The sequence below is a fragment of the Saccopteryx bilineata genome, chromosome 7 (genome assembly GCF_036850765.1).
Source record: "Saccopteryx bilineata isolate mSacBil1 chromosome 7, mSacBil1_pri_phased_curated, whole genome shotgun sequence".
In the NCBI taxonomy this organism is placed as follows: Eukaryota; Metazoa; Chordata; class Mammalia; order Chiroptera; family Emballonuridae; genus Saccopteryx; species Saccopteryx bilineata.
The window spans coordinates 82,388,583-82,460,671 of NC_089496.1; the positions used below are offsets into that span (position 1 = coordinate 82,388,583).

General features: G+C 39.7%; 1 protein-coding gene and 1 pseudogene across 1 annotated transcript; one reads left to right on the forward strand and one right to left on the reverse strand.

The window, feature by feature from the left end:
- Positions 1–2,291: 2,291 nt before the first annotated feature.
- On the reverse strand, positions 2,292–41,203 carry LOC136311016 (cytochrome P450 2C21-like). The gene is made up of 9 exons (XM_066240166.1): positions 40,997–41,203; positions 37,245–37,407; positions 35,298–35,447; positions 28,074–28,234; positions 12,096–12,272; positions 11,012–11,153; positions 8,182–8,369; positions 6,884–7,025; positions 2,292–3,767 (listed from the first exon to the last, which is right to left on the reverse strand). The coding sequence occupies exons 1-9, from the start codon at positions 41,177–41,179 to the stop codon at positions 3,586–3,588; spliced, it is 1,488 nt and encodes a 495-aa protein (XP_066096263.1). The 5' UTR covers positions 41,180–41,203; the 3' UTR covers positions 2,292–3,585.
- Positions 41,204–49,026: 7,823 nt separating this feature from the next.
- LOC136310449 (small ribosomal subunit protein bS6m pseudogene) lies at positions 49,027–49,860 on the forward strand (annotated as a pseudogene).
- The last annotated feature ends 22,229 nt before the right edge of the window (positions 49,861–72,089 follow it).

Consider the following 72,089-nt stretch of genomic DNA (forward strand, 5'->3'; position numbering starts at 1 on the left):
GTGACTCTTTCAGGGGACCATCGGCTCTGACCCCCCAGGCTGCCTTGAGCAATGAAGTCAAGCCCCCTGGAGCCCGGCTGGAGCGGGTCTCACATCAGAAGTCCCCGGCGTCCTCCCAGGAGCACCAGCACTCCCTCCACGGGCGGGCACGCTGGAGAGAGGAGAGGGGAGCAGTAGAAAGCAGGACTCCTGTGAGGAACCTGTACCTCAGGGAGAGGGACAAAGGCAGGGTGTGCTGGGCTGGGCCACAGACACTAGGAAAGGGTGTTAATCCCAGCTCAGCAGAAATGCTGGTCCCACTGGGCTGATCACAACATCAAAGGGCATTTAGGATTGAGCACCAGGGAGGCGGTGATCCTGAGGGCTGCCGCTCAAGGTCACCTTCCTGAAAATGGAAAAAAGCATCCCTCCTTCAACACACCCACCTGCCAAAAATGTCTCACAATATACAGTTGTTGTTTAAGTAAGATAGTTTTAGTACTGAGGCCCTGGCTGGTTGGCTTGGTGGTAGAGTATTGGCTCAGCATGTGGAAGTCCCAGGTTTGAGTCCCGGTCAGGGCACACAGGAGAAGCGACTATCTGCTTCTCCACCCTCCCCCTCTCCTTTCTCTCTATCTCTCTCTCTTCCCTCCTGCGGCCAAGGCTCCACTGTAGCAAATTGGCCTAGGCTCTGAGGATGGCTCCATGTCATCCAACACAAGTGCTAGAACGGCTTCGGTTGCAGCAGAGCATCAGCCCCTAGTGGGCATCCTGGGTGGAGCCCAGTCGGACACATGAGAGAGTCTGTCTCTCTGCTTCCCTGCTTCTCACTTCAGAAAGAAAAAAAACTAAATAAATAGAAATATTATGTACTATTAATGTTAAAATTGCACATATGAAACCAAACTTGGTATCATTAGAAAAAAATATAAAGTTGGAGTTTTCCGGGGCCCTTCAGCAGTTGAGACCCAGGGTGCGTTCACGGTGCACCCACGATTAAATCCACCTCTGGTCACCCTGGCCAGGTGGCTCAGTGGTAGAGCATTGGCCCAGCATGTGGAAGGTCGGGTTCAATTCCTGGTCAGGGCACACAGGAGAAGCAACCATCTGCTTCTTCATCCTTCTTTCTCTCTCCCTGTCTTTCTCTCTCTCTCTTTCTCTCCTGCAGTCATGGCTCAATTGGAGTTAGTTGGCCTGGGACACTGAAGATGGTTCCATGCCCTCCACCTCAGGCGCTAATGGCTTTGTATCTGACAAACGGAGCAATAGCACATATGGGCAGAGCATCGCCCCCTATTTGCCTTGCTGAGTGGATCCCGATTGGGGTACATGCAGGAGACTGACTTGACCTCCCTGCCTCTCATATAATAATAATAATAATAACAATAATAATAATAATAATAGAGGAGTCTGCTCTCTATGGATTATGTGACACACGAGACTCAGAGATGCACTGACATCCTCCATACAGCCGGCCCTCTCCATGAACCATGACATTCATTTCAGAAATTACCTCTTCTGCAGGATGAGACTCATTTTTCTTACTCTTTGTCCCATGCTCTTGGGAGTGCCACTTACACAGTAGAATTAGAGAGCTTTTTTTCAATTTGTGAATTTTTAAAAAATGATTTTAGTTATTCATTTTTAGAGATAAGAGGGAGAGAGAGAGAGAGAGAGAGAGAGAGAGAGAGAGAGAGAAAAGGAAGGAGGGGCAGGAAGCATCAACTCCCATATGTGTCTTGACCAGAAAAGCCTAGGGTTTTAAGCTGGTGACCTCAGTGTTCCAGGTTGACACTTTACCCATGTGCCACCGCAGGTCAAGCCAAGAATTGGAGAGGTTTTCTTAACCTTGTAAAACATAAGAGAAGAGCAGTGGTGGAAATGCTGACGGATGGTTGTCTTCAGATGCGAGGATATGGAAGAAGTTAGAGTTCTGAGGCTGCTCTTGACTTTACCTGTTAGGAATTGGCTTTGATTCTTCCAGTGGAGCTTTCTTTTTTTTTCTAAGCGAGAGAGTGAGGGAGCAGGGGCAACAGACAGGGACAGACATACAGCAAAGGGAGAGAGAGGTGAAGCATCAATATTTTGTTGTATCACCTTAGTTATTCATTGACTGCTTTTCATATGGGGCTAGACCAGGTGGGGGGAGGGGCTCCAGCTAAGCCAGTGACCCCTTGCTCAATCCACTGACCTTGGGCTAAAGCCAGCAACCATGGGGTCATTCATTGATTCATTCATTCATCATTCATCATTCAATCAAGTAGTCATTCATTTGTCAGTTATTTATTGAGCCAATACGTGCCAGGCGCCACTCCAGGTAACTGCTATTTATTAGTGAACAAAACAAAGGTCCTTGCTCATGTGGAACATGTATTTTAGTGGATGGTGGGTACATACTAGTAATTCATTTTGGTTTTACTTTTTTTTTTCTTTTACAGAGACAGAGAGAGTCAGAGAAAGAGGAATAGATAGGGACAGACAGACAGGAGGGAGAGAGATGAGAAGCATCAATCATTAGATTTTCCGTTGTGACACCTTAGTTGTTCATTGGTTGCTTTCTCATATGTGCCTTGACTGTGGGCCTTCAGCAGACCAAGTAATCTCTTTCTTGCTCAAGCCAGCGACCTTGGGTCCAAGCTGGTGAGCTTTGCTCAAACCAGATGAACCCGCACTCAAGGTGTCAACCTCCGGGTCTCGAACCTGGGTTCTTCGCAGCTTAGTCCAATGCTCTATCCACTGCGCCACCGCCTGGTCAGGCTGGTTTTAATTTTTACTTCCCACGTAACTTATAAAGTTGAGTCTCTTTTCTCATGTATATTGACCTGATAAAAATCCTCTTCTGTGAAGTGACTATTCAAACATTTTGCCCATTCAAAATAATATTGGCAGTGTCTTTGTGCTTTTTTGGTTCTTTATATAATGTGGATATACATCCTTTCGGGATATATTCATTGTGATTATTTCTCCCAGTCTTTACCTTACTTTTTGATTATCTTTTTTTTTTTAAGTGAATGGAGGGGAGATAGACAGATTCCCGCATGCACTCCATCTGGTATCCACCTGGCTACTCCCGTCTGGGGCCTCAAATCAATCGAGCTCTTCTCAGCTCAAACCAACAGAGCCACTGGCTTCAGGAGCGAAGAGAGAGAGAGAACAGGGAGAGGGAGGAAGGGGAGACAACCAGATGGTTGCTTCCCCTGTGAGTCATGACTGGGAATCAAACCCGGAACGTCCATATGCCGGGCCAATGTTCTATCCACTGAGCCCACTGGCCAGGGCCACCTTTTGATGATTTGAAACGGTATCATTTGATAAATAGATAGGAGCTTAAATTAATTTAACTAAAGACTTATTTGACAATCTCTTATAATTAGTGCTGTCTGCAGAGTTTAAGGTCATAAAGACATTCTCCTATGTCTCACACGAGAGGCTTTATAGTTTTATTTTGTACAGGACGGGGGAAATTGGAAGAGACAGAGCTTAGGAATGTCGATCCTCCTGTTCAGAAAGAGGTGGGTAATGGCTCACACACTGAACAGAAAGCATCTGGCTCATTCAGATGAGGCCGGAGGGTCTTGTTCTACAACCTGGCAGCGTGTCCCTGCTTCAGACTGGAATGAAACAGAGCTTATAGTCGGGCGGTACAGAGCCTAACCCAGAGACAGCTGGAGTGGTGTCAATGTCCTTCAGATCAACCACAGGCTTCAGGGTAAAATGCTGTAAAATGTGGGTCAGTATTAAAAACAGCTCCATGCGGGCCAGGCCTTCTCCAACGCAAACTCTTTTTCCTAAAAATGACACAGAAATTACATATTAATTTAATTCAATTCTATTTCTGAGTTAACACACAAAGAGGCTCAAAAATATGAAAATAAGAAATAAATATATAAGCATCTTAATAAAAGACTAATTAACTTATGTCTTCTCTTATCTACAGCGGAACCTGGTTTCCTTCATTCTCTCAGCTCCTACTTCTGTGTGCGTGCTGCAAGAAAGATTCTATTCTGTGCTCCCACGTTGGATTTGCTTTCCTGAGGCTTGTCAGTGACATCATTCCATGCACACACACACATGCTGACCTACCCCAGCTGGCATGAGGCACACACTGTACTTTTCCATGGACAGTTCCAAGGCTCAGTAAAGGGTTTCTTTCTCCTCATCTGTATTTTAAAGCAGTGGTCCCCAACCTTTTTTGGGCCACGGACTGGTTTAATGTCAGAAAATATTTTTACGGAGCAGCCTTTAGGATGGGACGGATAAATGTATCACGTGACCGAGACAAGTGTCAAGAGTGAGTCTTAGACGAATGTAACAGAGGGAATCTGTCATTTTTTAAAAATAAAACATTGTTCAGACTTAAATATAAATAAAACGGAAATAATGTAAGTTATTTATTCTTTCTCTGTGGACCGGTACCAAATGCCCCATGGACCGGTACCAGTCCGTGGCCTGGGGGTTGGGGGACCACTGTTCTAAAGGATAATCTTAATCTTGTCATGTCCCTGCTTTAAAAATTTTTAGGAGCTTACCGTTGCCAAGTATATAAAGAAACATCACGAACTAGCCACAGCATTACTATCCACTAATCCCCAAACAGACTGGCAATTTCAGATGTTGTCTCAAATTCCAGTGGTCCCTCCACATTGAATAGTCTTCCCCTCTGCTCTGCCTGCTGACACTCTCTACATCAGGGGTCCCCAAACTATGGCCCGCGGGCCGCATGCGGCCCCCTGAGGCCATTTATCCGGCCCCCACCGCACTTCCGGAAGAGGCACCTCTTTCATTGGTGGTCAGTGAGAGGAGCATAGTTCCCATTGAAATACTGGTCAGTTTGTTGATTTAAATTTACTCGTTCTTTATTTTAAATATTGTATTTGTTCCCATTTTGTTTTTTTACTTTAAAATAAGATATGTGCAATGTGCACAGGGATTTGTTCATAGTTTTTTTATAGTCCGGTCCTCCAACGGTCTGAGGGACAGTGAACTGGCCCCCTGTGTAAAAAGTTTGGGGACCCCTGATCTACATTTTACTAGATCCTGTTCAGATGTCATTTACTCTATGCAAACTTCTGTGACGTGCTCAGGGTATGTAACTCAGTCCCCTGTTTCCACAGCCCTCATTAATGTTCTAATACAGCACATGTCACATGAAGTTCTAATAATTCGTCTTTCTCACTGACTGGAATATAAGCTCTGAAGGTAAGGCCTTTCATCTTGAAATGATTCCTACAGTGTCAGACAAAAGCGACTCTACAAACCCAGTGATATGAATAGAAACCTTGAGCAGGCTCGTTTCACAGGAAGAAAGATCAGGCCTTTTACTCTCTCTTCTTCCCTCTGTTTCTCCTTTGGAGTGTGCTGAATATTCTCTGGGTCTCCTTCCTTTCAGGTCCATTCTCTGTGTGTTTGTCTTTGGTGCTTACTCTCTGCTCAAGAAGCTGATTCCTATGACTTGCATAAACCCAGAAGTTGGTTCCTTTCTGAGTTCTGAATAATAAATTCAGAGGATTAGATATTGAAATGGCCAGAGTATTTAATCCTCACTCCCACCCTGTAGACAGTGGCTCTATTCCTCTGCCTCTAAACGCATCTCCTGTTGAGGGGTCTCATCCTTCTTTGCTAAAGATCTACTTGGGTTCCAGTTATAGCCACCTTCCCTTGTCCCTTTTAAACTAGGATGGTGATGTTTTTCTGCTGCTGGTGTCAGCCCCTGAGTGCTTTAGCACACCTCATTATATCCCTTAATCTTCCCACACCTCAAAAACTGTCTTTGCATTAAACGTGTGTGTGTGTGTGTGTGTGTGTGTGTGACACAGACAGAGAAAGGGACAAATAGGGACAGACAGAAAGGAAGGGAGAGAGATGAGAAGCATCAATTCTTCATTATAGCTCCTTAGTTGTTCATTGATTGCTTTCTCATATGTGCCTTGACTGGGGGGCTACAGCAGAGAGAGTGACACCTTTCTCAAGCCAGTGACCATGGGGTCATGTCTATGATCCCAAGCTCATGCTAACAACCTTGCGCTCAAGCTGGATGAGCCTGCACTCAAGCCAGCGAAATCAGGGTTTCGAACCTGGGTCCTCTGTATCCCAGTCCGATGCCCTATCTACTGCACTACTGCCTGGTTAAAATCATTAAACCTTCTTTAGTTGACTTTTCTGAATATGCTCCCTACTTCTTTCCAGGACTCTCACAAATTAAAGAAAGGTACTCGAGTGATACTTTCTCTAAGAAAATTTTCCTTACCCTCTAACTACTCTGCCCTCTGCCCTGGCTGCACAGAGGACAAGAGTCAGGAGCTCCGACCCTGGCCGGTAGCTCATTCTGTTAGAGCGTCATCTGAAACACCAAGGTTGCAGGTTTGATCCCCAGCCAGGGCACATACAGAAAGTGACCGATGAATATAGAACTAAGTGGAACAGCACATGAATGCTTCTCTCTTTCTCCCCTTTCTCTTTCTGTCTCTCTTAAACAAAACAATACAAAGATAAAGGAGTCAGAAGCTTTTGTTTTGGCTCCCATAACAGCCCATTGAAGAAAGACCATTTGTCTCTCTGGGGTCTCACTGCCTATTAATTTGCCTTCCTCTCTTTCAGAGAGGGGATCTGTTCCTTATTCACACTTTATCCTTGGATCTTAGCATGAGTCTGCTGCATACGGGCTCCTCAGTGACGTGTACTGAATGAACTGACTCTAGGAGGAGCTTTTGGCAATGTCAGTGGTGAATTATGGGACAGAACTCATTGAGCAGTCTCCAATCCAATGAGAAATAACCTGGACTTTGGGAGTGGTGCCTCTGTCCTCATGCAAATGACAATTTGTCCAGCCCAGAGTAGCCTCCATACAAAGCCCTGCCTCATCTCTTTGGCCTCTGATGTACAAATAGAAAAGAAACTTGCTTACCTGCTGAAAAAGGCATGAAGTAGTCACTCCTCTTAAAGTTGCCTCTTTCATCTAAGAAGTGTCCGGGGTCAAACTGGTCTGGGTTAGGAAACTCTTTGTTATCGTGCAGGATAGAAGTCAGAGATGTGAATATGGATGTGCCCTGATATAAAGAGAAACAGACAAACCAGATTATAAAGAAGGGTATGGAGGCCCTGGCCGGTTGGCTCAGTGGTAAAGCATCTGACCAGCGTGTGTCCTGGGTTTGATTCCTGGTCAGGGCACACAGGAGAAGTGTCCATCTACTTCTTCACCCCTCCTTTTTTCACTTTTCTCTCTTTTCTCTTCCCCTTCTACAGCCATGGCTTAATTAAAAATGGCTCCGATTGCAACGGAGCAGTGGCCTAGATGGACAGAGCACCGTCCCCTAGTGGGCATGCCAGGTAGATCCTGGGCAGGTGCATGCAGGAGTCTGTCTCTGTCTCCCCTCCTCTCACTAAATTGAAAAAAAAAGAGAATGTTATGGAGCTTTAAATAAACGTCCCTTTATCTAATTCTTTTGTATTATACATCAGGAAATTGAGGTATTAAAAGGAGAATTTATTTATTTCATGTCACAGAACAAATTAATGACCAATCCTAACAGGTCTTAAACCATATAAGCCAGTCCTCGTCACTGTTCATGGAGCCCAAGGCTTCCTCTTCAGTGTGTAGTCTGATATCAGCACTTGTTTTTCAGAAAACAAAGGATGTTCTCTAGAGTACATTGTTCTTTAAAAATTGCACTATTTTCTCAAGTACTGAAGTCATTGAAAATCCAGCTCATTCTCTTTGAAACCAAGTATGAGGTCTTCCTCAAAACTCTACCTGAGTGGCAGTATTCTTGAAAACCCTTTACTTTCCAATCAGAATGAGAAAATAGTAAGTATCCCTCCTCCTAATGCTTTCTTTCAGTTGACTTGTTGCTCTTTTTTTTTTTTTTTTTTTTTCATGAAAAGTTTGACGAGTAAGTGACACAGACAGCTGAGGAGACAAGGGGAGGACAGGCTGCTGGCTGAGTGGGGAGCGTAGTAAACACACTGGAGAGCAGAGACGCGGACAGCAGACTGCGCTAACGGACACGCAGGGTGCACTGAAATCCTCGGGGAACGTAAGCGCTATTATGTTTATAAAGTAGTGTCAGCAGACTAGAAGGAAAGGAACACAGAGGGTGAGGTGCCTGAGTTTTGAACGTGCAATACCTGTAGAAAATGAAGCAGACTGTAATTCCACTACAGTGATAGTCGGAATCTGATTCCCATGAAAAAGGGATCTCTCACCTTCGGAATAAAGTATCCTCTGAAGTTAATGTCCCGGGTCACCTCATGGGGCAGGTTGTTGGGAACGAGGTCACTGTATCTCTGGATCTCGTGCACCACGGCGTCCGTGTAGGGCATGCGGCTCCTGTCCTGCATGCAGGGGCTCCGGTTTCTGCCAACCACACGGTCGATCTCTTCCTGGACTTTAGCTGGCACGGCAGGAATCAGAATGTATGTGAAATGGAACACTCTTGTGAAATGACCGTCTTAATTTTGGTTACATTGTGCTGGGAGATGGGGAGAAAGGAAAACGATGTTTGGCTACCTCCATAAGGGAGAAAAGGAAACAGATTTTTAGTTTCTTGGGCTAATTCGAGTCTTATTAGAGACTTAAATATATATATGTGCATGTAAAACACAATTGTACCATGAAATTCATTTCTCAACTTTGATTCTCTATTTTGTGTATTTTTGTTTAATGGACTAGGGGGCCTGGGATCTGGAAGGATCACTACAAACCATGTAGTTTAACCTCTTTGTATATACAGTTTTTGTTTTATTAAATGTGTAACTTCCAAGGGAGTAAGAGCTTCCCAGGACAGTAAGTGCTTAATAAATAGAGTAATTAAATGAGATGTTTAGTTGACTCAGCACAGAGGAACAAGAAGTTAACATTTATAGAGAGTGAAAAATTTGACAGGCATGCCACACTATTTAGTATATTTCTTTCTAATTTCTCAGAATAGTTTTATGTGTTTGGTATTAGTTTATGTATCTTAAAAATGAGAAAAGAGATCCAGAAAAGTAAATATATTTCTTAAGGACATCCAGGTATTATTGGGTCTTTCTTATTCCCAAACCCACCATCTTTGAACTTAAATAAGATTATTGTAAGTAATTTGTGTTAGTGAATTATATTTTTTCTTTACCTACAAAGTATATCATGTTAATAGCTTAAGTAGGACTATTCATTAGTTAAAAACAAATGCTTATTAACTTTCCCTTTGTGGAAAAGACTCTGTGAATGTTAGGAAGTATTATCATCTCGTTAGACAGAAGAGGGCGTCATACGGGGAAAGGTAGTCATGAGTCGGAGGTCACACAGCTATGTGCTAGTAGAGCAGAACCTGCAACCACTGTTGTTAGAGCCTACAACCCATTTTCTCTACTACCGGGTGGCTACTGTGGACATATGGGATGTATCTACCACATGAAGAATGGTCCTTTAATGGAGCATCTGAAAAATATGTGGCTTAATAGCTATAAGGAAGGAAAGGTTAGGAAATTTAGAGAAGTTTTAGAATTTGCCTTCTCAATTTGAGAGATCAGTTTTGCCTGGAAGAGAGTGGATATATGCAGTGGTTAAAACTGCTTATAAAGCCATATGCTTAGCAAAATATCACAATAAAAGATAATAATGGGAAGGAACATATAAATGGATATGATGCAAGAAAAAACCCAAATAGAAAATGAAAATGGAAGAACTGGGGAAATATGACACAAGAAGGGCTTTAAATGTGTGTAGGAAAATGTCCCAAACAATTGACAGTCATAATCGACATAGGTCTTACAAGAGTTAGTGAGTTTATTTGGCCAAAAGAATCTGTGACACATGAAAGAAATACATTGCTATGGCATACCCCAATGTGTGCAAGCAAAGTGATTTCAAGGCTGTGCTTGTAAATCGCACCTTTTGGAAACCATCCCAGTTATAATGGAGGACAGGGGACTTTAAACCAAGTAGGAAAATCTGATGCTGATGTTGGAGAGAGAAGCTCTTGAGATTTAATTATACTAACACTGTCTGCATGTACCAAACAGAAAATGACGTAACAGTGGAGGAAATAACCTCCTAATATGAACTCAATAAAAAAGAGGAGGTAAAATGGGAAAATTGCATTTGTAAGAGAAATCATGCTTCTGAGGAAAATTTTGTTTCCCCAAAAGGGTATATTTTAAAAGAAGTTTTTATTTGTGTCTAATTCTAAAGTAAGACACTCCAGTAGAGAAAGATTGTGATTTTGTTGAGTTCATCTTTAGATTGCAAATGCACTTGAGCAGAAATCTCTCTTTTTTTTTTTTTTTTTTTTTTTGACAGAGACAGAGAGAGTCAGAGTGATAGACAGGGACAGATAGGAAGGGAGAGAGATGAGAACCATCAATTTTTCATTGCAACATCTTACTTGTCCTTTGATCTCTTGCTCATTGATTGCTCTCTCCGATGTACTGGGGGGCTAGCAGAGCAAGTGATCCCTTGCTCAAGTCAGTGACCTTGGGATTTAAACCAATGACCTTTGGGCTAAAGCCAGCAACAATGGGGTCATGTCTGTGATCCCATGCTCAAGCCAGTACCCCATGCTCAAGCTGCTCAGCCCGTGCTCAGGCCACAGCCTTGGAGTTTCAAAACTGGGTCCTCCACATCCCAGTCCAACGCTATATCCACTGCACCACTGCCTGGTCAGGTTACAAAGATATATTTATTGGGATGTGGAAGGTATATCAAGTGATATTGTTTTAGAGGAAGAGTAAGGCTAATCTTTCCTAGATCTTAAGACAACCCTGCCTACTTCATCTGGTCTGATGCAAATCAAGGATACTCTACCATTACAGGAAGAACAATGACTTCTGCCCTTCAAAGCTCTGCTGTTATTTAAATTTTTTTCTCATTTTTTCTCATTTTCTCATAAATTTCTCTATAATTTAACTTTAATTTCTCTAATGTTAGAAAGATTATTAGTAATGGAATTTTTTTTTTGGAATATTGTCTAGACAGGTGAAGAATGGGAGAATTATCAGTGCTGCCCGCCATTTCTACCCCAAATTTTATCTTGACCATCGTCTGTTATCATACCTGTGACCTCTGGGTGTTTTAGCAGAAGCAGGAGTCCATATTTCAGGGTGGAGCTTGTTGTCTCTGTTCCCGCACTAAAGATGTCCCACACAGTATGGATCAAATTTTCTATAGTAAATACAGACTGTTGATTCTGCTTTTCCTAGTAATAATATCTTAGAATTACTTATAAATAGAAGAACCTTAGAGGTACTGTAATGTATCTCAATATAACATCATTATTTGCTTATTTTACAAATTAATCCAGACAGCAGAGAATGTAATAGCTGAAGGTAAAGTTAGATGAGTTATTAGGTGTCCTTCAAACAGTTAAAATAAAATCAGAGTTACAAATTTTCCGTAAGTCCTTTTTGATTCCTACTTTCTCACTCATGAGTCAATCAGTTCTTTCAAACATAATTTTTATCAAGTCATCATGACTACTCACTGACAGTTCTATGACCTATTGTGTATTTTATCATGTCTAAATTTCTCATTCAGCCTCCAGAACCACCCACCTGCTAACAGCATCACTATTCCCAATGTCGCCAGCCATGACACCGACAGCAGTTTCTCAGTTACAATCAAGATAACCTCTGAAAATTCCACACACTTGATCATCATTCCCTAGACCCAGTTTGTCATCTCTGTTCATCTAAGCCAGCATTTCCTCTAAAACTACCTCATTTGGCAAGATTTCCTAGTAGCTTTCCAAGGTAAACCTTTCTAGGTTCTTATGCATTCCTGAGTTTCCTCACATGTACCATCTTGCTTTCACGGAACTTATTTTATGAAAGATATATGTTGTTTATCATTAATCTTGAATGTGTGTGTACTTGTTTGTGGATGTCTTTAAACCTGTTCCAAATAAAGAACCAGGTTTAACAAGGTAAATATAAAGCCTTGTAAGTCATTTTTAGTGAGAATTTGGACTATTTCAAGACACTCATTATGGTTTGCAGAAGCAACAGGTTGTACAAGTAGTTAATACATCCTTAGGAAGATGCATTCATTTTATTATCCCAATTTCACTGTGAAAGATTAAAACTAATCCATGAGTCACATCACCAGCAAAGATAAAATTGCAAATCAGAATATTTTATACCTTTTCCATTTGAATCAGGAAGTAGTCAATAAAGTCTCGAGGGTTATTGAGGTCCAGGGATTCCTGGTGTTCTTTTACTTTTTCCATAATAAATTCTTTCTGTTTAACAATGTTTTCAAATAATTCATTATGACATCCAGGGAGATAATGTATTAAATGTGGGAATGCATTGTAGAGCTGAAAGAGTAAAGAATCACTCATTAATTCACTGAGCAAACTTTTATAGCCCTATATTATGTGTCAGACACTTTGCTATATGCTGAGCAGCTAAAGATGAATAAAACATGCATCCTGCAATAAGACATACTTGGAATTTGAAAGAAAAGCAACTGGCCTGACCAGTGTTGGTGTAGTGGATAGAACATCAACTTGGGACACAAATTGAGTTCGCAGACTTGAGTATGGGCTTACTAGCTTGAGAGCCGGTGACCGGCTTGAGTGTGAGATCATCAACACAAGGCCATGGTCACTGGTTTGAGCCCAAAGGTCACTGGCTTGAGCCCAGATGTCTCTAGCTTGAAGCCCAAGGTCACAGTATTAAGTGCAAGGTCAGTCGCTTGAGCAAGGGGTCACTTGCTTGGCTAGAGTCCCCACTTCCTAGTCAAGACACATAAGAGAAAGCAGTCAATGAAAAACTAAAGTGCCGCAACTATGATTTGATGCTTCTCATATCTCTCCCTTCCTGTCTCTCTTCATTCCTCTTTCTCTCCTTTTCTCTCTTGTGTGTGTGGAAAAAGAAAATGGAAGGAACGGTAAATATTCAGAGTTATAGGACAACAGACACACACGTTACAAAGCAGTTTTAAAACCTTTAAATTCTTTTCCTAACCATAGTTCTCTGAAAGTATTAAGAAGCATACTACCTCTTTCCAAATGAGGATACTGAGGTTGAGAAAGGCTACTCCACCACTCTGTGACACCAGCCTAGTGACAGAGCTAGAACCCAGTGTTCCTCCCAGTTTACCCTACACATATTTCTACAGTCACCTAAAAAGATTGCACTCATACCCTTGTTTAGTAATGAAGAGACAGTGTATCAGGAAGATTAAGGAAATGCCAAATTACTTAGCTTATTTTTATTTAGGTATTTGTGCCCTCAAGAATATGCACACTTGTGACATCAGAGAAATGGCACCATGAGGAGGACTCCTGATACCTCTCCTGGAAATTTCAACAAATTCAATAACTAGAGAAAGAAAAACAATCCCAGGAGCATCAGAAATACACACACATCAAACAATGGTATGATCAGGTGAAAAGGTGGCTGAAAAAACACTCTGAAGGAAATAGGGCGGAGAATGGAGTATTCCGCTTTCTTCACTGACCCAAGGAAAGTTTTTTTCACTTGGAACTGAGAAGAAGGGAGGGCTAGGGTGGAAACATGCAAGCCGAGGAGACAGTGTGCCCGCGGCTCAACCTACACGGAGCTAACACCAGCAGCAAACCCCGGCAGAGGTGGGCAAGTGGCTTGCCTGTGGAGTGGGCTTTGTTTACCCCCGGTCTCTGGATCAGCGAGTGCGGGCAGTGTTCGCGTGGTTCCTCCTAGCGCCTCGGTCATGGGCGCCTGTGTTCCCAGATGGAGGGGCTGGGTCAGAGACTGTCAGCAGTGGCCTTCTGTGTGGGCTACAGCCAGAGTCTCTGTATAACACCTACTCCCCAAACAACAGTGTGCGGGGAGTGCACGAAAGCCAGCTTTCCTACGCCTGGACCTCTCCTGGTGGGGCGCTAACAAAGCAAATTCCCCAGGAAGAAAACTACAGAAGTGCTGGGGGAAGGGCATGCAGGCAGCTTGTTGACAGCCTATGGAGAGCAGACCCATGGATCACTGAAAAAAGCTTAATCCACAGTCTACTCACTGCCCAGCTGGATTACACTGGCAGTGGCTCTGGCTGACAAGGTCTTCTTTCCTAGGTCTGTGATTTAAGAAAACCCAGAAGAGGGACTTGGTAGTTCTTAGGGCCCCTCGCTCAGCAGGCAATGGCTGGGGCAACTTCCTGCCAGCGAATACAGGGTAAAAAATACATTTCTACGGAACAGACCTCAGAGAACACTGAAGAAGTTGGGCAGGCTAGGCTGTAGGCTTCCCAGCAAGGGAGAAGCCTGTGAAGAGCATCCCCATGGAGCTCTAAGGCAAATTTAACTAGACATACCCGGGGAACCTTACAAAGGAGCCTGACCAGAAGTCAGCTTGCCCCCCTGCCTGCTTAAGCTGGTGGCTCTAGTCAGCAGAGCTTTTATTCCCAGGGCTGTGCTTTAAAAGGACCTGGAAGAGAGACTTGGCAGTTTTTAAGACCTCTTGTTCTGCAGGCAGTGATGGGGGCATCTTTCTGCCAGCCGATACAGGTTACAAAGTGCAAAAAACCTGGGGAGAGTAGTCCCGCAAAACGCTGAGGCATACTAGACATACCTGGAGGCTCATAGAAAGACACCCGAGGAGCAATCAGCTGCCAGCCCTGCCTGATTACGCTGGTGGCTTGGGTTGGCAAGGCCTTACCCAGAATCCTGTGTTGAGTGGGGATAGAGGGGGTTTTTGGCAGCTCTTAGAGCCTCTTGCTCACCAGACAATGGCGGTGGCAAATTCACAGCTGGGTCCCCAGGCTGCTGGTTCAGGAAGGAGAGACTGGGGGAGCGGCTCTGGGAAAATGGACTCTCCCATTGTCGAAGCCTGTAAATGCTAATAAGTCCTGCCTACCAATGGGACTGAGGCCTAGTTTATGTCATTGCCATAACGACATATCAACTGCAAATCTCTACCTAAGAGTGTCACAGGGGCAAAACCTGGGGTACAATGCCACCGGATAAAAAGAGAGAGAAAGAAGGAAAAGGAAGAAGATAACCTCTCAAAACCAGAAAAATCTAGTCTTTATAACTTTTTCCATTTTTTTTCTTTTCATTTTTGTATCTTTTTTTTCTTGCACCTTGGTCCTTTTATCCTCTATCCATTTTATTCTTTTCTTTTCATTTTGAACTTCATAACCTATAGGTGTTATATTTTCCATTCTTTTTTTCTCTCTATCTATGAGGGTTACATTCCAAAAACTTTAACTCTCTTCTTTTTTTCTTTTTTCTTTTTTTCTCCCTCTCTTTTGGTTTCTTCTTTTCTGTTTCACTTTTCCTCTCATTTGATCCTCACTCATAAACAAATTATTTTATTTTGGATTCAAATCTTTTCTTTGTGGCATTTTGTGTGCTTTTTACCTCACTGTTTAACTCATTAGCATTCCCCCCAACTCCAGCTCTCCATTCTATGTAGATTTTGTTTCACTTAATACAATAGAATTTGCATCTTTCACTGTATTTATTTTTCTTTTTATTTTTTCCCTCTTTTCTCTTTCACTATATCTCTCATTTGACCATTATTTACAAACAAATTATTTTATTCTTGATCCAAATATTTTCCATGTTGTATTTTGTGGAATACAAATTACCTCATTTTTTGCCTCTTTGTCACTTCTCCCCAACTCAGGCCCTTCATTCTATATAGTTTTTGTTCCATTTAGCACAATATAATTTTCAGTTTTCCAATGTATTTTCTCAAAAAAAATTTTTTTTAATTTTTTATCTTTATTTTTTATTCTTTATCAACTCTTATTAGTGTTATTAACAATATCACTCTCAAATTCCATTAAGGAAATAGAAATCAAATATCATGGATACAAAAGACAGAGATGTAGCTTAGATAGATGAAGAAATATCTATAGAAAAAAATAGCTTGGAGACCTTGGAGTTAAATGACAGAGAATTTAAAATTGAAATCCTAAAAATATTCAGGGATATACAAGAAAGCACAGAAAGGCAATTTAGGGAGCTCAAAAAACAATTCAATGAACAGAAAAAATACATCACCAAGGAAACTGAAACTATGAAAATGAATCAAACAGAGATGAAAAACTCAATTCATGAACTGAAAAATGAGGTAACAAGCTTAGCTAATAGAACAGGCCAGATAGAGGAAAGAATTAGTGACATAGAAGACAGGCAACTAGAGGCACTACAGAGAGAAAAGGAGAGAGACTCATGAATTAAAAAAAATGAGAAAGCCCTACAGGAATTGTCTGACTCCACAAAGAAGCAACATAAGAAAAAGGGGTATATCAGAAGGAGAAGAGAGAGAAAATGGAATGGAGGACATATCCAAACAAATAATAGATGACAGCTTCCCAAGCCTGTGGAAAGAACTAAAGCCTCGAATTCAAGAAGCAAACAGAACACCGAGTTATCTTAACTCTAACAAACCTACTCTGGGGCACATCATAATGAAATAAGCACAAACCAATGACAAATAAAAAATTCTCTTCGACTCCCGGTGTGGGAACGCCAATATACCTTGTGACGTCACGGAAATGGCGCCGTGAGAAGCGCGTCCGACAGCTCTCCCCTAAATCACAACAAATTTATCAACTAGAAACAGAAAAATTTATCCTTGGAGCATTCCGGAGTTCCACACAAACTGAAAGCAAAAGGACTGTTATCACTTGAATCTGAGAGACGAGGGTGTGGAGGAAGCTACCGCAGCGACGCTCATTCAAGCCGCCAGGGAGTGCGCCTTCGTGCTATCAATAAGACCACCCTCAGATGCCGACAAGAAAGAGAAAATCGAATATTATGGATACAAAAGAAAGAGAGGTAACACAAATAGATGTGGAAAAATCTATGGAGAAAAGACTTAACATATTGGAAGCCTTGGAGCTAAATGACAGAGAATTTAAAATAGAAATCTTAAAAATACTCAGAGATATACAAGAAAACACAGAAAGGCAATATAGGGAGATCAGAAAACAACTCAGTGAACACAAAGAATATATTACCAAGGAAATTGAAACTATAAAAACAAATCAAACAGAAATGAAAAACTCAATTCACGAGCTGAAAAACGAGGTAACAAGCTTAGCTAACAGAACAGCCCAGATTGAAGATAGGATTAGTGAAATAGAAGACAAACAACTTGAGGCACAACAGAGAGAAGAAGAAAGAGACTCAAAAATAATAAAAAATGAGAAAGCCCTACAGGAATTGTCTGACTCCATCAGAAAGAATAACATAAGAATAATAGGTATATCAGAGGGAGAAGAGAAAGAAAATGGAATGGAGAATATACTCAAACAAATAATAGATGAGAACTTCCCAAGCCTGTGGAAGGAACTAAAGCCTCAAATTCAAGAAGCAAACAGAACACCAAGTTTTCTTAACCCCAACAAACCCACTCCAAGGCACATCATAATAAAGATGACACAAACCAATGACAAAGAAAAAATTCTCAAGGCAGCCAGGGAAAAGAAGAGTACAACATATAAAGGAAGGCCTATTAGATTATCATCAGATTTCTCAGCAGAAACTCTACAAGCTAGAAGAGAGTGGACCCCAATATTTAAAGCCCTGAAAGAGAGGAACTTTCAGCCAAGAATACTATACCCATCAAAGCTATCCTTCAAGTATGAAGGAGATATAAATACATTCACAAATACAGAAAAGATGAGAGAATTTATCAACAGAAAGCCCCCACTCCAGGAAATACTAAGGGGGGTTTTCCAACCAGATTCAAAGAACAAAAGAAAACAACACCACAAGTAACAGCTCCACCAAGAACACAATAAAACCAAACTTAAACTGTGACAACAAAGGAAAAAAAGGGGGGAGAGGATGGAGATTAACAGTAGCAAAGGATGATGAAGTGCAGAAATACTTATAAGATAGGGTACTACAATGAATATGGTAGGTACCCTTTTCATTACTTAATGGTAACCACCCTTAAAAAAACCACCACAAAAACACTTGACTTAAAAAAGGTAGCAACAGAGGAAAGAAGTATGGAACACAAACAAACAAAAACAAATGATAGAAAAACAAAAGAGAAGAGTCACACTAGATACAAAACTAACAGAAAGCAATTTATAAAATGGCAGTAGGGAACCCACAAGTGTCAATAATTACACTAAATGTAAATGGATTAAACTTACCAATAAAAAGACACAGAGTAGCAGAATGGATTAAAAAAGAAAATCCAACTATATGCTGCCTACAAGAAACACATCTAAGCAACAAGGATAAAAACAAATTCAAAGTGAAAGGCTGGAAAACAATACTCCAAGCAAACAACACCCAAAAAAAAGCAGGCGTAGCAATACTCATATCAAATAATGCTGACTACAAGACAGAAAAAGTACTCAGAGACAAAAATGGTCATTTCATAATGATTAAGGGGAAGTTGAATCAAGAAGACATAACAATCCTTAATATATATGCACCAAACCAAGGAGCACCAAAATATATAAGACAGCTACTTATTGACCTTAAAACAAAAACTAACAAAAATACAATCATACTTGGAGACCTCAATACACCGCTGACAGTTCTAGATCGGTCATCCAAACAGAGAATCAATAAAGATATAGTGGCCTTAAACGAAATACTAGAACACCTGGATATGATAGACATCTACAGGACACTTCATCCCAAAGCGACAGAGTATACATTTTTCTCTAGTGTACATGGAACATTCTCAAGAATTGACCATATGTTGGGCCACAAAGACAATATCAGCAAATTTAGAAAAATTGAAATTGTACCAAGCATATTTTCTGATCATAAAGCCTTGAAACTAGAATTCAACTGCAAAAAAGAGGGGGAAAAACCCACAAAAATGTGGAAACTAAACAACATACTTCTAAAAAATGAATGGGTCAAAGAAGAAATAAGTGCAGAAATCAAAAGATATATACAGACAAATGAAAATGAAAATACGACATATCAGAATCTCTGGGATGCAGCAAAAGCAGTAATAAGAGGAAAGTTCATATCACTTCAGGCCTATATGAACAAACAAGAGAGAGCCGAAGTAAACCACTTAACTTCACACCTTAAGGAACTAGAAAAAGAAGAACAAAGACAACCCAAAACCAGCCGAAGAGAGGAGATAATAAAAATCAGAGCAGAAATAAATGAAATAGAGAACAGAAAAACTATAGAAAAAATCAATAAAACAAGGAGCTGGTTCTTTGAAAAGATCAACAAAATTGACAAACCCTTGGCAAGACTCACCAAGGAAAAAAGACACAGGACTCAAATAAATAAAATCCAAAATGAAAGAGGAGAGATCACCACAGACATCATAGAAATACAAAGAATTATTGTAGAATACTATGAAAAATTATATGCCACCAAATACAACAATCTAGAAGAAATGGATAAATTCCTAGAACAATACAACCTTCCTAGACTGAGTCATGAAGAAGCAGAAAGCCTAAACAGACCAATCAGCAGGGAGGAAATAGAAAAAACTATTAAAAATCTCCCCAAAAATAAAAGTCCAGGCCCAGACGGTTATACTAGTGAATTCTATCAAACATTCAAAGAAGACTTGGTTCCTATTCTACTCAAAGTCTTCCAAAAAATTGAAGAAGAAGCAATACTTCCAAACACATTTTATGAGGCCAACATAACCCTCATACCAAAACCTGGCAAGGATGGCACAAAAAAAGAAAACTACAGACCAATATCTCTAATGAATACAGATGCTAAAATACTAAACAAAATACTGGCAAACCGAATACAACAACATATTAAAAAAATAATACATCATGATCAAGTGGGATTCATCCCAGAATCTCAAGGATGGTTCAACATACGCAAAACGGTTAACGTAATACACCATATCAACAAAACAAAGAACAAAAACCACATGATCTTATCAATAGATGCAGAAAAGGCTTTTGATAAAATACAACACAATTTTATGTTTAAGACTCTCAACAAAATGGGTATAGAAGGAAAATATCTCAACATGATAAAGGCCATATATGATAAACCATCAGCCAACATCCTATTAAACGGCATAAAACTGAGGACTTTCTACCTTAAATCAGGAACAAGACAGGGTTGTCCACTCTCTCCACTCTTATTCAACGTGGTGCTAGAAGTTCTGGCCAGAGCAATCAGACAAGACAAAGAAATAAAAGGCATCCATATCGGAAAAGAAGAAGTAAAGCTATCACTTTTTGCTGATGATATGATCCTATACATCGAAAACCCGAAGGACTCCACAAAAAGATTATTAGAAACAATAAACCAATACAGTAAGGTCGCAGGATACAAAATTAACATACAAAAGTCCATAGCCTTTCTATATGCCAACAATGAAATATTAGAAAACGAACTCAAAAAAATAATCCCCTTCACGATTGCAACAAAAAAAATAAAATACCTAGGAATAAACATAACAAAGAACGTAAAGGACCTATATAATGAAAATTACAAAGCATTGTTAAGGGAAATCGAAAAAGATACAATGAGATGGAAAAATATTCCTTGTTCTTGGATAGGAAGAATAAATATTATCAAAATGGCCATATTACCCAAAGCAATATACAAATTTAATGCAATTCCCATCAAAATCCCTATGAGATTTTTTAAAGAACTGGAACAAAAAATCATCAGATTTATATGGAACTATAAAAAACCCCGAATAGCCAAAACAATCCTAAGGAAAAAGAATGAAGCTGGGGGCATTACAATACCTGACTTTAAACTATATTATAGGGCCACAATAATCAAAACAGCATGGTATTGGCAGAAAAATAGACACTCAGACCAATGGAACAGAATAGAAAGCCCAGAAATAAAACCACATATATATGGTCAAATAATCTTTGATAAAGGGGCCAACAACACACAATGGAGAAAAGAAAGCCTCTTCAACAAATGGTGTTGGGAAAACTGGAAAGCCACATGCAAAAGAATGAAACTCGACTACAGCCTGTCCCCGTGTACTAAAATTAATTCAAAATGGATCAAAGACCTAAATATAAGACCTGAAACAATAAAGTACATAGAAGAAGACATAGGTACTAAAATCATGGACCTGGGTTTTAAAGAACATTTTATGAACTTGACTCCAATGGCAAGAGAAGTGAAGGCAAAGATAAATGAATGGGACTACATCAGAATTAAAAGTTTTTGCTCAGCAAGAGAAACTGATATCAAAATAAACAGACAGCCAACTATATGGGAAATGATATTTTCAAACGACAGCTCAGATAAGGGCCTAATATCCAAAATTTACAAAGAACTCATAAAACTCAACAACAAACAAACAAACAATCCAATAAAAAAATGGGAAGAGGACATGAACAGACACTTCTCCCAGGAAGAGATACAAATGGCCAACAGATATATGAAAAGATGCTCAGCTTCATTAGTTATTAGAGAAATGCAAATCAAAACTACAATGAGATACCACCTCACTCCTGTTAGATTAGCTTTTATCAACAAGACGGGTAATAGCAAATGTTGGAGAGGCTGTGGAGAAAAAGGAACCCTCATTCACTGTTGGTGGGACTGTAAAGTAGTACAACCATTATGGAGGAAAGTATGGTGGTTCCTCAAAAAACTGCAAATAGAACTACCTTATGACCCAGCAATCCCTCTACTGGGTATATACCCCAAAACCTCAGAAACATTGATACGTGAAGACACATGTAGCCCCATGTTCATTGCAGCACTGTTCACAGTGGCCAAGACATGGAAACAACCAAAAAGCCCTTCAATAGAAGACTGGATAAAGAAGATGTGGCACATATACACTATGGAATACTACTCAGCCATAAGAAATGATGACATCAGATCATTTACAGCAAAATGGTGGGATCTTGATAACATTATAAGGAGTGAAATAAGCAAATCAGAAAAAAACAAGAACTACATGATTCCATACATTGGTGGAACATAAAAATGAGACTAAGAGACATGGACAAGAGTGTGGTGGTTACCAAGGGGGGGGGGGGAGGGAGGACATGGGAGGGAGGGAGGGAGAGAGTTAGGGGGAGGGGGAGGGGCACAGAGAACTAGATAGAGGGTGACAGAGGACAATCTGACTTTGGGCGAGGGGTTTGCAACATAATTTGATGACAAAATAACCTAGACATGTTTTCTTTGAATATATGTACCCTGATTTATTAATGTCATCCCATTACCATTAATAAAAATTTATTTAAAAAAAAAAAAAATTCTCAAGGCAGCCAGGGAAAAGAAGAATACAACATATACAGGAAAGACCATTAGATTATCATCAGATTTCTCAGAAGAAACTCTACAAGCTAGAAGAGAGGGGACCCCAATATTTAAAGTTCTGAAAGAGACGAACTTCCAGCCAAGAATATTATACCCATCAAAGCTATCCTTCAAATATGAAGGAAAAATAAAAACATTCACAGATACAGAAAAGATGAGGGAATTTATCACCAGAAAACCCCACTTCAGGAAATACTAAAGAGGGTTTTCTGACCAGATACAAAGAACAAAACAAAACAGAACTACAAGTAAAAGCTCCATCAAGAATACAATAAAATAAAATTTAATCTGTGACAACAAATACAGAAAAGGGGAGAGGACAGATTAACAGGAGCAAAGGAGGATGGAGTACAGAAGCACTCATGAGATAATGTACTACAATGAACATGATAGGTACCCTTTTCATTACTTAATGGTAACCACCCCTGAAAAAACCACCACAGAAGCACATGGCTTGAAAAAAGAAGAAACAGAGAAAAGAAGTATGGATTATAACCAAACAAAAACAAATGATAGAAAAACAAAGATACAAAACTATCAGAAAGCAACATATAAAATGGCAATAGGAAATCCTCAAATGTCAATAATTACACTAAAGATAAACAGATTGAACTCACCAATAAAAAGACAGAGAGTAGCAGAATGGATTAAAAAAGAAAATCCAACTGTATGCTGCCTACAAGAAACACATCTAAGATACAAGGATAAAAACAAATTCAAAGTGAAAGGCTGGAAAACAATACTCCAAGAAAATAACATCCAAAAAAAAGCAGGTGTAGCAATACTCATATCTAACAATGCTGACTACAAGACAGCAAAGGTAATCAGAGACAAAAACAGTCATTTCATAATGATAAAGGGAACATTGAATCAAGAAGACATAACACTTCTTAATATATATGCACCAAACCAAGGAGCACCAAAATATATAAGACACCTACTGACCTAAAAACAAAAACTGACAAATATACAATCATACTTGTAGACCTCAATACACCGCTGGCGGCTCTAGATCGTTCATTCAAACAGAAAATTAATAAAGAAATATTGACCTTAAACGAAACACTAGAAAAATTGGATATGATAGACATCTATAGGACTTTTCATCCCAAAACGTCAGAGTATACATTTTTCTTTAGTGTACATGAAACATTCTCAAGAATTGACCATATGTTGGGCCACAAAAATAACACCAACAAATTCAGAAAGATTGATATCATACCAAGCATATTCTCTGATCATAAAGCCTTGAAACTAGAATTCAACTGCAAAAAAGAGGTAAACAAACCCACAAAAATGTGGAAACTAAACAACATACTTTTAAATAATGAGTGGGTCAAAGAAAAAATAAGCGCAGAGATTAAAAGTTACATAAAGACAAATGAAAATAACAATATGACTTATCAGAATCTCTGAGATGCAGCAAAAGCAGTAATAAGAGGAAAGTTCATATCATTACAGGCCTATATGAACAAACAACAGAAAGCCTAAGTAAACCACTTAACTTCACATTTTAAGGAACTAGAAAAAGAAGAACAAAGGCAACCCAAAACCAGCAGAAGAAAGGAAATAATAAAAATCAGAGCAGAAATAAACAAAATAGAGAACAGAAAAACTATAGAAAAATTAATAAAACAAAGAGCTGGTTCTATGAAAAGATCAACAAAATTGACAAACCCTTGGCAAGACTCACTAAGGAAAAAAGAGAAAGGACTCAAATAAACAAAATCCAAAATGAAAGAGGAGAAATTACCACAGATATTATAGATATATAAAGAATTATTGTAGAATACTATGAAAAACTATATGCTACCAAATTTAACAATCTAGAAGAAATGGATAAATTTCTAGAGCAATACAATCTTCCTAGACTAAATCATGATGAAGCAGAAAGCCTAAACAGACCCATAAGCAGGGAGGAAATAAAAACAACTATCAAAAACCTCCCCAAAAATAAAAGTCCAGGGCCACATGGTTATACTACTGAATTCTATCAAACATTCAAAGAAGACTTGGTTCCTATTCTACTCAGTCTTCCAAAAAATTGAAGAAGTAATACTTTCAAACACATTTTATGAGGCCAACATAACTCTCATACTGAAACCTGTCAAGGACGGCACAAATAAAGAAAACTACAGACCAATATCACTAATGAATACAGATGCTAAAATACTAAGCAAAATACTCGCAAATTGAATACAACAACACATTAAAAAAATAATACATCATGATCAAGTGGGATTTATCCCAGAATCACAAGGATAGTTCAACATACATAAAACGGTTAGCTTAATACACCATATCAACAAAACAAAGGACAAAAACCATATGATACTATCAATAGATGCAGAAAAGGCATTTGATAAAATATAACACAATTTTATGTTTAAAATGCTCAACAAAATAGGTATAGAAGAAAAATATCTCAACATAATAAAGGCCATTTATGATAAACCATCAGCTAACATCATATTAAATGGCATAAAAATGAGGACTTTTCCCCTAAAATCAGAAACAAGACAAGGTTGTCCACTCTCTACACTGTTATTCAACATAGTGCTGGAAGTTCTAGCCAGAGCAATCAGACAAGAAAAAGAAATAAAAGGCATTCATATTGGAAAAGAAGAAGTAAAGATTTCACTTTTTGCAGATGATATGATCCTATACATTGAAAACCCCAAAGACTCCACAAAAAGACTACTAAAAACAATAAACCAATACAGTAAGGTCACAGGATACAAAATTAATATACAAAAGTCCATTGCCTTCCTATATGCCAACAATGAAACATCAGGAAACGAACTAAAAAAAATAATCCTCTTCATGGTTGCAACAACAAAAATAAAATACCTAGAAATAAATATAACAAAGAATGTAAGGGACCTATATAATGAAAACTACAAAGCATTGTTAAGGGAAATCAAAGAAGATACAATGAAATGGAAAAATATTCCTTGTTCCTGGATAGGAAGAATAAATATAGTCAAAATGACTATATTACCCAAAGCTATATACAAATTTAATGCAATTCCCATCAAAATTCCAATGACGTTTTTTAAAGAAATGGAACAAAAAATCATCAGATTTATATGGAACTATAAAAAACCCCGAATAGCCAAAGCAATCCTAAGGAAAAAGAATGAAGCTAGCGGCATTACAATACCTGACTTCAAATTATATATATTATAGAGCCACGACAATCAAAACAGCATGGTATTGGCAGAAAAATAGACACTCAGACCAATGGAACAGAATAGAAAGCCCAGAAATAAAACCACATATATATGGTCAAATAATTATTGATAAAGGGGCCAACAACACACAATGGAGAAAAGAAAGCCTCTTTAACAAATGGTGCTGAGAAAACTGGAAAGCCACATACAAAAGAATGAAACTCGAATACAGTTTGTCCCCTTGTATTAAAATTAATTCAAAATGGATCAAAGACCTAAATATAAGACCTGAACAATAAATTACATAGAAGAGAACATAAGTACTAAACTCATGGACCTTGGTTATAAAGAGCACTTTATGAATTTGACTCCAAAGGCAAGGGAAATGAAGGCAAAGATAAATGAATGGGACTACATCAGACTAAGAAGCTTTTGCACAGCAAGAGATACTGACAACAAAACAAAAAGACAGCCAACTAAATGGGAGATGATATTTTCAAACAACAGCTCAGATAAGGGCCTAATATCCAAAATATACAAAGAACTCATAAAACTCAACAACAAACAAACAAACAATCCAATAAAAAAATGGGAAGAGGACATGAACAGACACTTCTCCCAGGAAGAAATACAAATGGCCAACAGATGTATGAAAAGATGCTCATCTTCATTAGTTATCAGAGAAATGCAAATCAAAACTACAATGAGATACCACCTCACACCTGTTAGATGAGCTATTATCAACAAGACGGGTAATAACAAGTGCTGGAGAGGCTGTGGAGAAAAAGGAACCCTCATCCACTGTTGGTGGGAATATAAAGTAGTACAACTATTATGGAAGAAAGTATGGTGGTTCCTCAAAAAATTAAAAATAGAGCTATTATAACCCAGCAATCTCTCTACTGGGTATATACTCCAAAAACTCAAAAACATTGCTATATAAAGACACATGCAGCCCCATGTTCATAGCAGCATTGTTCACAGTGGCCAAGACATGGAAACAACCAAAAAGTCCTTCAATAGATGATTGGATAGCCTGACCTGTGGTGGTGCAGTGGATAAAGCGTCGACCTGGAAATGCTGAGGTCGCCGGTTCAAAACCCTGGGCTTACCTGGTCAAGGCACATATGGGAGTTGATGCTTCCAGCTCCTCCCCCCTTCTTTCTCTCTGTCTCTGTCTCTCTCTCTCTCTCCCTCTCTCTCTCCTCTCTAAAAATGAATAAATAAAATAAAAATTAAAGTCAATATCTATATTCTAAGCATGTGTATTTCTCCCTGATTAAAAAGAAACAAAAAAAGAAACAAAAAACACCCCCCCCCAAAAAAAAACTATAATAAAAAAAACACAGATGATTGGATAAAGAAGATGTGGTACATATATACTATGGAATACTACTCAGCCATAAGAAATGATGACATCAGATCTACAACAACATGGATGGACCTTGATAACATTATACTGAGTGAAATAAGTAAATCATAAAAAACTAAGAACTATATGATTGCATACATAGGTGAGACATAAAAAAGAGACTCAGAGACACGAATAAGAGTGTGGTGGTTACCGAGGGGGGGAGGTGAGGGGCACAAAGAAAACCAGATAGAAGGTGACAGAAGACAATTTGACTTTGGGTGATGGGTATGCAACATAATCAAATGTCAAAATAACCTGGAGATGTTTACATATGTACCCTGATTTATCAATGTCACACCCTTAAAATTAAAAACAAAGAATATTCACACTGCCTTTATTCATTAGGCCATTCCCAATCCTGGAATTTACTGACTCTTCTTTAGCTGGCTCCTACATGATTTAATACCCTTGGTAGGTAGGCACTGGAACAATTTATTTGGCTGGAAGCTTGTATCAAACTAGAAAGAGAACCAAGAAATCTAGATTCTAGGTCTTGTTCATTCTTACTCTTGGCTGCTTTGAAAAATATGCTTAATCTCTATCGATGATTCAAAAATGAGAAGTTGATTATTTGTTCACCCGGGTCCTTCCCAGGTCGAACATAACATGAGCTTATGATTCACATAGATTATTAGTTATTAGTGATTGCATATTATGGGTTACTAACATTCTCTGACAATGCACTATAGTAAGAAATACATTTTATGCCACCACCCTCTTTTTTTTTTAGAGAATTAAATTTTATTGATTTTAATTTATTGTGTTTACATAGATTCAAGTGTCCCACCAAATACATCCCCCAACCCCTATGTTCCCCTCAATGTCCCCCTTGCCCCCTTTGCCACCAGCCTCTTCATCTATAGATGTAAGAATCAGAAAAATACTTTGATATCATTTGATGCACTGTGAGATAATATTTGTCTTTTTATTACTATGTTTAATGTTTTAAATTTAGTTTTCTTTTTTTAAAAAAATTTTATTGATTGATTTTAGAGAGAGGATAGAGAGAGAGAAAACTAGAAGAAGAAGCAGGAAGCATCAACTCATAGCAGTTGCTTCCCATATGTGCCTTGACCAGACAAGCCCAGGGTTTTGAACTGGTGATGTCAGCATCCCAGGTCAACACTCTATCTACTGTGCACAATAGGCCTGGCTTAAATTAAATTTTAACACACTGAATTGATTTGATAACCCACTGATTGGTTACAAATGATAGTTTGAGAATTATCGCTTCAACCATTTTGAAATAGGCTAACAGGATCAGTCAGCATGAGCAGTAGAATAGTCAGAGCATTATTTCCCATTTAGAGAGAACCTTGACTTTACCTGTATCCAGGCGCTGCTCAAAATTCTGAAGTTTTCATTAAAATAATTTATCAATGTTAGAAATTTCTCATCATTGTACTCAAAACGGTTCTGGAAAATAATGGAGCAGATCACATTGCAGGGAGCACTGCCCAAAAGGAAAGAGGGGTCACAAGGAGCCTCTGAAAACAAAGTAAGTCAAAAGTTAGAACAGAATTCCCATTTAAATCTTAAGTTGATTGTTTAAAATACTTGAGAAGAGTTGACTCAAAAGATTTTTCAAGTGTAGGAATTATTAGGCATGCCACCATCACTATAAACTCAACATGTGTAAAATAAAATGTATTGTGTTTCCTCAAATAAAAATGTCTAATCCAGTCTAATTTATTTATTAAATTCCCCCAAGTATTCTCTTATTTACATCATTCTCCTAATAAGAGCCACAAGGTAATTGACAAGGAGGTCCTTTAAAAATATCTTTTAAATTTCTATTTGTTTATTCATTTATTTTACTATATTATTGACTACATTTTTTTTTATGAGAGTAAGAGAGAGAAAGAGGGAGAGATGGGAAGCATCAGCTTGTAGTTGCAGCACTTTAGTTGTTCATTGATTGCTTTTCATATGTGCCTTGACTAGGGGGTTTCAGCTGAGCTGATAATCCCTTGCTCAAGCCAGCGACTATGGGGTCATGTCTATAATCCCATGCCCAAGCTGGCAACCTCAGGGTTTCAAACCTAGTCCCCAGGCTGAAGCTCTATCCACTGCACCACCTCCTGGTCAGGCATTGACTATATTTTCTATGGTGTACTTTATATCCCCATGACTATTCTGTAACTCCCAGTCTGTGCTTCTTAATCCTTTTACCTTTTTCACTCAGTCCCCAGCCTCCCTCTCCTCAGGCAGCCATCAGTCTGTCCTCTGTATTTATGGGACTGTTTCTGTTTTGTTTGTTCATTATAATGCTATTTAGATGCCACATATAAATGAAATCATATGGTACTGTCTGTCTCTGACTGGCTTATTTTACTCAGCATAAAACCCTCGGTCCATCCATGCTGTCACAAAGAATAACATTTTCCTCTTGCTCTTCTTTATGGTAAAAATATCTTTAAAAGTGTTAAATTTAGCCCTCAGTGTGGGTATTTCTTCCAGAATATCAGGAGACTGTGGAGACTTGAAATCTATTTTAAAAAACAAAGTTGAAAAACATTGGGTGTGTTTTTCTTGTAGAAAAGAATTTCTTGTAAAAATGAGAAAAATTTGAGTTACATTCAGATATTTCAAAATAATGTTATAGTATATGAAACCAGCTTTCTGCATGTAATAATGAATATGACTCCCCATTTCTTTTTTGGTACTTGGCTCAGACCACTTTTAAGCCCTACCTTTTCTTCCTCTGCTCACATCTGGACAAACTGATAAAAAAAAGAAAAGCTTAAGTGTTCCCTCCTTTGGCACAAGCAGAGTGTTTAAACCACACACCTGGCTGGCACAAGGATCCCGCATCCTCACCTCACCCCCTAAGCACCATAGAAACCTCAAGCCAGTGTCCTTTCTCTGCTCTGTCATGCCATTTTGGGATCTTCTTAGGAGCCACCTTGCCCTCCACAGAAAGCATCATTATCAGTGGTGAAATTCAGCCAGTTCATACCAGTTCGGCAGAACCAGTACCGAATTTTTTGTTGAGTTTGGTGAACTGGTTGTTAAGATGACACTTGTAACCAAGGTTCTCTTTAAAGTGGGTGGCTGGGCAGTCGACCAATGTGGAAATCACAAATTTACATTCCTTACTCTTTTTAACGTTCATCTGTGTGACAGCATATTCTGAGCACTCCTATTATTGTTCATTCATTTATAATTTAAAAAAAAATTGCAAGTGAGGACACCAATCAAGTAGCAATATGGAAATACCTTAAAAAACAGTTTTATTGTTTTTGTCAAGTATTATTTAATATTTTTCATTAATATTTTAAAACTCTTATAACATAATCTAGTTTTGTATACCTCTTTTATTGTTCTTATTTTAGTATTAAATGCATTATATAGAGGCAGTGGCAAGATGGTGATGGAGTAGGCGGATGTACCAATTTCCACCTTCCAGAACCAAAGTGGATTAAAACTTAATTTTAAGAACCATCATCTCAAAAAACCAACTTTGGACTAAACTAAGAGGACTCTTTAACCAAGGAACACTGAAGAAGCCACACTGAGACTAGTAGAAAAATCAGAAACAGAGAGAGGGCTGCCCAGCTCCCTGGAGTGAATGGCAGCCTGGAGAGACTCACGTGGCAAGAAGTGACTTTAGCGAAGAGGGGAGCGTCCTGAGTCCCAGGAACAAAGCCCCAACCTGCAGCCCCAGAGCCTAGAAGAGGCATGTGGACAGACTTAGCTGCGAAACAAGTCAGGATAATGTTTGTGAGAAAGAGGCAGATTTCTCAGACCCAGGATTCTTCATAAATGGACTGTGCAGAAAACCTCTCTCACAACCACTTACTGGGGGATCCAGGGGACAAGAGAGAGGAGAGAACTGGAGCAGCAGGAAGAGAGTGTAATTTTCCAAAATTAATCTGGAAGAATCAGAAAACTTAAACAGACCAATTACAACAAATGAGATCAACAAAGTTATCAAAAAACTCCCAACAAAGAAAAGTCCTGGGCCTGATGGCTTCACAAGTGAATTCTACCAAATATTCAAAGAAGAACTAACTCCTATCCTTGCTCAAGCTATTTCAAAAAATTCAAGAGAAAGAAAGACTTCCAAGCTCCTTTTATGAGGTGAGCATAATTCTGATTCCAAAACCAGGCAAAGACAACACAAAGAAAAAAAATTATAGGCCAATATCCCTGATGAATTTAGATGCTAAAATCCTCAACAAAATATTAGCAAACCAGATCCAGCAATATATGAAAAAAATCATACACCATGATCAACTGGGATTTATTCTGGGGAGGCAAGGCTGGTACAATATTCGCAAGTCAATCAATATAATTCATTACATAAACAAAAGGAAGGTGAAAAATCACATGCTAATTTTAATAGATGCAGAAAAAGCATTTGATAAAATCCAGCACCCATTTATGATCAAAACTCTCAGCAAAGTGGGAATACAGGGAACATACCTCAACATGATAAAGGCCATCTATGACAAACCCACAGCCAACATCATACTCAATGGGCAAAAGTTAAAAGCAATCCCCTTAAGATCAGAATCAAGGCAGGGGTGCCCCCTTTCACCACTCTTATTCAACATAGTTCTGGAAGTCTTAGCCACAGCAATCAGACAACAAGAAGAAATAAAAGGCATCCAAATTGGAAAAGAAGAAATAAAAGTATCATTATTTGCAGATGATATAATAATATTGTATATAGAAAACCCTAAAGTCTCAGTCAAAAAACTACTGGATCTGATAAATAAATTCAGCAAGGTGGCAGTATATAAAACTAATACTCAGAAATCAGAGGCATTTTTATATACCAATAATGAACTGTCAGAAAGAGAAATTAAGGAAACAATCCCCTTCACTATTGCAACCAAAAAAATAAAGTACCTAGGAGTAAATTTAACCAAGGAGGTTCAAAACTTGTACTCGGAAAATTATAAAACATTGATAAAAGAAATCAAGGAAGATACAAACAAGTGGAAGCATATACTGTGCTCATGGTTAGGAAAAATAAACATCACTAAAATGCCTATATTACCCAAAGCAATTTATAAATTCAATGCAATACCAATTAAAATACCAATGACATACTTCAAAGATATAGAACACATATTCCAAAAATTTATATGGAACCAAAAAAGAACACGAATAGCCTCAGCAATCTTGAAAAGGAAAAATAAAGTGGGAGGTATCACACTTCCAGATATCAAGTTATACTACAAGGCGATTGTACTCAAAACAGCTTGGTACTGGCATAAGAACAGGCATATAGATCAATGGAACAGAACAGAGAGCCCAGAAATAAACTCACACCTTTATGGACAACTGATATTTGATAAAGGAGGTAGGAGCATACAATAAAGTGAAGACAGCCTCTTTAACAAATGGTGTTAGGAAAATTGGACATCAACGTGCAAAAAAATAAAACTAGACCACCGACTCCAACTTGCACCATTCACAAAAATAAACTCAAAATGGATAAAAGACTTAAATGTAAGGCATGAAACCATAAGCATCTTAGAAGAAAATACAGGGAGTAGGCTCTCTGACATCTCCTGCAACAATATATTTGCTGATTTATCTCCATGGGCAAGTGAAATAAAAGACAGGATAAACAAATGGGACTATATCAAACTAAAAAGCTTTTGCACAACTAAAGACAATAAGAACAGAATAAAAAGACAAACTACACAATAGGAGAACATAATCGACAATACGTCTGACAAGGGGTTAAAAACCAAAATTTATAAAGAACTTGTAAAACTCAACACCAGGAAGACAAACAATCCAATCAAAAAATGGGCAAAGAAAATGTATAGACACTTCTCCAAAGAGAATATACAGATGGCCAACAGGCATATGAAAAAAATGCTCAACATCACTAATCATTAGAGAAATGCAATGTAAAACCAAAATGAGATATCACCTCACACCAGTCAGAATGGCTCTCATCAACAAAACAACACTGAATAATTGCTGGCAAGGATGTGGAGAAAAGGGAACCCTCCTGAACTGCTGGTGGGAATGCAGACTGGTGCAACCACTGTGGAAAATCGTATGGAGATTCCTCAAAAAATTAAAAATGGAACTGCCTTTTTTTTTGTATTTTTCTGAAGCTGGAAACGGGGAGAGACAGTCAGACAGACTCCTGCATGTGTCCGACCGGGATCCACCCGGCATGCCCACCAAGGGGCGACGCTCTGCCCACCAGGGGGTGATGCTCTGCCTCTCCGGGGCGTCGCTCTGTTGCGACCAGAGCCACTCCAGCGCCTGGGGCAGAGGCCAAGGAGCCATCCCCAGTGCCCGGGCCATCTTTGCTTCAATGGAGCCTCGGCTGCGGGAGGGGAAGAGAGAGACAGAGAGGAAGGAGAGGGGGAGGGGTGGAGAAGCAGATGGGCGCTTCTCCTGTGTGCCCTGGCCAGGAATCGAACCCGGGACTTCTGCACGCCAGGCCGACGCTCTACCACTGAGCTATCCCACTCTTAGGAATATACCTCAAGAACACCATAGCACTGTTTCGAAAGGAGAAATGCACCCCCATGTTTGTGGCAGCATTGTTCACAATAGCGAAGATCTGGAAACAGCCCAAGTGTCCGTCAGAGGACGAGTGGATTGAAAAGCTTTGGTACATATAAATATACTATGGAATACTACTCAGCCATAAGAAATAATGACATCGGATCATTTACAATAACATGGATGGACCTTGATAACATTATATTGAGTGAAATAAGTAAATCAGAAAAAACAAAGAACTATATATTTCTATAAAAAGGTGGGACATAAAGATTAGACTCAGAGATATGGACAAGAGTGTGGTGGTTACAGGGGGTAGGGGGAGGAGAGGAATGAGGTTGGGGGAGGGGAGGGGCACAAAGAAAACCAGATAGAAGGGGACAGAAGACAATTTGACTTTGGGTGAAGGGTATGCAACATAATCAAATGTCAAAATAACCTGGAGATATTTTCTCTGAACATATGTACCCTGATTTAACAATGTCACCCCATTAAAATTAATAGTAATAAAAAAACTTGTAAGTACAGATATTAGAGTTCAAAAAATACATGATAAAATAAACTACTTTTCAGTATATCTTTTTTTATACTTATAACAGTCATTAGGGTAGAGAACCAGTTGTTAAATTATTTGAATCTCACCATTGATCATTATGAGTAATTGTGGGAGACTGCAAATGGCAAAAAACCTTTGTAAGTTTGAGGCTTAGCAAAACGCTAAGTTCTCCCCCACCACCACCTCCATGGCTATGAAGCTGATTATTTGCACTCATCTCATACCCCCACTTTAAGTGCTTGCTTAAGTTGCGAGAAGCAATTTATGTGTCCTTCCTCTCACCCTTTGTTTGTTCAGATGTTGGTATATCACCTATGCATGGTGGGGGGATTCCTATTTATGCCTTACATGAATATCTGTTTATGCCTTAGGAGAATTCCTGCTTTTGCCTCAGATGTGTGACTTTGTATCAGAGACTTCCTTGTTTGCATATGGCTATATAATAAAGCAAACTGGGGGCTGTTTTGCGCTCTAGCTTGCAATCAGCTTGCAGAGGCCTCCCAATCCCATCTTATTTCTCTTTAAGTCTATTTTCTTCATTCCACATCGTTCTCCCTCAGGACCTGGAATTACTAGTCGCACAAGTTAGCGGCAAGAAATAAAAAAAAATTTCATACCCTATTGGGGTGTGTATGGTACCTTCAAACTCAACATCTAAACCAAATTTTAGGTGGGAGGTTTGTCCTGCTTCCGAGAGGGAACTGCCAGAACACTGGACCTCCAAAAGGCAAAATCTTATCAGGTAAAATCTTATCAGGGACCAAAAAGTAGAAGTTACAAGGAAAAATGCTTCTGGTCAATATGTGAAAGAAACTTCCAACAGTTATAGTTACCCCGAGATGAAACGGGCTGTCCCAACAGAGTGAGGTCCCACAACTAGGGGGGATCAAGCAGAGTCTGAGTGGTCATGGGTCAGGAAACTGAAAGAAGGTCACATTCACTCTAGGAAAAGACCCAGTCAATAAAAATTCTGCTTGAAATATAAATCAAGTTCACAAAATCATTTTCCAGATAATACGTATCAAAACCAAACATTCGTTGACTTATTAATTCCATTTTAAAAATTATATTCTAAGAAAGTAGTCAAAGATATACAATGATTCATATGGATTGCATTTTTTATATATATTAATAGCAACAAAGAACTAAAACAGTTTACTTGTCACAGCCCCTGGAATGGAAAAGAACTTTTGTGTCTCACTGCCATACCTTGCCCATTCATAACACTCTTGGCTTTTTTCCTTGCTCTTTGCTCCTTACACTGCTGTGGAAAGAGATGGATCCTGGGTGACACTGGAAGCCACATGCTGAAGATGTCAAAGCACCTATTAGCCTGGTACCTGGAAAAGCTGTTGTGCCAACCACTTCACCTCTTCTTACTGGTTGTGAGCAAAATGTAAACTTCCGCTACACTTGAGCCATAGCTCTCTGTGCTCTATTGGTAATAGTAATAGCATTCAGTCTACCCAAACTGTTAACATTTGTTAAGTACATAGAGAAAAACGCACCATTGGTTTTTTTTAATTCTTCCACCAGACACAGGGCTTCCTCTTGAATTCTGTCTTCAATAGTTTTCTTTCCCATTCCCATGTTCCGTAAAACCGTGAGGGAGAAACGCCGGGTTTGCTTCCATATTTCTCCACTGCTAAAAACAACTCCTATCAGGACAAAAAAGTAAATAAGAAAGAATAACTTTTGTTTTCATTAACTTTGGCTGAGAGTCTTGATCTCAGGAAATGATAATGTTACTTAAGCAGAAAAGTTACTTTAATGCTGCCAGTCTCAGAAGTTCCCACTCACCCTACTCTGCCTGCTTTCTCTCTCACCTCAGCCTAGGAGCTCATTATCAAGACTTGGTTTTTCATATTACTAAACTCTTCTTCTCCATTAACTCCTCTAAACCTCACAATAACTCTGTGAGCCAGTGATTTGTCCCCATTTAACTGAGAAGAGTGCTGAAGATCCTGGAGGCAAAATGCTTGCTCCTTGGTCACACAGCTAGTAAATCACGGTGAGTTTAAGTGTTAGATTAAAAGTGCGTTGTAAGTGAATTTTAGGGGCAGTAACAAAGGGAGCCAATTCTTGAAAGAAGGAGAGACAGCTTTGTGCATTGGAAGGAAGTTCATGAAAATCTATTCTGCAGGTAAGGGACACAGCCATTGTTCTTCTAACTTCAACATTTCCTCTTTGTTTGAAAAACACCTTCCATGAAATGTGGTCTTAACACCAAAGAAGCTCAACATCAGACTTCCAGAGGCTCAAGACCAGACCCGTGGGGAAACAACACTTACAGGAAACTTGTCCAAGAATATCTTCGAGAACAATGTGGACAAGGAAAGAACTCCGTTCGGGTTTTATCTCTTTTTGCTGGAAACCAGTGACCCTCCAGAAGGTTGGACAGTATAAGACTCACTCCAGAAACAAATGGAAGATAGTTCAAGTCTTTTATTTAAAAAGATTTTTTTACTATCAGTTTCAATCCATACTTACTATATATTTCTCCACAATCCTCTGTTCAGAGAATATTTGTGTTTTATGCTCTGTATTCTACTGAATTCAAATATTTCTTATCTTTTTTAGAAGAGGAGAAGATTAAAGGTAAGGTTAGAAATACCCAGATTTTTGTTGATTCCATGTATACTGTGCAAGTGTTCTACAGTAATCTCTTTGCAACTGTGACTCATGACAGAAAGCAACATATTTGGTGTGCAGGGTAATTTAGTCCATTTCCTTTCCCCTTTTCTCTCTGCCTCTTTGTCATTCTTTTTTTAAAATTAATTTTAATTGGGTGACATTGATAAATCAGGGTACATATGTTCAGAGAAAACATCTCTAGGTTATTTTGACATTTGATTATGCTGCATTCCCATCAACCAAAGTCCAATTGTCTTCCGTCACCTTCTAACTGGTTTTGTTTGTGCCCCTCCCCTCCCCAACCCTCTTCCTCTCCTCCCCCCACCCCATAACCCCCACACTCATGCCTCTGAGTCTCATTTTTATGTCCCACCTATATATGGAATCATATAGTTCTTAGTTTTTTCTGATTTACTTATTTCGCTCAGTGTAATGTTATCAAGGTCCATCCATGTTGTTGTAAATGATCTGATGTCATCATTTCTTATGGCTGAGTAGTATTCCATAGGATATGTACCAAAGTTTTTTAATTCACTCGTCCATTTTTTCTTATTCTTAACAGGTCATAATTTAGAATGAACATGGCTTAGTCACATATTTATAGAACATTCGTAGTTAATTGGTTTGCTTTCATTAATTTATTGTTGCATAGGGGTATTATGTCACCCATCATTTTAAATATGGATTAATTATCCTTTATAGAAAAGGTTGGAATGATGACATTTTCATAAATGTCTCTAAATGATTAAAATTTCTCAATTCTAGCCTATTCAAAATCTTTGCAACTTAAATCTACACATGTTCTCCAAATTGAAGCATACCTAATCCCTGTATGATTTTGTCTAGCACTGGTACACTGCCTCTTGCAGCAAACTCTTCTCCCCGATCGATCAGGGCTTCCTTCACTGCTTCGTAGCCATGCAGCACCACAGTGGGCTTTGTGCCCAGATACACAGTGTACACCGGGCCATAGACTTCTGCCAGCTAGGGATGGAACAGGAGATGCAAGAGGAGTGAGAATTTCAAAACAAAAATGTAGATAAGTAAAAGGAATATTTTTAATCTTACTGAAGAGACATTATAATATTCATTCACCCATTATAAAAGATTTCAAATTCTGGACTTCATAATTTAATAAGAAATTACATTACTTAAAGGATAAATAGTATTATATTATTAGTGATATTGCTATCATTATTATCACCATCAATAGTTATCCTTTTGTCAGCTTCTACTATGTGACTCTCAGTCATAAATTTTATTCATATGTTATTAATTCTTTTTCTGCCTAACCTGTAATTGCTCCAAATTTCTCTTTCCTTCTTATACTTAACATAAGTAATGTGTTTCTCCTGTTTGAGGAATATTTTTCCATGTTGCCCCACGTGTAGACAAATAGTTGTCCCTCATTATCCATTTCCTACATCTTCTTGTTAGCACCAGAAGAATTATATATTAATAAAACCTCCACATTTTATTAATACATAGGGACATGGTAGCCTAATGTCAGGTCTTTCTCAGATTCCCTGTGTGGCCATGTGACTAAGCTTCCATGAACTGATGTTAGCAGAAGTGATGTGTGCAAATCCTACACTGTTGCATAAATGGTCCCACATGCTCTCCCTTTCTGCACTTACTCATGGATTGAGATGATAACATGGGGAAGGCCTTACTGTGACCATGGAAATGAAGACAATAGCTTATGGACACGAGATGGTAAACAACAGGATTGGAAAAACTGGTTCTCTGAATAAACTCGAAGAAAAGAGGCAGACCACCATTAATCATCTCTATATTATATGAAAGATAGAAATAAACTCTTGTCTTCTTTAAGCCATTCCATTATTGGAGTCTTTCTCTTCTGGTGTCGTATTCAGTACACCAAATAATATAAGACTTAAACTCTTTCCAACAGTTCAATGTTTGAATCCTTCTGCTACCTTACAATTCGTTCTCCAGAGTGATGTTTTCAGAAGGTTAATGCTAACATCACCGTCCTTTAGGCATATTCATGGCATCACATTGTTCTTATGTTAAAGACTAATATTCTTTTTTTTTTTTTTTTTTTGTATTTTTCTGAAGCTGGAAATGGGGAGATACAGTCAGACAGACTCCCGCATGCGCCCGACCGGGATCCACCCGGCACGCCCACCAGGGGTGACGCTCTGCCCACCAGGGGGCGATGCTCTGCCCCTCCGGGGCATCGCTCTGTTGCGACCAGAGCCACTCTAGCGCCTGGGGCAGAGGCCAAGGAGCTATCCCCAGCACCTGGGCCATCTTTGCTCCAATGGAGCCTTGGCTGCGGGAGGGGAAGAGAGAGACAGAGAGGAAGGAGAGGGGGAGGTGTGGGGGGTGGAGAAGCAAATGGGCGCTAAAGACTAATATTCTTAAAATCCTTGTAAGGCCCACATGCTCTGGTCCTGTAGACCTCTTCAATCTCAACTCACACTACATTTTAACTTATTCTCTGGGCTACAACCGAACTGGTCCTTTTTCAGAGACATAACAAGTAATTCTTCTCCAGATTGAAAAAGGCTGGAACTAATTTGTTATCTGGTTTTTGTCTGGTTAATGCCCAATTATTCCTTAGCACTCAACTCCAAATTCAATTCCTCGGAGAACTGTTTGCTGCTTGCAGTTACTTCTAGTCCTCTAAGTTACATGGCCTCTTCTGCTGGGTCCCTTTTACATAGTTAACAATCACACATGTATTTGCATTATTATATCATAAACACATGCCTACCTCTAGACTGTAAATTTTATAATGCTAATGTCGTTTTTGTTGTTATTCAGCACTGATGATCTCTAACACACATAAAAACTACTAAAATCTTACCATTTGCAACAGCATGTATGGACTAGAGGTTATTATGGTAACTGAATAAGTCAGTCAGAGAAAGGCAGATGCCATATAATTTCACTTATATGTGGGGTCTAAAGAACAAAATAAACAAAATTGAAACAGACTCATTGACACAGAGACCAGAATGTTGGTTTTCAGAGAAGAGGGGAGTTCAGGAACTGGGTGAAAAAGAGAAGGAATTAAGTAAAAATTGGTCACCAAATAGTCACAGGGATGTAAAGTACAGGATAAGGAATATGGTCAATAATATTGTAATAACTATACACGGTGCCAGGTGCGTACTAGAAAAGCAGGGGAAACACTTTGCAAAGTATATGATTGTCAGATTATTATGCTGTACACCTGAAACTAATTCAAAATAATACTGAAAAAGGATCCCGAGGACCTAACATGGAGCTTAATACAAAGTAGGCATTCAATAACTTGTTGAATAGATGATACACTAATAACTTGTGCAAACTAACTATTATTCACCTTTTAAAGAAATGGAAATTGAAGCTCAGAGAGATTTTTTTAATTGCCCAAGGTTGCCAGTGAAGAAATGGATAGGCTGGGGTGCTGACGCAATCCCTTCTAAACCAGAGCCCAGAACACAGGAAGAAAAAGTTTTTAGGGGCAGTGCTCTGGTAACTACTTGTCTCAGGGCAGACAGATTTCAGAAAACCCCTTCAAGATTTCAGAAGCTATTGCCATATAAATAGCTTAGAGCAGATACTTATCCATTGAGCAGATATAATAGAAATTGAAAGTTCCTGAATATTTAGTTACTTCCTTAACTTCACATCAGTGTGTGCTTTTAGAAAAATTTTTCTGTTGCAACTCTATAAATCAGTAGATTCTTTTGTAACTGAAAGTAATTTATTTGCCATTAGAGTTCAGGAAAATAGAATTAGTAGAAAGAAGACCCAGGTCACAATATGGGCAAGGAATTCCTACTTTGGGCAATTTCAACAATCACCTCATGGATTTTATTCCCTTCTGGCCACCTTCTAACTATACACCACTTAAAATTACATCTGGACCCTGAGCAGGTGGTCCGATAGATAGATCATCGTCCTGGTGCACTGAGGCTGCGGGTTTGATTCCCAGTCAGGGCATGAAGTCAAAGCAATCAATGAGTACAAAACTAAACAGAATAACTAAGTGGAACAATAAGTAATGCTTCTCTCTCTCTCTCTCTCTCTCCCCCCCTCACCCTTCCTCTCTCTCTCAATCATAGGAAAGAATTTTTAAAAAAATAAAATTATGTCTGACAAAAAAGGACAAGGACCATATGATTTCACTATATGAGTGCTATAAAACAGAAAACAGCAAATGAAAAAACAAAACAAAGAGACAAACAAAATCATAGACAAACAGTACTATAGTTAGCAGAAGGGAAGCAGGGTTATGAAGAAGAGGAAGAGGGTAGTGGGTGTGAAATATACAGTGATGGAAGGAGACTAGACTTCGGGTGGTGGGCACACAATGCAATAAACAGATGATATAGTATAGATCTTTATACCTAAAACCTGTAAAGTGTTATTAATCAATATTGTCTCAGTAAATTTAATTAAATTAAAAAATAAAACTATATCTAGGTGTCCAATGAACACTTCCTTTTAAAACTACTTCTGTAAAGCACAGTGTCTGGGACCATATTTTACTTAGATATAAGGCTGTCTCATTTACTCCTTGCAAACAATTGGAAGAAAATAAATCATACTTAACCTTGTTGAAGGATCTGTTGATATCACTGGTATTTATCTGTAGAATATTTCCAATGATGGGGAGAGGAGTAGGGCCAGGAGGCAGCTTTCCTTGGGCATAGCTTCGGTTCCATAGAAAAAGGAGGATCAAACAAGAAAGACAAATTGCTAGGACTATGAAGAGATCCATTAATGTGTTTTGCATAAATGCAATTGAAACTCTATAATCCAAAGATTTTATAAATACTGAGTGCAAACTGACCTCCTAATTCAGTACCAAGTCTGTGACCTTTTGGGTAAATATTGTTTTATCTTCGGTGTACTCTGACCTGCTGGTAGAGAACAGAACAAAAACAACAAAAAAACAAAACCACAACTATAGACAATAAAATAGAATATACAGATGTTGTATTGTTTTATATTATTTTACATTATTATATATTTTTTATTCAGTGAGAAGAGTAGAGACAGAGACAAGGCTCCCACATGTGCCCTGACCAGGATCTACCTGGCAAACCCACTAAGGGCCAATGCTGTGCCCATCATGGGCGTTGCTATATTGCTCAACAAGAGAGCACTTTTTAGCTTTTGAAATGGAGGCCATGGAGCCATCCTCAGCACCTGGGGCCAATTGCATCAATCGAGCCTTTGCTGTAAGAAGAGAAAAGAGAGTGGAGGAGAGGCGGAAACCACAATGACAGCCGCAGTTGGCTGGTGCCGTTAACACCCATACCAGAATGCCTGAGGCAGCAGCAGAGGTGGTGGTGGGCCAGCAGAGAGACCACACCTAGGGAACACAGAGGCCACAACCATTGGACTACTGTGGCCACACTCTTTTAATATGTAGACAAAATGGGAAGGCAGAGAAATGTAACCCAATTGAATCATAGAAATTCCCAGAAAAGGACTTGAATAAATCAGATATATCCAAATTACCAGATGCAGAGTTTAAAATAATGATTGTTAGGATGCTCAAAGATCTTAGAACAACAATAGATGGTCATAACAAACAAGTTAATAAAGAGATAGTCAGTGTAAAAAAGGATATTGAAACAATAAAAAAGAATCAGTCAGAAATGACAAATACAATATCAGAAATGAAGACCAAAATGGAAGAAATTAAAAGCAAGATGGATGAAGCTAGGATCGAATCAGTGAGTTAGAGGACAAGATAAATGAGGGCACAGAAGCACAGCAGTAAAAAGAAAAGAGACTCAAAAAGTCTGAGGAAATTCAAAGAGATCTCTGTGACAATATGAAGAGAAATAACATCCAACATAGGGGTTTCTGAAGAAGAAGAGAAAGAGAAGGGATAGAGACTTTGTTCATTCAAGTCATAGCTGAAAACTTCCCTAAATTGATGCCGAAAAAAAGTCAAACAAGTTCAAGGAGCACAGAAAATTCCATTAAAGAGAAATGCAAGGAAATCTGCAAGACACATAATAATTAAAATACCAAAGCTAAGTGATAAAGAGAAAATATTAAAAGCTGCTAGAGAAAAAAAGGCTATCATCTACAAAGGAGCCCCATAAGGATGACAGTTGATTTCTCAACAGAAACACTTGAGGCCAGAAAGGAATGGCAAGAAATATTCAAAGTAATGCAGAACAAGAGCCTACAACCAAGACTACTTTATCCAGCAAGGCTATCATTTAAAATTGAAGGAGAAATAAAAAGCTTCCCAGACAAAAAAAAAAAAAACTTAAGGAATTCATTACAACCAAACCAATGTTGCAAGAAATGTTAAGGGGCCTGTTGTAAATAGATCAAAGGGGGAAAAGAATATAGCAAAAGAGGAATACAGCTGTAAGAATAAAATGGCAATTAATAACTAGATATCAATAATATCCTTAAATATAAATGGATTAAATGATCCAAGAAAAGACATAGGGTAGCTGCATGGATAAGAAAACAGGACCCATAGATATGCTGTCTATAAGAGACACACCTTAAAACAAAAGATGCACATAGACTGAAGGTAAAAGGATGGAAAAAGATATTTTATGCAAGTGGAAATGAAAAAAAAAGCTGGGGAAGCAATACTTATATAAGACAAAATGGACTTTAATACAAAGGCTATAATAAGAGATAAAGAAGGTCACTACATAATAATAAAGGGAGCAATCCAACAGGAATATATAACCGTTATAAATATCTATGCACCTAATATAGGAGCACCTCAATATATAAAGCAGACTTTGATGGATATAAAGGGCGAGATCAACAGCAATTCTATAATAGTAGGGGATTTCAATACCCCACTAACATCACTAGATAAATCCTCAAGAAAGAAAATTAACAAAGAAACAACAGACATAAAGGACACACTAGATCAACTTGATTTAATAGATATCTTCAGAACCTTTCACTCTAAAGCAGCACAATATATATTCTTTTCATGTGCTCATGGTTCATTCACTAGGATAGACCAAATGTTAGGGCACAGAAGCTGTCTCAAGAAATTTAATAAGATTGAAATCATATCAAACATATTCTCTGATCACAATGACATTAAACTAAAAATCAACCACAAAATAAAAATTAAAAAAATACTCAAATACTTGGAAACTAAATAGTATGTTATTAAATAATGAATGGGTTAACAATGAGATCAAAGGAGAAATAATAAAGTTCCTAGAAACAAATGACAATGAGCGTACAACAACTCAAAATTTATGGGACACAGCAAAAGCATTACAGGCATACCTTAAGAAGCTAGAGAATGCTCAATTAAACAACTTAACCATGCTTCTAAAAGAAATACAAAAAGAACAGCAAGTAAAGCCCAGAGGTAATAGAAGGAAGGAAATAATAAAGATCAGAGCAGAAATAAATGACATAGAGGCTAAAGAAACAATATAGAGGATTAATGAAACAAGAAGCTGGTTCTTTGAAAAGGTAAACAAGATCGATGAAACTTTAACCAGACTCACCAAAAAATAAAAAAATAAAAAAAAGAGAAAGGACTCAAATAAATAAAATTAGAAATGAGAGTGGAGAAATAACAACTGACACAACAGAAATACAAAGGATTGTAAGAAAATACTATGATGAACTGTATGCCAAAAAATTAGACAACCTAGATGAAATGGATAAATTCCTTGAAACATATAATATTTAAAAAATCAATATGGATGATTCAGAAAACCTAAACAGACTGATTACAACAAATGAGATGGAAACAATTATCAAAAAATTTCCAACACTCAAAAGCCCGGGGCCCGATGGCTTCACAAATGAATTCTACCAAATATTCAAAGAAGAACTAACTCCTATCCTTGCTCAAGCTATTTCAAAAAATTCAAGAGGAAGGAAGACTTCCAAGCTCCTTTTATGAGGTGAGCATAATTCTTTTTCCAAAACCAGGCAAAGACAACACAAAGAAAGAAAATAATAGGCCAATACCCATGATGAATATAGATGCTAAAATCCTCAACAAAGTATTAGCAATCCAGACCTAGCAATATATGAAAAAAATCATACATTATGATCAAGTGGGATTTATTCTGGGGAGGCAAGGCTGGTACAATATTCACAAATCAATCAATGTGATTCACCACATAAACAAAAGGAAGGTGAAAAACCACATGATAATTTCAATAGATGCAGAAAAAGGATTTGATAAAATCCAGCACCCATTCAAGATCAAAACTCTCAGCAAAGTGGGAATACAGGGAACATACCTCAACATGATAAAGGCCATCTATGACAAACCCACAGCCAACATCATACTCAATGGACAGAAATTAAAAGCAATACCCTAAGATCAGGAAAAAAGCAGGGGTGCCCCCTTTCACCACTCTTATTCCACATAGTTCTGGAAGTCGTAGCTACAGCAATCAGACAACAAGAAGAAATAAAAGGCATCCAAATTGGAAAAGAAGAAGTAAAACTATCATTATTTGCAGATGATATGATGATATTGTATATAGAAGACCCTAAAGTCTCAGTCAAAAAACTACTGTACCTGATAAATGAATTCAGCAGGTGGCAGAATATAAAATTAATACTTAGAAATCAGAGGCATTTTTATACACCAACAATGAACTGTCAGAAAGAGAAATTAAGGAAACAATCCCCTTTACTGTTGCAACCAAAAAAATAAACTACGTAGGAGTAAATTTAACCAAGGAGATTAAAGACTTTTACTCGGAAAATTGTAAAACATTGATAAAAGAAATCAAGGAAGATGCAAACAAGTGGAAGCATATACCATGCCCATGATTAGGAAGAATAAACATCATTAAATTGTCTATATTACCTAAAGCAATTTATAAATTCAATGCAATACCAATTAAAATACCAATGACATACTTTAAAGATATAGAAAACATTCCAAAAATTTATATGGAACCAAAAAAGAACACGAATAGCCTCAGCAATCTTGAAAAGGAAAAATAAAGTAGGAGGCATCACACTTCTGGACATCAAGTTATACTACAAGGCCATTGTATGCAAAACAGCTTGGTACTGGCATAAGAACAGGCATATCAATCAATGGAACAGAACAGTGAACTCAGAAATAAACCCACACCTTTATGGACAACTGATATTTGACAAAGGAGGTAAGGAAATACAATGGAGTAAAGACAGCCTCTTCAACAAATGGTGTTGGGAAAACTGGACAGCTACCTAAAAAAAATGAAACTAGACCACCAACTTACACCATTCACAAAAATAAACTCAAAATAGATAAAAGACTTAAATGTAAGCTGTGAAACCATAAGCATCTTAGAAGAAAACATAGGCAGTAAGCTCTCCAGCATCTCTTGCAGCAATATATTTGCTGACTTATCTCCACAGGCAAGGGAAATAAAAGATAGTATAAACAAATTGGACTATATCAAACAAAATCTTTTGCACAGCTGAAGATAATAAAAACAGAATAAAAAGACAGACTATACAATCAGAGAACATTTTAGACAATAAGTCTGATAAGGGGTTAATAACCAAAATTTATAAAGAACTTGTAAAACGCAACACCAGGAAAATAAACGATCCAATAAAAAAATAGGCCAAAGAAATGAATAGACACTTCTCTAAACAGGACATACAGATGACCAATAGACATATGCAAAAATACTCAACATCACTAATCATTAGAGAAATGCAAATTAAAACCACAATGAGATATCACCTCACACCAGTCAGAATGGCGCTCATCAACAAAACAACACAGAATAAGTGCTGGAGAAGATGTGGAGAAAAGGGAACCCTCCTGCATTGCTGGTGGCAATGCTGACTGGTGCTGCCACTGTGGAAAACAGTATGGAGATTCCTCAAAAAATTAAAAATGGAACTGCCTTTTGACCCAGCTATGCTACTTTTAGGAATATACCCCAAGAACAACATAGCATTGTTTAAAAAGAAGAAATACACCCCCATGTTTATGGCAGCATTGTTCACAATTCGAAGATCTGGAAACAGCCCAAGTGTCCATCAGTGGATGACTGGATTAAAAAGCAGTGGAACATATATACAATGGAATACTATGGGGACATGAAAAAGAAGGAAATCTTACCTTTTGTGACACAATGAACGGACCTGGAAACTATTATGTTAAGTGAAATAAGCCAGGCAGAAAAGGAAAAATATCATATGACCTCACTCATTTGAGAAATCCAATGAACAATATGAACTGAGGAATGGAATTGAAGCAGAGGAGAGATTAAAAAGACCAGTGGAAAAGAGAACAGAGGGAAAGGGGATGATAGGATGGGATAAACCTGAAGGGAAGGAGGAAGGGTGTTATGGGGAGGGGGGCAAGGGAGATGTTTAGTGGGATATTATGGGGAGGAGGGATGCATTTGGAACAATACTAGAATCTATGTAAACACAATAAATTAAAATTAATAAAAAAAGAAGAGAAAAGAGAGAGAGAGAGAGAGAGAGAGAAGCGAAAGAGGGAGGGATGGAAAAGCAGATGGGTGCTTCTCCTCCGTGCCCTGACTGGGAATCAAACCCAGGACATCCACATGATGGACCAGTGCTCTACCACTGGTATTATTTTAAAGTTATACACCTAAAATTTATATAAGGTTATTAACCAATGCTATCCAAAAATTTATAATTTCAAAAAACAGTTACCTTAGTATTAATAAATATGTAAGTTTTCAGTGGAAATTTTAACTAAAAATATAACTTACTTCTTGCTTGATGTGTGGTGGTGCAGTAGGTAAAGCACTGACTTGAAATGCTGACATTGCCAGTTCGAAATCCTGAGCTTGCCCAGTCAAGGCTCATACGAGAAGCAACTACTACGAGTTGATGCTTCCTGCTCTCCTCAGTCCCCTTTCACTCTCTCTCCCCTCTCACTGAAATAAATAAAAAAAGTTTTTAAAAAATAACTTACTTCTTCAGAGATGGCCATATTTTAATAGTGAAATTAAAAGCTATAAAATTTTCAAAGTATTAAAATGTATAATCTTGACAAATCATAAAAGAGAATATCTAATGTCAAAATTCATCATATGTGCAAAAGAAAGAACCACTCTCTTATTGTTTCTTTCCAGAAAATCCAGGGAAAGGCCAGAATCAATGACAAGAGAAGGAGGCAGAGTAAAAACAGAAGGGTATAGGGAACTAGTCTTGTCTTAGAGTAGAGACAGCCCAACTCTCTTGACACAACCCTTTTCTATATGTCATGAGTTCTGACATCACTTATTCTCAAAGGAAATGCCTTACCGACCTCCCTGCTCTGTTAATAAAGGGGAGGACTGGAATTCGAACCTAAGGCATCTGACACATCACATATGGCAATTATAATGAAGTCCCCTTCTTGGAAACCATGGACATGTGAACCCAACACAGACTCCAACACTCCAGTGATAGAGTGTTCTACACAGCTGGTGATGAAGTGTGCTCAGTTTGCAGCAGGAAGAGTCCGTCTTTGAGGAGGTCAGCAAGGGAGGTCCTGAGAAACGAGAGTTTCCCGCCATAGCTTCTGTAGTGGTGGAGAAGCAAATCTAATGAACAGTATTTGAGCTTTTGTTGGAGGGTGGGGAACTAACTGCATCCAAAACACCTTAGTCTGAACCCTGGCTTGTTTGCTCAATGGTAGAGCATCGGCCAGTGTGGATGTGTCGGGTTTGATTTCCTGTCAGGGCACACAGGAGAAGTAACCATTTTCTTCTTTACCTCTCCACGTTCACTTCTCTCTCCTCCCACCCCTCCTGCAGCCATGGCTTGAGAACATTGACAAAGCAGGCCATTGAGGATGTCTCCCTGGAGCCTTCCCCTTAGGTGCTAAAAATAGCTCAGTTGCTGAGCAATGGTCATAGATGGGCAGAGTATCCTCGTCCTGAAGCTGGAGGTTGCCAGTTTGATGCCCCAGTCAGGGCACATACAGGAGTAGCTGGATGCTCCTGTGCTCTCTCAAAAACATACATACATACATACAAACCAACCAATAAACAAACAAACAAACAAACTATGTCAGTCTGGAAAGACCACCATATCCTGATTCCACACACAAGAACAAAATGTATTTAGATCAGCATCTAAAAATAAAATTATCCTAGATACTACAAAAAAAGACCTATGTACTTTAAAAAAAAGCTTTCTGTAAAACCACTATACAATTTTTAAATAAAGTGCCGAGAATCTTAGTGCTATTTATTTATTTACTTACTTACTTATTTTATTACATGAGGAGTAGGCAGGCAGAGAGACAGATTCCTGCATGAGCCCAGACAGAGATCCACCCGGCAAGCCCCCTACCAGGCTTCTTTTATCTATTAAGTCTCTATCCACCCGGGGCCACTGTTCTGTTGCTCAATAACCGTGCTATTTTAGCCTCTGAGGTGAGGTCATGGTGTTGTCCTCAGCGCCCGGGGCCAACTTGCTGAAATCATTCAAGCCATGGTTGCGGGTGGAGAAGAGAGAGATAGAGAGAAGGAGGAAAGGGATGCGTGGAGAAGCAGATGGTATTTATCCTATGTGCCCTGACCGAGGATTGAACCCGGGACATCCACACTCTGGGCTGATGCTCTAGCACTGAGCCTACCAGCCAGGGCTTAGTGCTTTTTAAAAAGAAAATAAATTGGCTTTCGCCGCCCGGCAGCCTTTCGGCCCACCGCCTCTCCCGACCCGAGAGCTGGCTCGGTCCAGAACCGCGCGTCGTACGTTTGGGCATGCCCCGCTACGAGCTGGCTTTGATCCTAAAAGCCATGCAGCGGCCAGAGACTGCTGCGGCTTTGAAACAGACAATAGAAGCTCTGATGGACAGAGGGGCGATAGTGAGGAACTTGGAAAACCTGGGTGAATGAGCACTTCCTTATAAGATGTCTGCCCACAGTCAGCGGCACAGTAGAGGCGGGTATTTCTTGGTGGATTTTTATGCACCAACAACAACTGTTGAAAGTGTAATGGATCACTTGTCCCGAGACATTGATGTAATTAGACCTAATATTGTAAAACACCCGCTGACCCAGGAAGTAAAGGAGTGTGAAGGGATTGTCCAGGTCCCACTTGAAGAAAAACTATATTCCACAAAGAAGAGGAAATGAGAAGATTCATCAGATTCTGGCTTTATATTTAATTCTCTTACTTTTGAGCATTATCAGTTAACAATTTACAAGGTTGACCTTTATATAAGTGTGTTACAGGTGCCATTTGAGTTTTCTTGGTATTTTTAGCTCTTGATCTTATTTGCTGTTACAGGTGGAGAAATGGCTTGCTTGAAGCCACTTTGTAATGTGTGGTATAAGCATGTCATTCTTGATTTTTTTAATATATACAATGGGGTTTTTTTTTGTCAGTGAGGTCTTTGGCCCTTTAACAGTAACACCATTTTGAACAACAAAACTTATACAACTGACTTGGATTGTGAGCTAGTCATTTAGACTATATAATCATGCAAAATAAATATTCAGACTCTAAAACCTTGCTCTATTGTATGAGTGACTTTTGTTTGATTTTACATGGTGAGGGAATAAGAAGTATCAACTCATAGTTGCTTCACTTTAGTGTTCATTGCTTGCTTGTTGCTTCTCGTATGTGCCTTGACCAGGTGGACCAGGCAAGCCCAGGATTTTGAACTGATGACCTCAGCATTCCAGACTGACGTTCTATGCACTGCACCACCACAGGCCAGGCATGAGTAACTTTTGATCAGAGTAATAAACACGATTTAAAAAAAAGAAAATAAATTGCTTTCTTTAATACAAAAATAATTATTTTTATATTATCTTATTTTCTTTATGAGAGCAAGAAAGACAAACAAAGAGAGGAAAGGAGAGAGAAAGGAAAAGAGATGAAAAGCATCAACTCATAATTGCATCACTTTAGTTGTTCATTGATTGCTTTCTCATATGTGCCTTGACTGGAGGGTTCCAGCAGAGCAAGTGACCGCGTGCTCAAGCCAGCGACCTTGGGCTCAATCAAGTGACCATGGGGTCTAGTTGATGATCCCACACTCAAGCCGGCAGCTGTGCACTCAAGCTGGTGAGCCCGTGCTCAAGCCTAATGAGCTCTCACTCAAGCCGGCAAGCTCAGGATTTCCAACCTGGGACCTCAGCATCCCGGGTTGATGCTCTATCTACTGCTCCAGGACCAGCGAGGCAAGAACAATTCTTTTTATTTGTAGAATTTCGTGAAGTTTTCGAAGCACTTTAGTGAATATCATGTTTGAATATCATAATCAGTTCATGAGACAAGTTTTTTGTTTTTTGTTTTTTTTGTTTTTTTTTTAGTGAGGGAGAGAGATGAAAAGCAGCAACTCATAGTCACAGCACTTTGATCACTGATCACTTTTCATTCGTGCATTGACCAGGGGATTCCAGCTGAACCAGTGATCCCTTGCTCAAGCCAGCAAACACGGGGTCATTTCTATGATCCCACGCTCAAGCTGGTGACCCCTGCTTAAGCTGGAGAGCTTGTGCACAAGCAGGCAACCTCAGGGTTTCAAACCTGGGACCTCAGCTCTATCCACTGTGCCATCACTGGTCTGGTGAGACAGTTATATTTTATTCATTTTACAGGTGAGAGAAATTAGAATCAGAACTGAAGGAATTCACCCAAATTTCCACTTCTATGGCAGGGTAAGAACTCCAGCTCTTGTTTTATAAGTTGTGAACTTTGCACTGGGAAGCTTTTCAATTTAATTATATTTCACAATCATTTGTTGAGTAATTCTTATGCATCTTGCCATCTGACTTTAGCATTAAATATTTGATTTAAAGTTAAATCATTACTAAGTCAATTTCAACATGGATAAATGCAATTGAGAATTCAGAAAACTTTGTCCCTTTGTAACATTTAGAACGTCAGGAAGCCATAGTTCAAAGATTCAAAGAGCTTGATTTCAAAGATATACAGCTATTAGCTAACTGTTCAATCCCACCTCTGATGTACCTTGTGTCAGGACATTTATTGTGGTAGACTGCAAGCTGGCAAAGCCCTCGCAGTTTAAGACTTAAGCTAAAGACTAAGTTCTTCCCCACAACTCCATATTGGCTATGAAGCTGAGTATTTGTACTCATCCTATACCCCCAACTCAGTTGCCTGATTAAGTTGCTAGAGGCAATTTACATGCCTCTCCTCTCACCCTTTGCTTGTTCTGTTGTTAAGATGTTATGCAGGTTAAAGGGTTTTCTGCTTGTGGGAGAATTCTTGGGTGGCCTTGGAAATGTGACTTTGTATCAGAGATATCTCTGATTTGTTAATGACTTTGCTCTGCCTTGTAAATAAAGAGGTTTGGGGGTGGAGACTTGCTCTTGCAAGCTATTGGCTATGCAGAGACCTCCTGATCCCATCCTTTTTCTCTCTGAGTTTATCTTTTCATTCTGCAATGTTCTCACTCAGGACCTGCACAATTACTAGCCGCGCTGGTCCAGGGCAATTTCTGGTCCTGGAAAAAGAGCAGATTTTAACACAGTTTATATATATATTTTGAAATCTGGTCTCTCTGTCACTGTTTGTCTTTAGAGCCATCCTTTGGTTTGAGAAACTTACGCCTTATCTCTTTCATGCAATCTTTCTGGGGTTCAAATACTTAGCTATTTTTCTCTTCAGAGAAGAAAGAAAATATTGAAATAAAGGAGCTGGACTAGACCTTAGAAATCATCTCTTAAAATTTCCTACTTCCTCATCTTAAGAGCAATGGAATAATGGCTCAAGGAAGCAAAGAGCTTTGCATATAATCACACACAGGCTTAATATCAGAGTTGAGCTGCTAAGTTCAAGGGTCTTTGTTTCCTCAAATATAAGATTTTTAAAAATCACCTGAATGTACAGAAATTTTAAACATAATATTGAGTGTAGGAAACATTTAACATTTAACTCTCTTCTACATAAACATGAGAAAACTTCAAGATTGTGAAAGTTTGTGATAATCTGTGTTACCCCATATAGTAAAGATATCAGAGGTTAGTGAGCAGTATGTTTTTTCTTTTATTTATTGATTCTTTTTTAGAGACAGAAGAAGGGAGAGAAATAGAGAGTGAGAGGAAGAGGGAAAAACATTGATTTATTGTTTCACTTATTCATGCCATCATTGGTGATTTTTTCTTTGTGCCCTGACCCAGGAGTGGACCCAGAACCTCAGCATGTTGGGACAATACTCACCAACTGAGCTAGCTGGCCAGGGCTGGGAGCCAGCCTGGCAGAGTAAAAAACAGGGGTATAGGGAACTAGATACTTTTTTACATTGAGGTTACTTTACATGAAACCTCAATCAGAGTTCAGAAAGAAACTAGATTGTTAATCCAACACATGGTCTGTTTTTCTTTGTTCTTGGTGACCATCAAAATCCTTAACACAGTACATATAGGAGTCTGACTGGTAGTGGTGCAGCAGATAGAGCATTGACCTGGGATACTAAGATTCCAGGTTTGAAACCTGAGGTCACCAGCTTGAGTGTGGGCTCAACGGCTTGAGCATGGGGGCACTGGTTTGAGTGTGGATCATAGACATAGTTCCATGATCGCTAGCTTGAGCCCAAAGGTCGTTGGCTAGAACAAGGGGTCAGTTGCTCTGCTGTACCCCCTCTGCCAAGGTACATATGAGAAAGCAATAAATGAACAACTAAGGAGCCTCAAGTAAGAATTGATGCTTCTCATCTCTCTTCCTTCCTGTCTGTCTGTCCCTATCTGTCCCTCTCTGTGACTCTCTTTCTGTCTCTGTCAAAAAAAAAAAAAGCAATATCAGGAATACAATAAAAGAACAAAATGACAAGTACAACCAAATGATGGGAAAAAGAACCAAACAGAAATTTTGGAACCCAAAACTACAATTACTGAAGAATGCAACAGTTTCAACAGCAGACTGGAAGAAGCAGAGGAAATAATCAGTGAGCTAGAGGCCAGATCATTTGAAACTAACATTTCAGAAGGACTAAAAGATCACTTCTCAGCCTCTTGGCTAAGATCAAGGGCAGAAGAGCAAATAGAAAAGGAAAATAAAAAGAAATGAAGAAAACCTATGGGACTTATTAGAGACCATCAAGAAAAATAATGTATGCACCACGGGAGTCCTAAGAAAAGAGGGGGGCAGGGGTAAAGGGCTTATTTAAAGAAATAATAGCTGATAGCTCCTCAAAACTAGGAAGAGATTTGGACATTTAAAGTCATGAAGCTATACACCACCCAAAAAATTGTGTTCAAAGCAATGGTCTCAAAACACACATAATAAATCTGTTTAAGATCACAGACAAAAAGAGAATTTTAATTTTTTCATTTATTCATTTTAGGGAGAGGAAGGAGAAGGAGGGAAGGGAGGAACAGGAAGCATCAACTCCCATATATGCCCTGACCAGGCAAGCTCAGAGTTTCAAGCTGGCAACCTCTGCATTCCTGGTTGATGCTTTATCCACTGCACCACCACTAGTCAGACATATAAAAATTTTTTTTTATTTATTTTAGAGAGAAGAGGGAGAGAGAGAGAGAGAGAGAGAGAGAAAAAGAGGATCAAGAGAGAATTTTAAAAGCGACAAGAAAAATTTCTACCATAAAATGGAAAGGCTATTAGCAGAGTTCTCAGCAGAGATATTGCAGACCAGGAATAAATGGGATGATATATTCAAAGTACTGAAAAGAAGAAGCTGCCAACAAAAAATACTTTACTTAACAAAGCTATCCTTCAGAAATGAAGGCAAGATACTTTCTCAAATAAACAAAAGCTGAAGGTATTCATCACCATTAAATCTGCCTTACAAGAAACGGCAACATATTTGAGAACCTGGGAGAAATGGATAAATTCCTAGAAACATACAACCTAAGAAGACAGAATCATAAAAAAAAAAAAACTTTTAGCCCTGGCCGGTTGGCTCAGCAGTAGAGCGTCGGCCTAGCGTGCGGAGGACCCGGGTTCGAATCCCGGCCAGGGCACACAGGAGAAGCGCCCATTTGCTTCTCTACCCCTCCGCCGCGCTTTCCTCTCTGTCTCTCTCTTCCCCTCCTGCAGCCAAGGCTCCATTGGAGCAAAGATGGCCCGGGCGCTGGGGATGGCTCTGTGGCCTCTGCCTCAGGCGCTAGAGTGGCTCTAGTCGCAACATGGCGACGCCCAGGATGGGCAGAGCATCGCCCCTGGTGGGCAGAGCATCGCCCCCTGGTGGGCGTGCCGGGTGGATCCCGGTCGGGCGCATGCGGGAGTCTGTCTGACTGTCTCTCCCTGTTTCCAGCTTCAGAAAAATGAAAAAAAAAAAAAAAACTTTTAAAAATATGAACAAACTAATAACAAATGAGAAAATTGAATCAGTAATCAAAAATCTCTCAACAAACAAAAGTACAGGACCAGATGGCCTCACTGGTGAATTCTACCAAATGTTTAAAAAATAATTAACACCAATCCTTCTCAATCTCTTCCCCAAAAAATAAATACAAGAAAAAACTTTCAAACTCATTTTATAAAGCCAGCATTGTACTGATATGAGAGCCAGAAAATAACACTAAAACAAAACAAAACAAAATAAATCAAAACAAAACTACAGGTTATATTATTGATGAACACAGATGCAAAAATCTTCAACAAATTACTTACAAACTGAATTCAACATCACATTAAAAGAATCTATACCATGACCAAGTGGGATATTTGCTGGTCTCCTGCCGTGTGATCCGTCTCTCTCGATAGTAGCTGCCTGTCGTGAATTGGCACGGACTCTCGCAGCCCTGCGGGTTAATTGCAGTGTGGCCCCACCTCTCCCGACACTGGGTGCCCTGTCGTGATACCGCTGTGCTTCTCGCAATGCAGCTGCTTCTTCATGGTAGCAGCTCTCCGCCACAACATTGCCAGACCCGAGGCAACATTCGCTGTCCAGTAGCTGTTTGTCATGAGAGATTTAGGTTTTACTTTTTGATTCATGAATATGCAAGACCACGTTTAAATATATTATGTTATGTATAGGTTACAAGAGGAGGGACTATCAAAACTGAATTTCATGTATGGCTTATCAAACATCTTCCTGCTTTACATTTTCTACCGTGCAAGCAAATCCTTGCACAAGAGCTCGTTTTTGCCAATAAAGAGCACACTGCCCCACCACATTCAATTGAACGTGACCTTTGAGTGATTTTTCCCAACAGTGGTTTGCACATTTCCAAAATTTCTGGTTGACGTTACATTGTGCAGTTGAGAAAAAGTTTTTCTCTGTGAAAAGCTAAGTGGTTTGGTAATAATAATTATGACTTATGCCCCAGCCGGTTAGCTCAGCTGGTTAAGAGCGTCAGCCTGAAGGGTCAAGGTTGTGGGTTCGATTCCTGGTCAGGGTGGGGAAGCGACCAAGGAATGCACAACTGAGTGGAACAACAATGAGTGCTTCCTTTTCCTCTCCCTTCCTCTCTCCATCTCTAAGAGAGAAAGAAAGCCCTGGCTGGAGAGCTCAGTGAGCATCGTCCCTGGTCCATCCCCTGGTCAGGGCACAAACAGGAGCAGCCCGAGGTTCCTGTCTTTCTCTCCCTACATTAAAAAAAAAAAAAATCTTAAATAGATTCATCAAGAAAACAAGAAAAAAAGACAAATTACCAAGATCAGGTATGAAGGAGGTGTCCCAGTATAAAAGGGTAAGTGATTGGCTAAGTTCTTGCAGCTAGGAAGTAGTGAAACTAGTTTCCCTGAAACACTAAGCTCAGTCCCTTCCCAGGTGCTATGACCCAGGGGAGTGGAAGCCCAGCTGAGGCCGGTCTCTCCCCATCAGGTTCCCCAGGTCTTCACATGCCTCTCAGGAGGAACGACTCTCCTGTAGCAGAGAGGGACAGCAGGGAGCAGAGGGGAACAGCAGGGAGCAGAGGGGGACAGCAGGGAGGAGAGGGGGATAGCAGGGGGCAGAGGGGGACAGCAGGGAGCAGAGGGGGACAGCAGGCAGGAGAGGGGGACAGCAGGAAGCAGAGGGGAACAGCAGGGAGCACAGGGGGACAGCAGGGAGGAGAGGGGGACAGCAGGGAGGAGAGGGGGACAGCAGGGAGCAGAGGGGGACAGCAGGCAGGAGAGAGGGACAGCAGGGAGCAGAGGGGAACAGCAGGCAGGAGAGAGGGACAGCAGGGAGCAGAGGGGGACAGCAGGGAGCAGAGGGGGACAGCAGGGAGGAGAGGGGGACAGCAGGGAGGAGAGGGGGACAGCAGGGAGCAGAGGGAGACAGCAGGGAGGAGAGGGGGACAGCAGGGAGCAGAGGGGGACAGCAGGCAGGAGAGGGGGACAGCAGGGAGGAGAGGGGGACAGCAGGGAAGAGAGGGGGACAGCAGGGAGGAGAGGGGGACAGCAGGCAGGAGAGGGGGACAGCAGGCAGGAGAGGGGGACAGCAGGGAGCAGAGGGGGACAGCAGGCAGGAGAGGGGGACAGCAGGGAGCAGAGGGGAACAGCAGGGAGCACAGGGGGACAGCAGGGAGGAGAGGGGGACAGCAGGGAGCAGAGGGGGACAGCAGGGAGGAGAGGGGGACAGCAGGGAGCACAGGGGGACAGCAGGGAGGAGAGGGGGACTGCAGGGAGCAGAGGGGGACAGCAGGGAGGAGAGGGGGACAGCAGGGAGCAGAGGGGGACAGCAGGCAGGAGAGGGGGACAGCAGGAAGCAGAGGGGAACAGCAGGGAGCACAGGGGGACAGCAGGGAGGAGAGGGGGACAGCAGGGAGGAGAGGGGGACAGCAGGGAGCAGAGGGGGACAGCAGGCAGGAGAGAGGGACAGCAGGGAGGAGAGGGGGACAGCAGGGAGCAGAGGGGGATAGCAGGGAGCAGGGGGGACAGCAGGGAGCAGAGGGGGACAGCAGGGAGGAGAGGGGGACAGCAGGGAGGAGAGGGGGACAGCAGGGAGCAGAGGGGGACAGCAGGCAGGAGAGGGGCACAGCAGGGAGCAGAGGGGGACAGCAGGCAGGAGAGAGGGACAGCAGGGAGGAGAGGGGGACAGCAGGGAGCAGAGGGGGACAGCAGGGAGCAGGGGGGACAGCAGGGAGGAGAGGGGGACAGCAGGGAGCAGAGGGGGACTGCAGGGAGGAGAGGGGGACAGCAGGGAGCAGAGGGGGACAGCAGGGAGGAGAGGGGGACAGCAGGGAGCACAGGGGGACAGCAGGGAGGAGAGGGGGACAGCAGTAAGAGCAGGACTCCGATGTGCTAAACACACTGGAGCAGTAAAATAAAGAGGCATTCCCTCCTGGACTTCAAGGTGAAGCCTAGGGCCCAGGTTCATTCTGTTGCTACTCATTCTGGTTCAGTTTGTCCCTTTTCCTTGGACAGTCACTCCAGGGATGAGATATGTGGGTTCAGACCAAACAAGGAGTGCCTGAGGGACAAACCAACAAAATCCCACAAAGAAATTCACCCAGACTCAGTCATACTACGCACAGGCAACAGAAAACAGATCAGCGTATAGCACAGACCGAGGCAAGAAGGTGGCATTGTTAGATAATTGTACTTTAATTACAGCCTGTAAGAGCCCACCTCGTGCTCTTCTCTCCACCTCGGCTCCGCTGGCCTGTGTTTCAGCACTGACTGACTGTCACCCAGGCCGTGGACAAGAGCCTCCCACCACACGCAGGGCAGGTCACCCTTAGACTCTGGGGATGAAGCAGACTACTTTAGTTCCTTAACTCCTGTTTCTCCTGCAACCTCTTGTAAATCTCGTCATCAGAATTGGCTGCTGATTCAATGCAACCAGTGCATTCTGCCAAACACGTTTGGCAATTCAGTACCTTGTTGACATAATCCCATTGGGCAGAAATGCTTAATTTCTTTCTCAATTGATTCAACAACATCGCATCTAGAGACTCTTTAGAGCGGTGTTTCCCAACGTGGGGCCCACGCCCCACAGGGGGGCAATTTGATAGTTAAGGGGGGCAATTTGAAAATGGACTCGACACGACTTTAACTCTTTCGCCCCGGGCCATTTAAATGCAATGCTAGATATCGGTGCCAAATTTAACAAAAAATGCAATTCTTAAATAATTATTAAGTATAATTTCGTTTGACGAGACCAAAATATCAACTGGGTGATTGGCGTCGTCAAGTAAACTTCGTCCTGGGTTCACCGCGGAGAGTGCCGTCTGCCGCGGGGAACCCTGGACGTTTTAAAAACTCGCTAAACAACGCAGTTATTCTCACCTAATTGGCCCATCGCAACTTCTGTAGTGTTTCACATCATTCAGTTGGTGTTAATTTGAAATAAGTGTCAGTCAAAACTGTTGTAAAAGCTCGTTGATTTAATAAATATACATATATATATTGTATAGATATAATTGGTAAGTATTTGATTTTATTTTTATCAATATTAAACTCTTTATTAAGTACTTCTTGCATCGGGGTTAGAAAGCACTAATATTTTATAAATATTATTGGGGCTATAATAGTGCATGCACGACAATTTTAATTTTAGAAGCATAACTTTCCAGAAAATTTTGTCAAGTGGAAAAAATATAGATACCTTTTGATTTGCGGTGGTAGTGTAGTAAATGTGTTATATACATTTAAATAAATATGAATTTTTAGTATACGTTTACTCTATGTCACATTGAGTATATTTTAACACATATTTTAATATTAGTTTTTAATTGATCTTATTTTTATTTCTTATAGCCCATAGTAAAATGAGTGGTGCAAGCAAGAAAAAACTTGTCAATATTCGGAAGACTATTTAAAATTTGGGTTCATACCCGCTGTTCACGATGAGCGGATTCCTTTTTGTCTTTTTTTAATGGAATGAGGTGACATCTTTTTTTTTTTTTAATTTTTTATTCATTTTTTTTTAGAGAGGAGAGGGGGAGAGAGAGAGGGACAGAGAAAGAGAAGGGGGGAGGAGCTGGAAGCATCAACTCCCATATGTGCCTTGTCCAGGCAAGCCCAGGGTTTCAAACCGGCAACCTCAGCATTTCCAGGTCGACGCTTTATCCACTGCACCACCACAGGTCAGGCTCCTTTTTGTCTTATATGCCAGCAATGCTTGACCAACGAATCAATGAAACGAGGTCGTCTTGAGGTGCATTTGAAGGCGAAACATAGTGCTCATATTAATTCAGATTTGAGTTACTTTAAAACTTTAAAGAAAAATTTTGAAAAAAGAACAACATTAAAGTCTCTATTTATTGCTCATACTTCAACTAATAATCGTGTTCTTGAGGCTAGTTATCAAATTTCTTTATTCATCGCTAAAACTGGAGAAAATCACACTATAGGAGAGAATTTAATAAAACCATCAATATCAGCATTTCTTAAAACGGTTCTTGAAAAAGATGACAAAGATGTAAAAGCTATGCCACTCAGTGACAATACTGTTAGCAGAAGAATAGACGAAATGAGTGAGGATATTGAAAAACCACTTATTGAAAAGCTAAAAACAAGAAAATTCTCCTTGCAAATGGATGAATCAACTTTGAGAGACAGTGAGGCAGTATTGATAACTTACGTAAGATATATTGATAAAGGACATTTTGCTGAAGAAATGTTGTTCTGTAAAAGATTAGAAAGCACCATTACCTCCAAAGATATATATATAATAAGCTAAAAAACTACTTAGATGTCAATGATATACCAATGAAAAATATAACATCTTGTGCTGCAGATGGTGCTCCCAATATGATGGGCAAGAAAAATGGCTGCTTAAAATTGATGAAAGATGTGAATCCAGAAATGATTCTTGTGCATTGTGTTATTCATAGGGAAAACTTGGTAGCTAAAAACATCTCGCCTGTTCTGAATGAAGTATTACATACAGTAATAAAGTGTGTTGATGCTATTAAAGCTAGTGCCAAATGTGAGCATCTTTTCAAGCTATTTTGTGAAGAACAAAATGAAGACCATGTGAGACTTTTACTTCATACTGAAGTAAGATGGCTATCTAAAGGAAACTGTTTGAAAAGATTTATGGGGGATGACGTCAGAGTAATGGCGGGGTAGGAAGCGATACCGAAAAATCTCCCCCAAAACTCAACAAGATCTTCAACCAGAAACAGAAAAACCTATACTTGGAGCTTCCAGATGCTTCGCAATACACCCAAAGGTATGATTGAGTGAAAAATTGGCTAAATATATAACCAAACCCCGAAGGAAATAGGGAGTAAGAAATGCTCCGCCTTCCTCACTAACCTAAACAGGGCGGCTTTCTCTGGTAACTGTGAATATAGAAACTGAGGCGGGCAAAGGGGGTGAATAGATCCAGGCCGCCGCGGCACAAACGGCCGAACCAGGCTGTGGCACACAGATCCAAGCCGAGGAAAATCTGATCCTGTGGCAACCCGGGCAATACAAGCTAACACTCGCGCCAAACCCAAACAAAGGAAGACAAGCGGAGCGGCCATTTTACCCGGTCTCCTGGTCGGTGCGCAGTTAGTGGGCGAGAATTTCTTCCTAGGCCCCGAGAGTGGGTGCCTGTGTTGCCCCACGGAGAGGCAGGGTCAGAGGCCTTTCTGTGGGCCGAGGGCAGAGTCTCTGGGCAGCCCCAGCGCCCTGGGAAAGCCACGCACGGGAGAGAGTGAGAACTAATTCCAACGGTGGAGATTTTCCGTGCTGGTGAGGGTTTCACTCAGAGGGAACCGCGGCCGGCCTCATATCCTGGTTTGCGCGCGCAGATAAGGAGTGAGCGATTCCTCTGAGTGCCTCGGCAGTGCGCACCCGTGTTATCGCAGAGAGGGGCAGAGTCAGGGGCCTTTGTGTGGGCCAAAGCGGAATCTCGAGCCGCCCCAGCGCCTTGCAAAAGCTGCGCACGGGGACGGAGCGAGACTCAATTCCAACGCTGCAACTTTTCCCTGCGGTTGGGGGTTTCACTCAGAGCGTGAGACTGCTGGCTGGATATCCTGGTCGCAGACAGTGAGTGAGAGTTTCCTCCAAGCGCCCCCCAGAAGTGGGCGCCCGCTTGTGTTACCGGACAGAGTGGCAGAGCCAGTGGTCTTTGAGTGGGCGGAAAGCCCGCCTGATTATGCTAGCAGCTCTGACTGACTGAGCCTTACCCAGAGCCCTGTGCTGAGTGGAAATAGAGTGGGGAGTTGTCAGCTCTTTGAGCCTCTTACTATCCAGGCAGAGGCAGCAGCAACCCCATAGCTGGATTATCAGGCTACTAATTGAGGAAGGAAAGACTAGGAGAAAGGCTCCAGGAACACGGACTCTCTCACTGTCGGAGCCTATAAATGCTAATGAGCCTCGACTCCCACAAGACTAAAGCACAATACATGACATTGCCATAGAGACTTATCAACTGCAAGCCTCTACCTGAGCGTGCCAAAGGGGCAGAACCCGGGGTACAGAGTCACCGACCAAGAAGAGGGAGAGAAAAGAAAAAGCAAGAAGATAACCTCTCAAAATCAAGAATAATCTGCAGACTTTATAACCTATCACATTTTATTATATTTGTTCGTTTGTTTCTCTTATCTTCATTCTTGATACTTTTTTTTCCTCCTCCAATTTGGCCGATTAACTCTCTACTGGTCTTACTCTCTCCTCTCCTTGAACTACACTACCCATAAGTGTTACATCTCCCATTATCTTTTCTCTTCTCTTCCTTTCTCTCTATGAGGGTTGCACTCCAAAACCCTTAACTCTCTCTCTCTCTCTCCTTTCTTTTTTCTTCTTTTAGTGGTTCCCTCTTTTTTTTCTCTCTCTCTCTTTCTTTTCTCCCTCTATATTAGTTTCTTCCTTTCTCCTTTACATCTCCTCTCATTCAAACCTCAATAACAAACAAATTATCTTATCTGGGACTCAAACCTATGTTTGTGGCATTTTGGGGGGTTTTTACTTCACCTTTTTAACTCACTAGCAGTGCTCCCATCCCTGGCTCTCCATATTATCTAGTTCTTGTTCCACTAAATACAATAGTAAGTTTTTAATTTTTCCCCCCATTTTTCCATTTTCCTCTTATTCCTCTCATCATAACTCTTAGACAACCAACACCTAAAAGCAAATCATTTTATTATTGACCCAAATTTTTTCCTTATTTGCTTTTTGTGGGTCCATACAATCTTTTTTTTTTCTTTTTTCTTTTTTTCTTTTTTGCCCCTTTCTTACTTTTCCCCAATTCAGGCCCTCCATCACAGGCATTGTTTGTTATAACTCACAGTCCACCACAAGATTTTCTCAAGAAAGAGGGGAGAGGAGAGGAGAGGAAAAAAGGAGGGGGGGAATAATTTCCTTTTTTAAAAAATTTTTATTTTATTTTATTTTTCTTTATTTCATTATTAATTTTTTTAAAAAAACAACTCTTTTCGATTTTTTTTTAAATTTTATTCTTTATTAAATCTCATTAATACTATCAACAAAACCACCCTCAGATGCCATTAAGGAAGAGAAAATCGAATATCATGGATACAAAAGAAAGAGAGGTAACACAGCTAGATGAGGAAAAATCTATGGAGAAAAAATTTAATATATTGGAAACCTTGGATCTAAATGACAGAGAATTCAAGATAGAAATACTAAAAATCCTCCGAGATATACAAGAAAACACAGAAAGGCAATATAGGGAGCTCAGAAAACAACTCAATGAACACAAAGAATATATGTCCAAGGAAATTGAAACTATAAAAACAAATCAAACAGAAATGAAAAACTCAATTCACGAGCTGAAAAACGAAGTAACAAGCTTAGCTAATAGAACAGGTCAGATAGAAGAGAGGATTAGTGAAATAGAAGACAAGCAACTTGAGGCACAACAGAGAGAAGAAGAAAGAGACTCAAAAATTTAAAAAAATGAGATAGCCCTACAAGAATTATCTGACTCCATCAAAAAGAATAACATAAGAATAATAGGTATATCAGAGGGAGAAGAGAGAGAAAATGGAATGGAGAACATACTCAAACAAATAATAGATGAGAACTTCCCAAGCCTGTGGAAATAACTAAAGCCCCAAATTCAAGAAGCAAACAGAACACCGAGTTTTCTTAACCCCAACAAACCTACTCCAAGGCCTATCATAATGAAATTGACACAAACCAACAGCAAAGAAAAAATTCTCAAGGCAGCCAGGGAAAAGAAGAATACAACATATAAAGGAAGGCCCATTAGATTATCATCAGATTTCTCAGCAGAAACTCTACAAGCTAGAAGAGAGTGGACCCCAATATTTAAAGTCCTGAAAGAGAGGAACTTTCAGCCACGAATACTATACCCATCAAAGCTATCCTTCAAATACGAAGGAGAAATAAAAACATTCACAGATACAGAAAAGATGAGGGAATTTATCATCAGAAAACCCCCACTCCAGGAATTACTAAAGGGGGTTCTCCAATCAGATACAAAGAACAAAAAAAAAAACAGAGCCACAAGTAAAAGCTCCAAGAAGAACACAATAAAACCAAATTTAAACTGTGACAACAACAAAAAGAAAGAGGGGGAGAAGATGGAGATTAACAGTAGCAAAGGACGATGGAGTGCAAAAGTACTCACAAAATAGTTCACTACAATGAACAGGGTAAGGACCCTTTTCATTACTCAAAGGTAACCACCATTGAAAAAACCACCACAGAAGCACATGAGATAAAAAAGATAGCAACAGAGGAAAGATGTATGGAATACAACCAAATAAAAACAAAAGATAGAAAAACGAAAGAGAAGGATCAAACAAGACACAAAACTAACAGAAAGCAAGATATAAAATGGCAATAGGGAACTCACAAGTATCAATAATTACACTAAATGTAAACGGATTAAACTCACCAATAAAAAGGCACAGAGTAGCAGAATGGATTAAAAAAGAAAATCCAACTGTATGCTGCCTACAGGAAACTCATCTAAGTAACAAGGATAAAAACAAATTCAAAGTGAAAGGCTGGAAAACAATACTCCAAGCAAATAACATCCAAAAAAAAGCAGGTGTAGCAATACTCATATCGGATAATGCTGACTACAAGACAGGAAAAGTACTCAGAGACAAAAATGGCCATTTCATAATGGCTAAGGGGACACTGAATCAAGAAGACATAACAATTCTTAATATATATGCACCAAACCAAGGAGCACCAAAATATATAAGACAGCTACTTATTGATCTTAAAACAAAAACTGACAAAAATACAATCATACTTGGAGACCTCAATACACCGCTGACGGCTCTAGATCGGTCATCCAAACAGAGAATCAACAAAGACATAGTGGCCTTAAACAAAACACTAGAGCACCTGGATATGATAGACATCTACAGGACATTTCATTCCAAAGTGACTGAGTATACATTTTTCTCCAGTGTACATGAATCATTCTCAAGAATTGACCATATGTTGGGGCACAAAAACAACATCAGCAAATTCAGAAAAATTGAAGTTGTACCAAGCATATTTTCTGATCATAAAGCCTTGAAACTAGAATTCAACTGCAAAAAAGAGGAAAGAAATCCCACAAAAATGTGGAAACTAAACAACATACTTTTAAAAAATGAATGGGTCAAAGAAGAAATAAGTGCAGAGATCAAAAGATATATACAGACTAATGAAAATGACAATACGACATATCAGAATCTATGGGATGCAGCAAAAGCAGTGATAAGAGGGAAGTTCATATCACTTCAGGCATATATGAACAAACAAGAGAGAGCCCAAGTGAACCACTTAACTTCCCACCTTAAGGAACTAGAAAAAGAAGAACAAAGACAACCCAAAACCAGCCGAAGAAAGGAAATAATAAAAATCAGAGCAGAAATAAATGAATTAGAGAACAGAAAAACTATAGAAAAAATTAATAGAACAAGGAGCTGGTTCTTTGAAAAGATCAACAAAATTGACAAACCCTTGGCAAGACTTACCAAGGAAAAAAGAGAAAGAACTCATATAAACAAAATCCAAAATGAAAGAGGAGAAATCACCACGGACACTGTAGATATACAAAGAATTATTGTAGAATACTATGAAAAACTTTATGCCACTAAATTCAACAACCTAGAAGAAATGGATAAATTCCTAGAAAAATACAACCTTCCTAGACTGAGTCAAGAAGAAGCAGAAAGCCTAAACAGACCTATCAGTAGAGAAGAAATAGAAAAAACCATTAAAAACCTCCCCAAAAATAAAAGTCCAGGCCCTGACGGCTATACCAGCGAATTTTATCAAACATTCAAAGAAGACTTGGTTCCTATTCTACTCAAAGTCTTCCAAAAAATTGAAGAAGAAGCAATACTTCCAAACACATTTTATGAGGCCAACATAACCCTCATACCAAAACCAGGCAAGGATGGCACAAAAAAAGAAAACTACAGACCAATATCTCTAATGAATACAGATGCTAAAATACTAAACAAAATACTAGCAAATCGAATACAACAACATATTAAAAAAATAATACATCATGATCAAGTGGGATTCATCCCAGAATCTCAAGGATGGTTCAACATACGTAAAACGGTTAATGTAATACACCATATCAACAAAACAAAGAACAAAAACCACATGATCTTATCAATAGACGCAGAAAAGGCTTTTGATAAAATACAACACAATTTTATGTTTAAGACTCTCAACAAAATGGGTATAGAAGGAAAATATCTCAACATGATAAAGGCCATATATGATAAACCATCAGCTAACATCATATTAAATGGCACTAAACTGAAGGCTTTCCCCCTTAAATCAGGAACAAGACAGGGTTGTCCACTCTCTCCACTCTTATTTAATGTGGTACTAGAGGTTCTAGCCAGAGCAATCAGACAAGACAAAGAAATAAAAGGCATCCATATCGGAAAAGAAGAAGTAAAGGTATCACTTTTTGCAGATGATATGATCCTATACATCGAAAACCCCAAGGAATCCACAAAAAGACTACTAGAAACAATAAGCCAATACAGTAAGGTCGCAGGATACAAAATTAACATACAGAAGTCAATAGCCTTTCTATATGCCAACAATGAAACAACTGAGAAGGAACTCAAAAGAATAATCCCCTTCACGATTGCAACAAAAAAAATAAAATACTTAGGAATAAACATAACAAAGAATGTAAAGGACTTATATAATGAAAACTATAAACCATTGTTAAGGGAAATCGAAAAAGATATAATGAGATGGAAGAATATACCTTGTTCTTGGCTAGGAAGAATAAATATAATCAAGATGGCTATATTACCCAAAGCAATATACAAATTTAATGCAATTCCCATCAAACTTCCAATGATGTTTTTTAAAGAAATAGAGCAAAAAATCATCAGATTTATATGGAACTATAAAAAACCCCGAATAGCCAAAGCAATCCTAAAGAAAAAGAATGAAGCTGGGGGCATAACAATACCTGACTTCAAACTCTATTATAGGGCCACGACAATCAAAACAGCATGGTATTGGCAGAAAAATAGACACTCAGACCAATGGAACAGAATAGAAAGTCCAGAAATAAAGCCACATATATATAGTCAAATAATTTTTGATAAAGGGGCCAACAACACACAATGGAGAAAAGACACAACAACCAAAAAGCCCAGCACTCTTCAATAAATGGTGCTGGGAAAACTGGAAAGCCACATGCAAAAGAATGAAACTGGACTACAGTCTCTCTCCCTGTACAAAAATTAACTCAAAATGGATCAAAGATCTAAACATAAGACCTGAAACAATTAAGTACATAGAAGAAGACATAGGTACTCAACTCATGGACCTGGGTTTTAAAGAGCATTTTATGAATTTGACTCCAATGGCAAGAGAAGTGAAGGCAAAAATTAATGAATGGGACTACATCAGACTAAGAAGTTTTTGCTCAGCAAGAGAAACTGATAACAAAATAAACAGAAAGCCAACTAAATGGGAAATGATATTTTCAAACAACAGCTCAGATAAGGGCCTAATATCCAAAATATACAAAGAACTCATAAAACTCAACAACAAACAAACAAACAATCCAATAAAAAAATGGGAAGAGGATATGAATAGACACTTCTCCCAGGAAGAAATACAAATGGCCAACAGATATATGAAAAGATGCTCATCTTCTTTAGCTATTAGAGAAATGCAAATCAAAACGGCAATGAGATACCACCTCACACCTGTTCGATTAGCTGTTATTAGCAAGTCAGGTAATAGCAAATGTTGGAGAGGCTGTGGAGAAAAAGGAACCCTCATACACTGTTGGTGGGAATGTAAAGTAGTACAACCATTATGGAAGAAAGTATGGTGGTTCCTCAAAAAACTGAAAATAGAACTACCTTATGACCCAGCAATCCCTCTACTGGGTATATATCCCAAAAACTCAGAAACATTGATACATAAAGACACATGCAGCCCCATGTTTATTGCAGCATTGTTCACAGTGGCCAGGACATGGAAACAACCAAAAAGCCCATCAATAGATGACTGGATAAAGAAGATGTGGCACATATACACTATGGAATACTACTCAGCCATAAGAAATGATGACATCGGAACATTTACAGCAAAATGGTGGGATCTTGATAACATGATACGAAGCGAAATAAGTAAATCAGAAAAAAACAGGAACTGTATTATTCCATACGTAGGTGGGACATAATACTGAAACTAAGAGACATTGACAAGAGTGTGGTGGTTACGGGGGGGAGGGGGGAATGGGAGAGGGATAGGGGGTGGGGAGGGGCACAAAGAAAACAAGATAGAAGGTGACAGAGGACAATCTGACTTTGGGTGGTGGGTATGCAACATAATTGAACGACAAGATAACCTGGACTTGTTATCTTTGAATATATGTATCCTGATTTATTGATGTCACCCCATTAAAAAAATAAAATTATAAAAAAAAAAAAAAAAAAAAAAGAAAAGATTTATGGAACTGTTTGATACTCTTAGTGATTTTTTAAGCGACAAACCTGAAATGAAGTATCTGTTAACAATAGATGGTAAAGCATTTGTGAGTTATTTAGCCAATATCTTTGAAAAACTAAATATATTAAATAAGCAACTTCAAAGAACAAATAAAACTCTTGTCGATGCAAAAGCAAAGATATTTGGTTTCATTACCAATATTGAGTTATGTCAGAAACATATTAACAACAAAAACTTGAAACAGTTTCATTGGCTCCAAAAATGTGAAGTAACTGATACCGCTTTACTTGTTATTGTCAATCATTTGAATATTCTATCGGCTGATTTAAAAGAAAGATTTTCTGATTTAAAACAAATTGATTTCCCAACATGGATGATGCAGCCAATGTTAGTGGATTTGTCTGATATATCAAATATGCAATATCAAGAAGAACTCGCAGAATTGCAAAATGATGAGTCAGTTAAAGCTTTATTTAATATCAAAGGAGCGATGGCATGGCTTTGTGAGGAAACAGAAATCAAATACCCAAATTCAACCAAATGTGCAAGAAAACTATTGCTACCGTTTCCATCTTCATTTTTAGCTGAATGTGGATTTAGTGCTGTAAATGATTTACTGGTAAAAAAAAGAAATCGGCTGGATATAACACAACGTGGAGACTTGAGACTAAAGCTAACCAAATTGGAACCTAATATAAAATCTCTGTGCAGCAAGCATCAAGCGCAAGGATCACACTAAATTAAAATAATAAATTAATATAGAAAAATCTGTATTAAAATTATTTGGAATTTAAATTTCTGTTTTTCATTATATGTTTTAAATTTTTACTTACTGTGTTTTGTTAACAATTTCATAGTGATTTCTTCCTAGAATCTATCATTTATGTTTATTAAGTGAACAAATCAATTTTTTAATGTTAAAAATTATGTATGTTACATAGGGGGGGACATAAAAATTTTAGAAAGGTTAAGGTGGAGCATGGCACAAAAAAGGTTGGGAAACACTGATTTAGATGCTGAAAGAAATCTAATTCACAAAAACAAAAGCACTACAGTAGAGCTCCACCCAGCGGCCGGAGGAGGAGCACCCACCACGGAGCACAGGGAGCTCTTCCTGAGTCAGCTCTTTATGCGACATCAGCTCCGAGCTGCTGGGGGCTGAGCTGACTACAGCCCAGTTCACCACGTCTTCAGAGCTCTGTGTCCATGACAGCTCTCCATAATAATATGATTCTGCTCCTCACTGGTGGTGGTACAGTGGATAGAGCGTCAACCTGGCATGCTGAGGACCCACATTCAAAATGCTGAGGTCATCAGCTTGAGCATGGGCTCACCACGTTGAGCGTGAGGTCACTGGCTTGAAGCCCAGGGTCACTGGTTTGAGCCCAATGTCACTGGCTTGAGCAAGGGGTCAGTGACTCAGCTGGAGCATCCCAGTCAAGACACATATGAGAAGCCATCAGTGAACAACTAAGGTGCCGCACCTATGAGTCGATGCTCCTCATCTCTCTCACTTCCTGTTGTCCCTCATGAATAAATAACTAAGCAAGCAAGCTTCTGATTTTACTATTATTGCTATAAGTTTGGCTGGCTATGTTTTCATATCACTTATTTCTTTACTATGATGTAACCAGATTGTATCGTTATGTACATCAGCTTTATACACATGTCTCAGTCTGGACTGCAAATTAACAGAGCACCAGAACCCTGTTTAACATACTTGTCAATATTCCACAGAGCCTAGCATGGTGCTTAGCAAATAATAGAAGCTGAACAAATACACAGAAATGAATGATGAAATGTCATGACAGATGCATGATGGTCCCTAACTTAGACCAACATGCTTTGGCCCAAGAAGCTAGAGAAGTCTCTACAGCAGTGGTTCTGAACAGGCCCCTACGAGCATCCCAGGTACCAGGAGCACTTTCATAAAATTCCCAGCCAGGCTCTGCCCAGGTCTGCTGAACAATCACCCCCCGGTGCAGGGGCCCAGGAGATCCTGTCCTGTACCCCTGGTTCAACCCCCTTCTTTAGACTGAAGCAGATGTTTTCAAACTTGATCGTGCCTCAGAAACAGCTGAGGGCTTATTAAAGCACAGATTGCTGGGCTCTCTCCTCACCCCGTTTCTGATGAAGCAGGCCTGGGGCGGGGCCCAAGAATGTGCTTCTCTAACACATTTTCAGGGGCTGCTGGTCTGAGAAACACACACTGAGAACCACTGGATAAGAGAGGGGAAAAAGGCTGTCTATGTAAGGTGAGGGGTGAGGCCAGGGTCACGGTGCTGCAGCCACGCTGGGCAGTCCTGGGGGAGAAAAATGAGGACCCTGGGGAACTTTCCTGGACTCCTGTTCCCTGTGACAGCTCTTAACAGACTGAACTGTGGTTGGGTTGCATTTTTCAGGGATTTGGCATGGTGATGGCCAACTTGGACTTGGTGAACATGTTAAGGACACTACTCTTTTAGGGATTCTTGCTGTATTGGCCAAGAGTTTGCTTAAAGGCCTTTAATCACTGTAAAAGAAAATAGAGGACTGGATGAAGAAAATGGGGGACATATACACCATGGTGTACTATTCAGCTAGGAGAAATGATGACATCGGATCACTTACAGCGGAATGGTGGAGTCTTGGTAGCATTGTGCGGGGTGAAATAAGCGAATCATAAAAAACAGGAACTGCAGGATTCCATACATTGGTGGGACATAAAAGCGAGACTAAGAGGCATGGACAGGAGTGTGGTGGTTACGTGGGGGGGGGGGGAGGAAGGAAGGAGAGGGGGAGGGGGAGGGGTACAGAGAGAATTGGATGGAGGGTGGCGGAGGACGATCCCTCTTCGGGTGATGGGTATGCAACAGAACTAAATGACAAGATAACCTGGAAATGTTTTCTTTGAATGTATGTACCCTGATTTATTGATGTCACCCCATTAAAATAAAAATTTATTTATTAAAAAAAAAAAAAAAAGAAAAATAGGACCCTGGCTCTCCTATCCTTTTAAAACTTGAGGGCCTGTCCACTGACTGGTGTTTCTGAACCAAACCTGAAATGTGCTCAGGTAAGGGGCGTTCGCTGGCTGGGCGGAGAGCATTACGTCCACGATGCTCCACTCCCTCCTACCCTCGACCTCGCCATGCTTCCCAATATGTCATCGATTCTCTTGATTTTATCTCTACTGAGGGAGCCGTTTTGGTTGTCACAACCAGAAGGGGGTGCTACTGGTATCTAGCAGGTAGAGGCCAGAGATGCTCTATGTCCTAAAATGCACAGGACAGCCGCAACACATGGACTTATTTGGCCCAAAATGTCATCAGCATGTAGGCCGAGAAACCCCGCTCTCAGTGGAGTGTACCTTCCTGTCCCATAGACTTTGGGTTTGGCCACATGACTTGTTTTAGCCAATAGGATGTGAGCAGATGTGAGCCCTGTTCCGGAATGAGAAGACCCACAGGCCAGGCACAAGCCCTGCCAAGTCACCGCTGAGCAGCAACCCTTCAGAACAAGACTAAGAAATGCGTTCGCTGTAGCAACCACTGCTGGCTAAGATGATGAGAGCACTAGCTTGGGTACCCGGCTGCCTTTGGGAGAACAGGAAGGGATACTTGAGAGCAGCCTGGATTTCAATGGCCGGCTGGGTTGATGGCCCACTCTCACAGGCTTCCTCCAGCAGGACTGGGGACGTCCTGCACTGGGGAAACTGATGAACTCGGATGTCCATCTGGCAACACGTGAGGAGAGGCAGGGATTAGGAGGCTCGGGGTTCCCACCATTTTCAGCTATAAACTCTACAGGGAGGCTTGATGCTGCGCTATCGGTAAGAGCATCCAGGGAAATACCTTGGTGCTTTGGTTATCCCCAATCCAAGGTACCTTCTCTCATCCCCAAACCTTCCCTCCTTCCTCGGCCGTAGTCCCAACTTGGTTCAGTAGAAATTTTTTTTGCACTGATATTGATTTTAATGAAAAATATTGCATGAAAGTTTCACTTATGTCCTGATTCATGAG

What these genes read in the sequence shown, in the direction of transcription:
- LOC136311016 (XM_066240166.1), bottom strand. Translation starts at nt 41,179, where the DNA reads ATGCAAAACACATTAATGGATCTCTTCATAGTCCTAGCAATTTGTCTT. An exon ending in CAAAATCATACAGGGATTAG is followed by an intron (nt 35,448 to 37,244) that starts GTATGCTTCAAT and finishes TTGTCCTGATAG; the next exon opens with GAGTTGTTTTTAGCAGTGGA. An exon ending in GAGGATACTTTATTCCGAAG is followed by an intron (nt 7,026 to 8,181) that starts GTGAGAGATCCC and finishes TCTTTATATCAG; the next exon opens with GGCACATCCATATTCACATC.